The following is a 60,948-nucleotide window of genomic DNA, read 5'->3' as shown; positions in this document are numbered from 1 at the left end:
GCAGAAAGACAGATAAACGGGTCCCATGACAACAGGTATAATGGGGTTTGCATTAAAGGGTGGGGCATTCATTCCCTATTTACATTGTTCCTGAGTAGGCCCGTCCCCCCCGATGTTATTTTGTGTGTGTGTTAGGTTGGGGTTCAAATTTCAACACAAAGCCATAAAACATCCTATATTAGATCTCTAACCCATTATCTAAAATATGGTGAAATTTCATGGTCAAATGTCAAAAACGTCAAAAGCCAGGAAAGACACTGAGGTCATGCGGAAAAGTGTCTCAACTATGCACACCTCTAGTTTTGTTTGCTTAGACCTTCAGCTGGTTCTCCCAGCAAGACCTAAAGATCCTTCCATACGACTACGGCGGGTCCTAATCCTTGAAACCAGTCCCTTTGGAGAAGTAATTTACACTCCATGATGGTGTCACTTGTAAGCGTCACCATCTTACACCTAGTATAAATTAGGCTTCACATTGGGCTTTTGCTATAAAACCACACCGTTCATTCATACACACAATAATACAAGCTCTAAAGCTATCGGTGGAATAAGACATCTCTAAATATATAACTAAATATATAACTGATACCAGACTTATGGATGCTGAGGGTTTTGAGGAGCTCCTGCTGCAGGCAGAGCATCTGGCTGCAGAGACAGAAGCCGTGTCTCAGCTCCCGCATGTGGAACGGAACCTCCAGGGAATCCAGCAGGCCGGGGAGCGCCTTCGATCTCGCACAAAGACGTACGATGGCACCTCGCAGGACACAGCCGACGTTAAAGCGTCCATACTTCTTGGTTCCAGAGGACTTGACATCTCCCACTTCTCTCAGAGGTTGGAGAGTCTGAGTGCTGCCACCACATTTGACACGCTGGAGCCAGTCAAAGACATAGACATACAGGGCTTCTTGAAGAATGAGAGCGATAACGCCCTCCTGTCAACCATCGACAAGTCACGCCACAGGACATCCCTATTGACTGAACAGTACCAACGCGAATCAATGCTGGTCCAATGGGAACACGTGAAGCAGAGAGTGTTACACCAGCTGCTGGAAGCAGGAGAGGATGCACTGGACTTAAGTCAGGACGCCAAGCCCAGCTTTGTGAGCGAGGTGGCAGTTCCAGGAAGGAGCTCCTTGGACAATGTGGAGGCGGCTTACAGCCGACAGATCTACGTCTTCAATGAGAAGATTGTGAATGGCTATGTCCAGCCTAACTTAGGAGACCTGTGTAAATCTGTAGCTGAATGTCTGGATGACAGGGATGTATTAGAGACATGGTTGATGGTGAAACAGATGACAGACATGCTGGTCCCAGCACAAGACACCCTGAAAAGTCGCACGGCTGTTGATATGCAAATGAACTTCATACACCAGGCACTCCGCTTCCTAGAGAACCGCTATAAGAACTACATCTTGGTGACAGTGTATGGGAACCTCCACCAGGCCCAACTAGGAGGGGAGCTCGGAACTTACCAACTTGTCCGCAGCTTCCTCAATATTAAACTACCAGGATTCTACCCAGGCATTCAGGATGGCGAAGTAGAGGGTCATCCAGTGTGGGCTGTGATCTACTTCTGTATACGCTGTGGAGACCTGAATGCAGCCATGCTGGCGGTGGACAGAGCTCAACATCAGCTAGGAGACTTCAAGACCTGGTTCCAGGAGTACATGAACAGCCCTGACAGACGCCTCGCCCCAGGGGCAGAGAACAAGATTCGAATGCACTACCGCAGAGCTCTGAAGAACAGTGCTGACCCCTATAAGAGAGCCGTCTACTGTCTCATAGGGAAGTGTGACATCAGCGACAACCATTCAGTGGTGGCAGACAAGACTGAAGACTACCTATGGCTCAAGTTGAACCAGGTGTGTTTTGATGACGATCGCAGCAGTTCTCAGGATAGACTGACTCTGCCACAACTCCAGAAACAACTGTTGGAGGATTACGGGGAGTCTTATTTCTCCGCAGCCCAGAAGCCCTTCCTGTATTTCCAGGTGCTCTTCCTGACAGCTCAGTTCGAGGCGGCCATTGCCTTCCTGTTCTGGGCGGAGAGGCTGCGGAGTCACGCCGTGCACGTGGCCTTGGTCCTGTACGAGCTCCGCCTGCTGCTCAAATCATCCGGCCAGAGCACCCAGCTTCTGAGTAAGGAGGCTGGCGACCCGCCTATGTTCCGTCGCCTCAACTTCGTCCGCTTGCTGACACTCTACACCCGCAGGTTTGAGTCCACGGATCCACGCGAAGCCCTGCAGTACTTCTACTTCCTACGCAATGAGAAGGACAGTCAGGGAGAGAATATGTTCATGCGCTGTGTCAGTGAGCTTGTCATCGAGAGTCGAGAGTTTGACATGCTTCTGGGGAGGCTAGAGAAGGATGGCAGCAGAAAGCCTGGGGCGATAGACAAGTTCACCGGTGACACCAGTGGCATCGTCAATAAGGTGGCTCTGGAAGCAGAGAACAAAGGCTTGTTTGAGCAAGCAATTAAACTCTATGACCTGGCCAATAATCCAGACAAGGTTCTAGAGTTGATGAACAGGTTGTTAAGTCCGGTCATCCATGAAGACAGCGCTCCTCAGTCTAATAAGAAGAGGCTGAGAGACACAGCTGAGGAGATCGCAGATAGGTTTCGCTCTCAGGGCGTAACAGGAGAGAGGTCAGTGGACAGCACGTTCTATCTGCTGCTGGACCTGATGACGTTCTTTGATGAATACAATGCAGGACACTTCGACAGAGCCTATGACGTGATAGAATGTTTGAGGATTCTTCCGCTCAGTCAGGACAGTCTGGAGGAAAGAGTGGCCGCCTTCAGGGACTTCAGTGATGAGTTGCGTCACAACCTGTCCAAGGTGATGCTGGCCACCATGAACATCCTGTACACACAGTACAAGCGCCTGAAGGGGACGCCATTGGGCACACCAGGCAGAGCACAGACAGATGAGAGAGCCGTGCAACTACGTAGCCAAGCCAGAGCCCTGATCACATTCGCTGGGATGATCCCCTACAGAATGGCTGGAGACACCAACGCACGACTGGTGCAGATGGAAGTGCTGATGTACTGAGAGAACACACACATAGAATCTGCCAAGCTTCCATCGCTTTGGCTTCAAATCCAAACATCTGATGTAATCAAATCAACTGTAATAATATTCTCATCATCAGCTTTTACATTTCTAAAAAATATATACTTCTAAATAGGGCGGAGCAGTGATTCATTTTGTGTGGTATTCCTTGGATTCCATCTATTACATCATAAGGGGAAAAATATGATATTTAGTGACTATTGTGGACAATAATTCTTTGCCTTGTGATATAATGGTGTAATATGTGCATGGTAATAGCATAGTAAACTAGAAAGATGCAATTCTGGGAATTGCGAGTGTGTTTGCCTAGCACCACTCCCCCATTGATCTCAATGAACTTACTATTTATAGTCTTGATTGTTCATCTAGAATAAAAAATAAAGCTACTCTAGGCAGCCACACTAACTACAAAGATGCAATTCTGGGAAATTGCGAGTGCAGTTGATGTTTTTACATTTTCCCATTCAAGTCAAAGGGATTACTTTATAAAGTAACTTTTGGCCAATGAGGAAGCAGCATAAAGGTGATGTATAGAAGTTTATGGGGGAAGTTTTGCCAATGAGCAAGCAGCAAAAACTGCTTTTAGCCAATGAGCAAGCAGCATGAAGGTGACGTCAAAAGAATGCTGCTTCCTCATTCCTCTTTAGCTAAAGGTTCCTCACACACTGTATCTATCTAACTATAAATGAGGCAAATCTATGTCCGTCTGTCTGTGTGTCTGTCTGCGCTCCTTACGTTATCCAATGGGAAAGCCCTTGAAATAATAAAGTGATGTCATGAACTGGCTGATGATGTCACCATCATCACCATCAACAGCCAATGAGGGGCCAGCTTTCTTGGTTACATCACCATCAACAAGTGCGGCCTGATATAAATGACAAGGTGTGCTCTGCTGGCGCATAGCGGGCCATACAAATCTATGTCTGTGTGTGTGTCTGTGTTTATGCCCGTGACGGCAATCACAGGCTACGGGCTCATAGCCAATCAGAGAGGGGCATATAAGGGCCATGAGAGGTGCCGTCTATGCCCGTAGCCAATCAAATGGGCATAAACGGGCATATGTCTGAAGATCTTGAGGATTGGTGGGTTGGTGAGCTTCATGTGACATTTCAACCAACCAGACTGTAAATGGGCCAATCTCCATGATTGGTTAAGTTTCACTATACAGCAGGCAAATGTGGTTGCCGTGACACAAATTTTGCATATGAATTTTGTCTTACCACTTGAATTTTCCCCATTTAAGTCAATGGGGAAAATTAATTCACTAATAAATGAATGGCCATATATGGAGATCCCTGATGTCATCAATATTAAGCCCATATCTTGGACATACAGTGTCAGTCTCATGTGGTCATGTGTCAGACATCTCCATATTTGGGAAAAGTAAAAATTTTCAATGGAGAAAATGTATTCATGAATAAATGTATATAAATTAACCTATAATATAACATATCTCTTAGCAAGATGAAGTCGGTCGATTACATAATATGTCACAAGTGCATGCCACCAAAAATGTGGGAGGTGTAGACGCGAAAAAAAACTTTACTTTAGGAGACGATGGAAGATGGAATTAAGTTGCTAAAAATTATTTGAAACATTTCAGCAGTAAAATGAACACAGTGGTAGACACAGTAACAAAGTGTTCAAGCCTTATGTGTGACTGTCCTGAGACCTGCTGAGCAACGTGAAGTGCCACAGGTGGCCTGCAGGGGGCTGCATGCCAAGCTTGCAATGGGACACCTTGGTTTGCAAGTTAAACACTGATATTTACCTGACATGCGCAACTGATTGCAAATTAGTCACTAAAAGTGGTCATTGGGTGCTTTAATAAAGTAGCGTATGCAAAAGAACTAATGTAAAAACTACACCCATAAATCGCTTGCCTATACGTCCTGCCACTTTTCTTTTTGTGTGTATGCAGGGCTACACTCTCACTTCCTCCTTCCCCTGCCCCTTGAAAGATAGTTTCCATTTTTTAACTGAACTGTTTTAGCCTGGCTCCAGCCAATAGACCCGCCCACTCTCTGAGTGAACTGCATCTCTTGGTCTGGATGTGTCATATGACGTGTCTCTTGCTACCGAAAGCTTCTCAAACCGACCGAAACCGACCAATGAAATCAATGCAATGCGGAGGAGGGGCGCGTCTAACTTTTGAAAATCAACAGAAACAGTGGAGGGAGGGGTGGCTGCGTGGCTCACCAGAGTTCTTAATTGCTCCCTTTGAACTTCAAAAGGGCTCCGAACTGCAGTCATTGATTGAGCCATACAAGTGTCGAATAGCTCGTTAGTGATTTCTCTCTAATCAATGAAACATCAAAGACAATGACCTGTTTGGTGCATGTCATTGAGGGGAGGGGGAGGAGGGAATGTTTTGTGTGCAAAAGTCAAACACAACCCCTCCCACCAGATCTCTTGTGATTGGGAATTTCAAATTTTAAATCCCCTCCCCTTTTCAATCAAATAGAATGGCCACAAGTTCAGACTCAAGCCCCAGCGTAGAGTCTGAAATCAGGCTAGAACTGTTTAACTGAAATAAAGTAGCCCTAATGACATTAATTTTGTTCCACTTACACAGAATTAAGAACAGAATGACCATTTATAAAAGTGACTTCAAAATCACTATCATTTATTTCAACATTGATTATAATGCATTATAAAATTGTTATATTGTATAGTACTGTTTATTGTACTGTTTCATAGTTGTACTATGAAACTTAGGCCTACAATACATCATTGTGGCCAAAACAAAAGGTCCGAGTGACCAGCAGTTATGAAATATTATGATACTTGACCTTTAAGTCATTATAAATGCTTTATAATGTGTTGTGAGTATTGTTATAAAGCATTATCAAAATGAGTGCTTGTTATAATTTCAATTCTGTAGTGTTATAATTTATAAGCAGATTAGAATACAATATAAGTATGTTTATAGGTGTTTAAAGCTTTTTAGTGAACGTAATTTAAATCAGTTTAATCTGCCAGTGGACTGGTATGGTCAGAATGATGTTTTCCCCCCACACACTATAGTGAAACAAGTGTCTGTATTTATATTATTACAATGGTTATTATTCACATCACACCAATATTCAACTTTAAAGGGATATTCCACTTTAAAAAAAAACTTTGGTCATTTTATCGTCTACTCAGGCTTTCGTGAACACCCTGGACTGGATTTTAATTTGCTTGATTCAATATTCATTTTACCAGACACTCCCCCGCCCTGGACCCCTTCCTATACAAACCCATTGTAACTTCACACTACTCCATTTGAACCATGATAGTTTTCTGTTGACTCATACTACCCTCCTAATAGTTAGCTGGCCATGTTTTTTCGATAACATTTTTCATGTATTTCTAATTATTTTTTATTGTATTACATTTTTTCCATTTTCCCCAAAAAATATTAAAAATAAATGAAAGAAGTTATCTTAAAAACAGGGCCAGCACATATTAGAAGGGTAGTATGAGTCACCAGAAAAAAGAATGGGTGTTTTCAATGACTTTATCATGGTTAAAATGGAGTTAGAAGTTACATTGGGTTTGTATAGGAAGGGGCCCGGACAGGTAGTCTGATAAAATGTATATATCTAAATACTGAATGAAGCAAATGAAGGCCTTCAACTGTCAACTAAAATCCAAACAAAGACAGACTGAAACAGAGCCGATAGACATATTTGGAAATATTTTAAACCTCAAAGAGGAGGTCCATTTTGTTCATATACGCCCTCATTCCTTTGCTCATGTCCGCCTACCCAGTAAATTCCTCAGTGTGAATTTAACTCTGTACAGATAGAACCAACCTCACAGAGGATTTTAGTTTGTATAGAGGCTGTTGTGATGCACTGCTTACTCATCCAAATAAGGGGACAAATTACTTTAATTACAGAGTAATTGCAGAGTCGGGTGTTAATTAAATCTTTATCGGTTCAAGTAAGTGGATTGCTCCCATATGGAAACCATGCTGTGACGTGCTGTCTCGCTAGCCCCCCTCCTGTGCCATCTACATTTCTCTGAGCTGCAGTCTTTAAAATACAGTCTCCTCTTTTATTCAGTCTCAATCTACCACTGCCCCCTCTCCCTCTGTGTCACTGCAATGTTTTGGATTAGTGTCATCATGGAAAGGGGGTTGTTTAACCATCTCTGTCAGTAGCCAGCTGTTTCTCAAGAAGAAAAAATCCATAACAAAACCATAGGACACATTTTTATCGGAGTCCTCTCAATTTAATTGGTCTGAACTAGGTGCACTGCTTTGCAAAGTTTACCATGGTTCTTCTGCATTTTGTCTCTTGTTCTCTTAAGAACAAGAAACTAAACATTCTGTCTGTGTCCGAGGTTAATTCTTTACAGATATGTATATTTGTGTATAAATGTATTTATGATCAACAGAATCTACCAAATGGGTTTAATAGCTTCTTTTCATTTAATTCTGATATTCATTCATATGTCACACGACAATCAAAGGACCTTCATGTACCTTATTGTCGTACATCCCTCAGGCAGTTTGCAATAAGATATAGAGGTGCTAATTTATGGAATGCTGCCGATCCAAGGATAAAATAATCTTCATTACCAGTCTTTAAAGCCAATTACAAAAAAATGCTCATAGCTAAAAAGTAGTAGATATGTATTTGATTGTGTGTACTGTGCACAGGTCCGTAGGTAGAGTTTGTATGCATGTACTTTATTGTATGTAACTATACTTAAGCATGTTTATTGAACGTATTATTGTATAACGTTTTATTTGTATTTTTTATAATATGTATAGTATACTTATGTCTGATTTTATAAATTAGGGGAAGTTCTTCATAAGCCACCAGGCTTCTTAACTTCTCCTGCACAATATGTCACATAAATGTATTGTTACTTGTATTTCAACTATGTGCTAATAAATAAATACAAATACAAAAAATAAACAATTCAGACCATTATTTGTGTTCCATTGTGCAAACAGTTGATTGTGCTATAACTTCCTCACCTTTGTAACAAAGGGGAGACTCAATAGAAATTGTAACCAAAAGTGCAACAAGCATACATACATAAATGAATGTATCAGTGTGTGAGCAGTGTGTGAGTGGAAGTGTATTATATGCAACATGAATGTTTTTGAGGTGTAAACCAAAAAGATAAACATGTGAACTAAAGTATAACTTTGGAAATGGTAAAGGAGAGATCATTAATGAAGAGAGGCACATGTACTGGACACGATAACATTGTTGTAGGATGACACACCAAGCCCAGGAGTGCCCCAATTTACCAGACGGTCCCTTACGGCCAGTCCATACTCTCTCCGAAACCGTGTTTTTCGTCAAAGAGTTCCGACGTGCAGCTTTCCAAAATCTGATTCGGGGTAATGCTTTTCAGAAGTTCAGAGTGACGTCATTTTGTAGTTGAACCGGACCTTTCCAACGAAAAGTTTGGTTTGCGGAGAGAGTATGGACAGGCCTTCAGACTCCAGCCTGCCAATCAGACCCCAGCAGCAGCAACAACCATAGTCTTGGCAACACAACGCAGGGTGGATGAGGGTTGTCACAATTGTGATTCATTTGATCCATTCCATCAATCTAATTCAGAATCTGCATGTTAGCTGCATGATGCAAAGAAACAGCAATGAAATGTAATGTTAGCCCAGCAAGCACGGGACCTGGACCAATCAGTGACATCTCTATTGGGGCCAGATCACGGCCCATATGGGCATGATCTTGACGTCATTACCAGGACGTCATGTGGACTTTTTTGTTTGACAGGATTTATGTTGGTTGAAATCAGGTGATATTCTAGGCCAGATAAATATCATAACTAGTTAGCTATATCCCCGAATGTAACTTCATATGCTCATATTTCAACTAACATTACAAACAATAACAATAATCCTGTCAAACTAAAAAGTCCTAATGACGTCCTGGTAATGACGTCAAGATCATCCCCATATGGGCTGTGATCTGGCCCCAATCGAGACGTCACTGATTGGTCCAGGTCCTGGCGTGCTTGTTGGGAGCGAGTCTAATTCCCTCAGCCCTAACCCTAATGCCATCCCAGACTCTGAGGGAACATAGTGCTGAGGGAACCTAAAGCTGACCCCCCTGTTTTGAAAGGAATATCACTGCTTTCTACATAATTTACAGTTTCACCTATGACAAATGCTGTCCTTTCTACAGGCCATGTACATGGTCATAGCTTCAATGACCACCTTAGGGGTGGGAATTCCCACCCAGAGTATGAGGTAAGAGGATCACAAAGTAAACATGCCCTCAGGGCTTTTTTGTCTTATCCTTTTAGTATTATTGCGACCATAGGTCGCAGTTTACTATGAAACCCGGCAGATCCTGTCAGTCAGTGAGTCAGTGGGTCAGTGGACATCACATTGTTGACTCAATGACCAAGACAACCTGTTCTGGCAATCATATATGGAGATCCCTGATGTCATCAACATTAAGCCCATTTACATTAACATAGTGTGCAGTAGGTGCAACAAAGCAGTGCCAGGAATTGATGGTGCAGATATCTTAGGACAACCACTGGAACTGGTTTATCTTGATTGGTGTGTTTGTTTACCGCAGAGAATTATGGTGGTTCCATGATTTGTTCCCCCTCAGAGATGAATTAACACTCAGGATTTAACAATGTAATGTAGGTGGAACAAAGCAGTGTCATGAATTTACAGTGCAGATATCTTAGGACAACCAGCAAATGTAGGCAGATTGGCAATGCCCAAATATGGACGCTCATACAGACACTCCATATATGGCCATCCAAGACAGAATTAATTTGCAAATCAAGACTGCTGACTATCATCACCTGGATATCCATATATGAAGATCACAACACTTTGACCTCATCAAACCCTCGATATCCATACATGGAGACGACTGGGTCTCCATATATGGAGCTGGTCAATAGTCAATACCTCTACATCTGACCTCAGACTCCATATAGAACAGCTCAGCAGAAGGGTATACATGCCAAAGCAGCCATGTGCACGCGCCCGTGTGCGACCTCGCCCTAAATGGCAAGGTCGCTTCTCGACCTTAGGGTGTCTTGATGGCTGTATAACTGTGCCTCTGTACCTTTTACAAAATTATTCAACCAATCAATCAAAGGGCAAAATGGCCACTGTGTAAATATGGTCAATATCTACGAAGGAAAGTGATGTGTTCTGAACTTCTGATGGACTTGTAGTATTTTCCTGCTACTTTCCTGGGCAGGGCTGAACATTATGCTTTGTTTGCATTTGACTTCCATTCAAACTATGGAAATGTTGGTCCTGAGGCAACATTGACATGATAAACTGGGGCCACAAAAATGGGTTCTGAGATGATTCCTCAACAGTTTCTCTGTATAAGCTTATTGTAATTTTATTCAAAGAAACAGTCAATCACAACTGAACCTTTGTCAACATTCTTTATAGCATAAAATCTGAATTTTATAGGATCTGTGTCTTCCATTACTGAGTTGCTTACTGTCATTTTGTGCCCATAGTATCTTAAGCTGATCATGTTGTGGTTTATAATGAAAACACATTGAGCAGCATCCAGATGCAGCGTGCCCAAGACTTTAGTGTGTGATCTCAGAGGGTCTACACAATAAACGAATCCCTGCTTGTGGACAGTGTCACAGTCTGTGAGCAACTGTTTAGCAGCGAGGATATTTAGGCAGGATGAACGGTTGTAATATGGCTCGGAAGCAGATTCAAAGGGGCTTAACTGGATTACACCTCATTTCAAGGATGCTTAAGGTAAGATTAAAACAGATATGCGGTAAGTGAGGAAAATACATAATCAAATAGATCAAATTTCACAGAGTGGCCTCATAAGCCCCTTGCTCCTGCATGGCTGCACTGCATGCATCCTGTGAGCCACAACAAAAATTGCAAGGACCTCAAGACAAGCTACTTTTTAGGGCTGTAAAACATAATAAGAATCTTTGTTTTGATGCAGGCTGCAGGCAGCGAAAGAGGCATGCTGTATATACACATGTAGAGCTGTTCTCAGTTGGACTGTCCCAATTCAGTGTTAATGCCCTTTCTTATCACAAACTGTACTACAAATCCCCTGAACTGAAACATATGAACCCCCACACAGACATTGCTGTGTATGGACACGAGTGTCCACACACACAAGACCCATGGAGGCGTACAGTAGGCTACACACCATACACAATCGCACACCATGCTTACAATCTGCAAAGATAATGAATTTAATACCACTGCCATTACAGACCTCTAATGTTTGCTAATAGCTTGGTGCCATATGGAAGTGGGAACTCACCCATGCGGGTAATTCCTATCTATGCTTGGACAAGCTGTCAATAAAAAAAAGCCTTGCATTTTCTGCATGCATGCATGGGGTAGACAGGCATACTTGGAATGAGTTTAATCCACCAGGGTCTCTAATGATTTCCCTGTGCCTCTAATATGAGCTACACCATAGGCACGCTTCTATGAATACAGCATATTCTCACAGCTGCATGTTTTATTTCCCCTTTTGGGACTGAAATGTGAATGTACATTAGTGCTCCATTGAGCATCTGTGCATATACTGTACACTTTGGCCAAGCAGTTAAACGTCCCATTTTATGTATTTATTCCTGTGTGCAGGGTTTTTGATGGAGTAATGGATGGGTGGGTTGGGGGTTGAGGTGGGAAGATTTCCTGGTGTGACTGAATGTATAGCTCGCCCTGCCCACCCTTTAACTTCACCCCCCATATATTCCTCTGCCAGCGCTGCAGCCCGACGGATAACCATGAAGCATGGATTAACAGTGACATCACACCGAAGAGATGGCTGAGCCTGAGAGTGAGGAAGGGTGAGTACTTGTGCGTGCGTGCGTGTGTGTGAGTGTGTATGGGTGGCATGTATGGGTGTGTCTCTGTGTGTGTCAGATGGGTGTGAGTGTACATGTGTGTGTTTAAGACTGATTAGACAGTAAGGGTGGTAGAGAGAGGCGAGGGAGGATTAGAGAGCCATCTGAGAGTTGGCTAGGTGCTGACACCACTCCACCTCTCCAAGGGCTCAATTTACTGAGGGATCAGACTCATTTATGGTAGGCTGGGATTATTATCAGTTCAATAGGGCAATTTCTTTATTACGGTAACCCTGCAACCTGTGAATGTGGACACTTGTGAGACATTTTTAAGGGTGCATCCATCTTGTTTCGGGTATAACCAGTGTTCTCACTCAAGTTAATTCTACATTAGCAGCAGACAGTAGCAATTCTATTTTGATAACAATGACCAGTGTAGGAACAAAAGAAAAGAATGTAATTAGTGGATGTAATTAGACATCAGTAATGGGCCTGTTTGAGTGAATGATGCAGTTGATTATTAGACAGGTTATTCATCTTCCTACAAAATAAAATCAATACATCTAGCCTACAACAATGAGCTTTTTGAGGAGGGGTTTGACGTGCGAGGAAGTCATACAGCTTTAAAAAAAAAGAAAAGAAAAGAAAAAGTTCCTTGCCTTTTGAATGCACTGAACACATTAACGCTCCCATATAGGAATCACAGACAAATAAAGCCTCCATCAGTCATACTTTGACTCTGGAGTATAAAGAGAACCATGGTGACCGTGGAGCTTTTCCAAAAGGCGCTAAATCCGATAAGGCGGGCAGCTATGTTTGAGTTTGGGTTTACCTGGTTTGTCAACACTCTTAAGCTGGACCTCTATGTTGGCCTGTGTTGTAATGCATTGTGCATCCCTTGACTGGATCTTACAACACACATGCACGGCCCACTGAGAAAGCTGCTTTCTGCCGCCTCTACAACAATAGGCCATTTTCTATTTGGTTTTAAATGGAGTGAAGCGCGCATTAGGGCCGATCCTAAAACCAACATAAACTATAGGGATATGCTTGCCACAAGTTTTAGGCTAATATGGTCCTTCAAAACACTTTTCCTTACCAAACTGACTGGCAGAACACTTGATAAAGGACCAGTTTTAAGAGCTGGCTAAACTTTTTATTATTATCTAGGCCTATGTAAATTCATAAACTTCATATTTAAACCAATATTTTGAATCATGATGGTTGAAGAATTTGGAAAGAAAAAAAGGAAGGAAGAAAGATAAATAATGAAAATAAATATTCAATTGTTTTACTTAAGCAAAAGTATCAATACTGCAATGAATAGGCTACTCTGTTACAAGTAAAAGTCTGGAATTCAACATTTACTTGAGTAAAAAAAAGTACAAAAGTATTCAAAATCAAAATGTACTTAAAGTACCAAAAGTCAAAAGTAGGCCTACTCATTATGCAGAATTCCAATTAAAAATCTTTTTAAAATAGCAGATCTACAAGCTCACAATGCATCGCATAGTGTAAATGGAAGTATATGGAAGTTGGAAATAGCCTACTCAAGTAAAGCTACTTGAGTACAGAACTTAAGTAGGCTAAATGTCCTATTTACACCATTGCAAATGTTTCACAGAATGCAATGCAATAGCTAGAAACAAAGCAGAATTGTTTGACTGATTGAATTGATTGAAGAATGTATTAGAAGTTTGCAATGGGAAAGTCTACAATTGCATGACAGCACTGGTACAAGGTCAACTAAAAGGAGATCCTAGTAAGCTTTAAGGCTTATTTACACAGGAACCTCTTGACTTTATGTATCTCATATTGAATATCTTTATTATATCAAGAAATGAATAATAACAAAATAATAATCGAAAGACAAGGTTTCGTAAACTACTGGTACTAGGTAGTAACAACTGGGACTGATATGAACATGGCAGATGGGAGAGGGGCCAGAGAGGGCTTCCGAGAGTACACATGATTCTGAGAAAAATCGCAATGTAGAAAATAATCCTTTCCTCATAAATCCTCCTGGAATCCTTTCCTTTCCTTTGCGGATTGAAACTGAACCAGGAAGTGAAATCTCCAGCAGCTCTCTCTCTCTCTCTCTCTTTGTTTACAACCACTTATATCTATCAGTAAATTATGTGTTGGTAAATAACGTTATTTAAAACAAGAAAGGGTCTCTTAAAAGTTTCACGTGCGAACTTTTGAGCAAGGATAATAAGACTGCGCGGGCATTCATTCATTCCAGCATCGAGGAGGAAGCGCCGTTTACCCTGATGCTAACGTTAGCAAGCTAGCTAGCGCTAGCCGGGGTTTATGCGTTCTTATTAATTAATGATCGTTATATTTAAAAAGAAGAGGGGTGCTTTCCATGGAGCAGCGGAGCAGGGGAAGCTGGACTCTGACAGGCGCCACTGTCGCCTGTGTGGCGGCTCTGTATGTGCCATGTGTCCAGAAAACGGTTCCCGGAGGAGATTCAGGTCAGTCAGTGTTTCTCAAACTTTCAAATTTCAAGGTCTCCCGGCTCCCCTTAACTCTGACAGTGTACAAATGGAACGGGTCCATTTGGTATTTGGTTCCATTTGTACACTGTTGGACTTACAGACATGTATGGGTCAATTTATACCTCCCTAAAGGAACCCACACACAGTCTCTGGAATCCACTTTGAGAACCACTGCTATTTACTTTCACTACTTTGCAGCCATGTGGTTTCGTTGTTTATAGTGGTGTAAAGTAACTAAGTACATTTACTTATTACAACTTTGAGATATTTGTACCTTACTTGAGTGTATACAATTTCAATACTTTTACTTCTACTCCAACACCAACATCTCGGATCAGAATATTGTACTTTTACAGTTTACTCTTTACACTACATTCATTTTTGAAAACTTTAGTTACTAGTTACTTTGCAGATTTCAATTATAATATTATAAAACATTCATTTAAGCACTTTAGCCCTCTTTTGTACCTAGGCTATTTGAAAATAGCCGACCTGCTATTTTCAAACATTTTGTACTTTTACTTTTGGTACATGGAAGTAAATTTTTGATGGTAACACTTCCATACTTTTTAATACTCAAGTACATTTTGAATTCCGGACGGAGTATTTCTACATTGCAGTATTGATACTTTTACTTGGGTAAAAAAAAATAGTACTTTTTCTTCCACTTGTTGTTTAGCCAAGCAGCCAATCATGTAATCGAACGGAGGTGTGTAGCTTGTCAAAAGAAATGAGCTGATCTTCAAGCTACCAACGCTCCAGCATCGCGGACGCCTCGTTAGCTTGTAGATCAGCTCTTTTTGGCAAGAGACACAGGCTTCGGTCTATGGTAGTACACACGGCCACAGGTGCTGCTGTCCATGGTACTGAACCCAGTTATAGCAGCAGATATGATCACCAGGAATATGTTTCCATTTGAGTACAAACAAAAAACTGACAAGAAACAACTTGTTTACACATTGATTGTGATTGAGATTAATTATATTTTTCGTTTTCATACATGTAGGCGGTCTCAGGTCGCTGACCAGTGTGTAAGATGATCATGATGACGATGATGGCGATCATTCTTATTATCTCCAAAGTTTAGAATAGGGCATTTCCTATAGAGATTTACACAAATATTTTAAGGCTAGAATCACCCCTTGGATGGCAAATCAAAACCTCCAGCCCTGATTTCTCACATGGCCCTTTTCTAACGCCACCATCAGGCCTATTTTTGCAAAACACATTTTTGGACACTGCTCCTACAGATTTTGGCCTAAAATCACGCAAAGCGGTACATAGTATCTCCTAAGTCATGTCATCAACATGGATCTGTCCCATTTCCCATATTCCCTCCTGATTGGCTACAATTGCCTTCTAAGGTTTGTTTATGCGACGTGACGGTCGCTTATCTCCCGATTTAGGGAGTCTTACTGGTTGTAATATCGTTGTATGGCATAACTGTTGACTCTTCCTGGTTTTAAAGACTGCATTACAATAAAGTTAAGATGATTCTGAACTTACCTGACAATATTTGCCTGTACCCAGTTATTATAGACAGACAAAAAAACAACAACAACATCACAATATTACACAATTTAGGTATTTTGACAATACAATGTTGTGATATTAGATTTGGAGGACATCGCCCCGTCCCTGCTGTAGTAGTCTTTTCATTAAGTATGGCTGCCAGACTGGGAGCGATATCTGCATGCTTGTTTGGGTAGAACTCAGTATGGACTGTGATCAGGGTTTCGATATGAAAAGGATGGCTTTTGAAATGTAAAGTTTTAGTAAATGTATTCATCTGTCAGAAGTGTCTTTCTGCTTGTGTGCAGATAGGGAATTACACCAGTGTCAGGATTACTGACGCATACAGTAAGCGATCGTGGATGTGGAACCCCAACATTTATTATTCACATCTGCCATAATATTTATGTCTGATTTCAGTATCAAATTCTTCTCCTACATTTGCATGGCTATTGGTGCAGAGTTGTCGCTCCTGATTGAGGGACACTTATATTTTAACATGAATAATATCTAATGCAACAGCTTTCCTGTCTTGTGTAGGGAACACAATTTTATTATTTCTTGAACAGACATGGCACATCCATGTACGTCATTGCTGAAAAGTTGGTTTCGTTAGTAAATATTTTCTTTGCCCAATTTTCAGGTTTTAGAAAGTTTACCAGATCAAGTCAAATCAAAACATTTCATTGACCAAATTGAAGACTGGCTACAATATATAAACAAGATTTAATAATATAATACAACATACAAATATATATAATATACGCAAGTAAAAAAAACTTAGAAGTAATAAAGACATGTACAGAATTTGATGGACGAATAATTTAGCAACAGTGATACACAGAATATACGGGATACATAGTGCAAAGTACAAATACTGTTTGTACAAATTACTGAAACTACAGTACATAATATGGAGGGGAACTGACAAAAAAAAAAAAAAATCTACATTATGTACGTATACCCTTTCTAAAAGTTTATCAGGGTTGTTTGTCATTTGTTGACCCCAGAAAACAACCAATCCGGCAGACTGACTTACTTGCCTTGAACATGTTTGTTGTTTAACATGATCTCGTTTCGTATTTATTTTCGGACCAGGGTTGATTTTTCCCGATTTTCGGAACTGTCACCAGTCACCACTGGGTGCCTTGCCATCTCTCTGTCTCCTTGGTCTGAAAAAGGATTTCGGATTTCCAAACACAACGAAAAAACAGCAGCGTGCAACCAGCATAACTGTTCACAACACTCATTTATCCATCCATACTATGGGTTATTCCTTTGCAAAGGCAGATCTGCAGCTCACAACGTGTCATGCCATGTTGTGAGCTTGTAGATCTGTTATTCTTTAATAAGAAAAGGAAAGTTCCCATGTTGAAAACTTGTGTTCATTTTCACTCTACTGTTTTAAATGTTTCTTGGTGTGCTCAATAAATACATTATCTTGAACTTGTACTTACCGGTAACTTATTATTTTTTAAATGCATCAAGCTTTAAAATGTTCTGCATTGAGTTCACTGCAGCTAGAGTTTAATGTAAAAGACAGACACACACATGCACCAAAAAATGCAATTCTTATATTCTCAATGATGTTGATGTCAATAGACAACTAGGGTCAACTATACTCCTAAAGGCCTAGCCTTCCTATGTGGTAGGCTGTTGTGTATTGTAGATTCACAGCACTCATTTAATGCAGTTCATGAAACAATATTTAGAGCGATAGCTTGTAGGTTAGTTTGTAATTTTTGACGTTGGGGCATGGAAGTTCTGCAGTCAGTATAGGGTCTGCAGTGCCCATGCAAGGAAACGGCAAAAGAAATTAAGAAAAAAGAAGGAATGCACATTTAGCAGACTAAAAGCATGTCGAAAAAAGCTGGACCAGATAGGAGAGAGAGCGGAGTGAGCAGCAGAGAGATGAGGCGAAAGCAGCGCTGAGTAGCCCTGCTGGTTGTGCTGCTGTCTAGCGAGAGGAGCCTTTGAAAAAATGGCCAGCCCCTTCTCCACAGCATTTAGGGATGGTGCAGGATGCCCGCTCTGATAGTGCCAGTTGAACACCCTTCCGAATTCTCCAGGTCTCCGTCTCTGTGTCCTAATCTCTTTAGGTGTGATGTGCCCTGGGGAGGCTTGAGCGCAGCCCTGCGGGTACGCTGTTGTCTAGGAATGTGGAGTGTGGAAATGGTGGGGATTACGGGAAGACTGGTTTCGGTGCCCGCGCTCTGCTATCACAAAGACTCTTGGCGCTCGCGTCTGCTACCCCGTCGACTCAATATTTTCCCTGACAGAACTGCATCTCTGTGAGTCCGATGTTTTGGGCTGAGTATTAGTTTGAGTGTTTATGTTGAATCGAGGCAAAAATTTGCCACAAGGTTGGAAAAATGGAGGGACTGATGATGGATGAGAGAGCCTAGTGTTGTAAAGTATAGGGTTGTCCCTCATGGTTGATTTATCGATTAATTGGTCTGTTTGATCTTAGTTTATTTGCAGATTATTAATTATTTATGTCCCTCCTCTCCATAAAATCTAGAATTGCCAGTCTATAACTAAGTCTTTCAATAGCTAGGCCATAACCATCGTGAAATCAATATTAGAACGTTCAGTTCTCATTCTCAGCAATGTCTGCAGCTTTTTACGATTAGTTAATCGATTAGTCGATAAATTATTTGTGACTGTTATTCAACTAAGTAATATTTTTTTTACTAGTAAAGTGAAGAAAGGCACTGTAGTTGTCTGTGTACGCCAGGTGGAATGGAGCTGTGACAGTGTTTAAGCGGTGCAGGTGGAGGAGTTGTGTCTTCATGGTCCATTAGACTGATAAGAGTGAGGGCTCCTCATGTGGCAGGAATTCAGGCATAGTAATTCACAGTGACGACAAGGTTAAATGCAGAAAAATAAGCAGCCAACAACGTCAGAAATTCAACTGCAGTGTTATGAGATTTCTGTGATGTCCTCGCTATGGAAGTATTTTTGTTTTAATCTCTTCCTTTTTTTCTGTAGTGGTTACGATTTGATTTATCATGATGTAATGGAAGCAATATAAAACCCACTTCTTAATTCATATTTAATTTCATTTATGCTACTTCCAATTGACAGACACTTGACAGTCCTGATATATCAATCAGTAAGGCATCTCACATACTGTATTTGGGGGTATACAATATGTTGATTATCCAGGCAGTGAAGGAAAGAGACCACTATCTCAACGTCTGGACCCTACCAAGCTGCTGCCAATAGAGGGTGCTGTGTTTAATGCAGACATTTATCAGTGTAATTTAATCTGAACCAAATGTAAAATTTCACGAGTGGGAGATGCAAACATTGGGTGAGAAATCAGTACAATTTTAGACGCTCTGGGTGTAGTCTAGCACAAATGGTTTTGTGACCAAATGCATTCAGGCTGTCTTGGATAGCTTTTAGCGGGGTGCCTTTGTTTATTTCAGCCCCCCATAGTGCTTGTCAAAACATTGCTCAACCGGTTCCTATTTTTACACCTTACCTCACTGTGTGACTGTCACCGCTGTCACCTTTTATATGTAGTCCTAACCAGTGGACTAAATGAGACACTGGGAGTGTGGGATTGTGGGAGCAGGGGAGAAGCAGAGAGGGGAGAGGATGGGAGGGAAAGCGATGGGACCCTGGTGCATGGAGAGCCTGGGACTGGGAGTGATATTCTCACAACATAACAGTATGTGTGTGTGTGTGTGTTGTGTGACTGAATAAGAGTCTCGTGTGTGTGTGTGTGTGTGCGTGTGCGTGTGCGTGTGTGTGTGTGTGTGCGTGCGTGCATGTTTGCGGGGGGTTGGGCGAGGGGGGTGTCAGGGGAGAGGCAAGAGATGAAGAGAATGAGCGTGCCGCTTAGGAAATGTCACACTGGGAAGATTTGCAGGTTTTGATCCTGGCCAATTAATGCAAAACCCCAATGCAAGTATTTGATTTGGGAAAACTTTGGAGCAGACTTTGTCTCTTAATAATAATTATTGGGTTTACATTAATTTCATCCCCTATTCTCTTCCACAGGAGAGCTGATCACCGCTGCTTGTGAGCTGGGGGTGAGTATTAGCCGTATTGTTTAATCAATTCATTCATTAACTCTTATAAGCATTAAGGAAGTTTAATTAAGCATGGGCAGAAAGCAGATTAATTTACTTTCAGTCCACAGGTTTTTTTCCCTCCATCCTTTCTATACACTTATTTTACTAAGTTACAAGTAGAGAATGCTATAATTTGCAACCCGTTTTTCAAATCCAATTAAAGCCAATGGTAAGGCGATGGCTTTTGTAGGCTTTGCCTTATGTACGGTATAAGGCTTATTATACCCACCCTTCTTTTTTGTGTGTGTGTGTAAGCCGCGAAGAATGAACTAAATCGGGTTAACAGTTATAATAAGTTTTATTATTTAATAAAGTTTATTACGCCGCTGTGATCCTTTTAGGGAGGCTGTGTCGGTGTCACTATGCCAGTAATCCTGCCGTTAGTGCCGCAGTCCGTGTGGCCTGCCTGTCTGCCTGTCGTGGGGGCCTCCCCAGGGCCACCCTGGGCCCTGGGCTGCCGGCCCTCCCCTCTGATCCCTAGAGCGCCGGCGCTCTGGATCCCTGTGCCTTCTTGCAGCAGCCTTCGTCCCTCAGCCGTCCTTTAGGCTGGTGGCCTTTCCAACCCTTTTGGACATTTTCTTTGCGTGTCGCTTACCTCCTGTTTACCTTGGCGGTGCTACCTGCCTGTCAGACCTAGCCAGACGTTTACACAAGTGTCTGTTTGCTTTCTGTTCTTTCTCCTTTGCTCTTTCCATACCTCTTGACCCCTGTGTCCTGCCCATGAGCCAGGACTCTCCTCGCTCATATCTATGAGGAGCCAGGAACCCTCATCGTGTCCAAGACCAGTGGTGGGGTCATTATAATCATGTCGTCCCTCTCTCACAACACTCTCTATTTGTAAGAAGCAGTCACCCCATATATTCCTGACTGGCTCATGTTATCAGTGCCAGGGAATGAGCCTGTGTTTAATGACTGAGCCCTTATCAGGCTGGATGAGACTTAGTGGCTAATTGCTGTGATTGCCGGGATCCCCCCCGGGCGAGTGTGGCTGTGGCTCGGAGGTGGTTTGGGGGGGCTGGGGCTGGCTGGCAGGCACCACGTGCTGCGTCCCCGGCATCCCGAGGGAAGGGCACTGTCCTTGGGAAGTGGCTGCAGGAAAAGGGGACACGGGGAGTGAAAAGAGAGAGGGGCGAGGGTGTGTGTGTGTTAAGTTTTAGCACTTTAACCTATTCTGGGCATGATATTATAGGCCAAAATAACACATACAAATTTACTTCATTTTTTCAAAATGTCAGAAATAGCAGAAGCTATTCGCTATTTTTGCAATTCGTCATACAACTAAGTACAGTATATAGCCATATAGGGCTTATTGTTTATAGTAGATTCTCAAGACAGATCCTAAAGACATTCTGCACAGCACCACTGCCCTAAACATGTATTGTTGTTGTTATTTGTAGGAAAAAACATTTTCAGCCAAGAGATTTGGTGTAGAGGGAAAATGGAGGGGGCCTTATAGTATAAGTCAGTGGTTCTCAACCTTTTCAGGCCGCGACCCCCAAAATAATCACATTTGAACTGGGGACCCCCCCATCCTGATGAGCACTAAGAGTTGAGGCATTATATTTTAATTGTATAACACAGTTCTGTGATGTTCTTGTGATGCTCAGAACGCCTCGCTTTGCGAGGCGTTGCGAGCATGTAGACTGTCTATTTTCACAATTTCTGCCTCTAATATTTATAAGGGTATTAAAAGTCCTTAAATTGTCACTTTAGATTTGTGCAGATACCCTCTTTACACTTATACTATATGTTGGTTTGTTTACTGTTGAGTAAACAAACCAACCCCGAAAAATAATTTGGGGACCCACAGGTTGAGAACTACTGCTATACTTTAGGTGACTCCAGCCAACTAAGTACTGTATATTGGGTTCAAGTGGTTAATAATTCATGTTGTTTTGTACAGGTTGGTATTGTACTGTCTGTGTGAAGCACCGTCTAGTTCTACTGCCATTCAAACGTATGGTCTTTGTGTGTTCAGGTGGCCCATCCTCCAGGCTACCCTGTGTTCACCCTGCTAGCTCACCTGGCCATGTCTCTCCTGCCTTGGCTCTCTCCAGCCCACAGTGTGAACCTGATGAGCAGCCTCCTGGGGGCAGCAGCTGCTGGTGCTCTGTGCTTCACAGTCTGCAGGTATGACACGTCCTGGAGGGAACATTAATGTTGGTAACCACTTAACCACATGAACCCTGATTAGTGTGGTTGCTATTAAGCTGCGTCCAAACCGTGTCTCCGGACAACATCAATGCTGATTGGCTGTCAGCCTCAGGACGCGATCTGTGGATTGGGGGTGAAGCGGAGGTCGCTTCAGTTGGATTTTTCCAAGTGGGGCGAAGATACGAGGTGACCGTTCGTGCTGTTTGCTCCGCCACTTTCCGATCGTTCGTGCCGCGCTCGGTCGCGTGTCGTTTCGTCTTTGCATTCACTTTGTAATGTAATCGCGCCGCTCAAACCATCCAGGTTTGGCCGCAGATTTAGGCAACACTATTGTTCTAGGTACGAGAACTTTTATGCAAACCTGTTTTTGTTAACCTTTTTTGTTCATTGAGTTCAATGGACGTTTATTTGTAACCTTCACTGTAACCCCAAAAGTCAAAATGCTGTCCTATTTCTGATTGGACAATATAATGTCCAATCAGACAGGAGTGACATCACGATATGTAATATAAATGGAAAGACATCAAGAACAGAACTTTCTAGTATAAACTTAGTGGATTCCTCGTGGCTCGCATCAGTGCAACCACATTCAGTTTCCCAGAATTGCACTTTTATTGCACAGAATTGTGTTTATTCCTAGAAACAATAGCACTACAGTACATGTTTAGGGCAGTGGTGCTGTCTTAGCAGAATCTATCTTGAGAGATTAGTTATGGAATGAGTGCTAACGGAATCTACTAAAACCCTTAACCACTTAAAGCTCTACTGTGGAAGCTGCTCAACTAGTGGTCAGTAGCGGTATTGCTTTTTTCGGCCGGAGTCGCCGCCACGGACCACCGCGGCCGTCGCGAGCACCTCCGCCTCGCCGATACGCATCCGTAGAGCCGTCTCCCGTAATTTTTAGACCAGGATTGAGGGAGTAGCAGGAAAGATTCCTTCACCAATGTAAACACAGTTGCTGAGGGAAGCTACCTCCTTTAGAGACAGCAAGACTCGCTGTGATTGGCCGGTGGTGTATGATCTGCGCTGTGATTGGCCGGTAGTGTATCATGTGGGAGATGACATCATTTTGCCAGGAAATTCTACCCCCCTCACAACTCATGGAAAACATATAAAGAGAAGGCTTCAGAAGCTGAAAATAACAGAGTGGGTGTTCTAAAACTTTAGCGATTTAACAGTTAGGACAATTTTAAGATTTGTTTTATAAAAAAAGTTACATGGTATAACTTTAAGCCCTATATACTTTGCAAAAATAGCTAATAGCTTGAGCTTCTACTATTTTTGCCAGACCCATGAAATGGGTAGGCCTACATAAGCAAATGTCGGTCTGTCCCTTTTCTATATAAAGGGTATATATGATGATGACATGATGATAACATGCCTACAAAAGGCATGATGTCATAAATGATGATGACAGACAAAAGGTCTGGCACAACCAGGTTGACCTGGTCTAGTTGATATACAATATAATAATAATTGCCTATAATGTCATAACAGAAATGCTCTGTTAAGGTTAATTGAAACACTCTTTTAAGCCATTAAAACCGGGAAAGCATCTGTGTAATTTATTTTATTTTAGCGTTGGCTATTAAAAAAATTGCCGATATACAAGCTTGCAAAAGTCTTTTGACAGTGATCAAGAAAACACCATGTGATCTGCCCAAAGAGCAGGGCTTTATGGTCCAGTTCTCCAAGCTTCTGTTTCTCTTCTGATGTTCTGTGCCGTGACGCTTGTCTGTAATGGGGAGTGACGTTTTTTCTGGTTCCTGACTGACTGATTGCCAATGGTGTCCCTGATCCTCTGTTCAGTATTCAGGAGCAGGGTCCAGCCACAACTTCTCCACCCCACCCACACGCCCGACCTGTTTACCCATCGCCCACCCGTTGCGAGTGTGCGAGCATGCGTGCGTATGTGTGTTGTCTCATAGTCCCATAGACCCCCACCCCCCACTGCCAAGCATGCTCCCAATCCTGATATGGCACGATTTCTAATCCCCCCCACCCTTTTCCTTTGGTCCCGGATCTGAGAGGAACAGGAGAGCTCCCCTCCCGTCCTCCCTTTACCCTCCATTTTCAACCACCTCTCTGCTCACTCTTTCTGAAGCCAAGAGTGTTTTAAGCCTTATTTATACTTAGTTGCGCGCCAGTGTTGCACACCGAAAATAGCCGATCTAAGAGCTTCTAGTTTGGCTATTTATGGTGCGCGACACGTGGTGCTCAGGTTGCCCACTGTGGCGTTTTTGAACGCATATCATCATTATGTTATAGTTTACACCTCCGGCCCAGGAAATTTGAAACATGATGTCATTTCTTCCTGGTGCATGACATTAAAATTCTCAGCAGGCTGTTTTGGCCCCGTTAAAGCAGGTAAATACAGGGTTGCTGGGCCAGTGTGCATGCCCAGGTGGGCCGCAGTGCAGCCGGGTCCATTTCCTGTGAGCTCGGCCAGGCAGTGCTGGGTGGCAGGTGTGCTGAAGACGGTCAGTATGCTGGGTCAGCCCTGCTAGAGCAGGACAGGGGCCGGAGGAGAGGAAACGCTCCCCAGGGGACTGGCCCTCAGCCCATGCTGCAGCAGCCTCGGCCCCTGCCATGCATGGAAAGTGACGTGCATTCGTGCAAGTAAAGAAGATTCTGCCTCTGTATGATAATTGGTCTGCATTAATACTTCGGCGTCCAACGATTTGTGAAAATAACAGAGCCTCAAGCTTTGTAATTTTGTAGAGCTGTTATTTTTCTATTTTTGTCATTCTGTGAGAATGTTTGAATATTTGGGGCCTTTGTTGAGCGGCGCTCCTACATCTGGCTTTGTCTGTATGTAGGCAGTATGTCTGTCCCGTAAAGCTGGGCATTGGCCAAGCGCTGCGGGACGTTTAATGAAAGTAACTCATAAAAGGCGCTGCTCACTTTACACTGGGTGTGAGTTTATTGTATTCTATTTGTTATTTTAATAACAGAGATTCGGGACGCTACACATCCCTCACATCTAGTGTCCCTTTTATGCCCATATATGGAGATCCCTGAATTCCCATGAATTCGAATGTCCATATATGGGAAAGGCATGTAAGGCACCAACCTACTCGTCTGGGACAACTTGGTGTTCAGGGGTTTACTACAGAACACGGCATCGTGATGCCAGGAGGTCAAACTGAAAGCCATCCTACTATACCTCCTGAGCCATTGCAGCCATTGTATGACTGTTTAGGCTTCATCCTCCATAATAAACCCCTGTCTTAGGCTGAATCCAAATGTCAACACTCAAGACTGGCTTTCTCTGTATTACAGTACATACTGTGATGTTGACTGGAGTGTTTTGCTCATTATGTCAACTTTACAAAATGGCAATTCATTAACTCATTGCCATGGATTCGATAAAAGCCAAGATCTGCCACCGGAACATGCAGCACTGACTTATATTATTGTGACTTTTAATAATAAGACCATGCATATCACCTGACCCTAACTGCAGGTGCTTGCTTTGTTATCAGGAACAATGAGAGGTTTAACATTTCACTGATGTTGCTAGTGTGTTTTAGTGTTGGCCTAAAATGTTTAATTTACGTATTAATTACATAAAACAATACAAAAAAAAAAAGAAAGAAACTATATCACATCCTAGTTGCGATGGGTTCTGGGTAGTATACCACTAGTCTGAAGTCTGTGCCCAAGCGGACTCTCTAGAAGTCAGCATGAAAGTCTGCTTGAGCCCCCATGCAGACTTGATGACTTGTGGTACCCATTCCAGACTTCATGGGATCTTGCCTGTTAAGTCAACCAGTATGCAACTGCGGGAAAGTCTGGGGATTTTGATTCAGCCTTGATGTATTTGATGAATTACCAGTCAGACAGGAGCACTAGCCTTTGCTCTCGGCCAGACATTTCCGTATGGTTATTTTGAGGCCAGATAATATCCATGCGGTCTGGAGATATTTGGATCACAGCGCATGTTAACTGCAGCCCTGTTTGTAATCTCTGGGGATTTAGATCCAATTTTGGATTATGGTTAAGTGAAAAGTCATTATGAGGACTCCCACCACCCCTCACAGGGTTGATGATGACCGCTGAGGACTTCAGCCAGAGCGCACAGTCACACCCTGTAAGCCCTTAAGTATGAATGTATAATCTAGGGTTTTCAATTTGAAAAATAAGCATAAAAGGTTTTAGTCATTATCTGTCTGGGGCCCAGTTTGGGTTGAGCTCATGGCTGTGGATCAGCTGGCAGACTTGGCCTGGTAAGGCCTGACTGGGGGAGGGTACTGGAGAGGGCAGCGGAGGGGAGGGGAGTGGTGAGGGTTTCCGGACTGGTCAAGACCTCCTTCTTACTCCTGGCATGAAGGGCATCAGGTGCCTCGCCGATTGCCATCAGGATGGCGTAGAGGGCTTGCCATGGCTCTGTGGGCGGTCCTACGGCCAGGTCTGTCCCTCAGACAGAATGCCAAGTGTGACCAGTTGACACCCTGCCTTACCTGACATGTCCTCAGAATGACACTGATGTCCGGCGTTTTGTTTTGAACAGCTTCTCTAATGACTTCTTTGATCATATGTCCATTTTGAGGCCTCATCATAAACGTATCCACCCCCAGTTAATTTGAAAGACGTCTCGGCTGAGGAATAGACTATATATTTATTTATTTTCCAAATGAATTGTTGCTTTGTATAATAATTTGGATGATGAATTACATTGAAGTTATTACTGGGTACTTGAAGGCAGTTCCGTCAGACCTTAAAATTCATCTGGAATATTCCCAACATGGCAAGCCTTTGATGTATCAAATTAAATTAGTCGGCCCGATTGTCGTGTTTAATGTGGGGGAATGTAAGTTGAAAGGCTTGGAAGCCACTTCACTCGTGCAGAAGTTTAAATGTAGCACTTAGCCTGCCTTTGATTTGTCATCCTACCCTCCTCCTCTTGGCTTGATCACATGGTTTGATGGCCAAATTGCATGTCTTGTTATGTTTTCCACATCGGGGCCTGACAAGCCTTTGAGGATGGTCCCCGTAATAATGATAATAATTGCTATCGATTCCACTACCAAAGCGCCATAGAAATGGCACTTGGCCTAGGAATCCTCAAGTCCCCGATCCACGGGTCTTTATCTCGAGGGATGAAAACGTGTGTACTCTTCATAGAGGGATAATCCAGACAGCTCGGTATTCTGTGCTCTCTCATTTCACAGTTTATCTGCTAAAGCTGTTCCAAATCAGCGCTACCTGAGAGGAATCTCTCCCCCGTTCTCCCTGAAGCTTATCCTGACGCACACTGACGGCCGCCATCAGAGCGGGGAAAGAAATAACGACGACGACACGAGCAAGGCTCAATGCAACCGTCAGCACTTTTCACACTTTGGGTCTGATCTCAACGATGACATAACAGTACTGCTGATGGGCACCGAATGTGTCGTTCCCACTCGCCCTCCCCACTAGGGATGGGACGATACGCGATATCGTTTATCGTGATTAAAAACACTCACGATAATCGTATCGTAGAGATTTAATTTATCGTGATATCGTCCTCCACATACACTGGGATCAATTCACCCTTTATTTTCCGAGCTGCATATCCGGTACCACTTAAACCCTCTATAATTGGTAAAATGTACTTGTAATATATGTACTTGATTCAAATGTTACTTGGTCTAAAGCAGTGGTTCTCAAACTCTTTTGTGTCAAGAACCCCAAATTTACACTTTACTAGCCCGCGGACCGCCATTTGAAAAGATACACCAGCAGCGACCCCCATAAGAGAAGATGTTTAAGGCTCTATAGCAGTGATTCCCAACCATTTTGATTTCAAGGACCCCCAGTTTGACATCCATATTAGGCTACGGACCCCCATTTAATGGATTATATCTGGGACCCCAATTTATATTCTAAAATCAGTGTCAATTTAACTCTTAAAAACTATCAAAAAATAGCCGATCTACAAGCTCACAACGTGACACGTTTGAGCTTGTAGATCTGCTATTTTTTGGCAAATGTTCCGCCCCAAGATAAAGTTTTTTGATTATCGCGATAATATCGTAAACCGCGATTTCATTTGTCACAATAATCGTGATATGACATTTTCATATCGTCCCATCCCTACTACCCACTACCTTCCCACTACACAAACTCCCTGACCGCACACCTGCGAGAGGCTCACCTGCCAAGAGCTGGCCCATGTGGCACAGATGATACCTCAGTGGACTGGAGGGTGGGCGCGGCGCCATCCCCTGCGCCGTGGTGCCGTGTCCCTAGCTCCTTATAAGGGCCTCCACCATATGGTCCTGATGGTGCTCCCCGCTTTTCCCCTCCCCGCCACCAACCTCACGTGTGCTATTTTTCCACCGGGTGGGGCGGGGTTGCTTTAAGGTTACACATACATGTCGCTTTATGCATGTGTGTGGGATTGTGTTGTACACTTTTAGGCGTGAAATCATCTTGGAAACAACCAAATGTAGTTGCCCTCTTGGATGTAATACTACCCCTACAGGTGGTGAGGCTGCCCATCTTGTGTGGGTGCTGTAGTCAGGTAAAATCTCTATCCTGAGTGGCAACAGATTCTATAGCCATTGTGTTTCCATCTGAATCTACTGGGGTCAATCTTACACTGTACTGGCAGTCTTGTCTACTTGAAAACCCCTCATCTGGGAAGCCACGTTCCATTTGTTCAGTGCATCCCCTGTCACATTGTGGGCCAGCGGGACTCCCAACCCCCTCCCTGCATCCCCAGCATGACCAATGATTCCCCCAGGACCCATTCTGTAATACATTTAAACAGATGTCTAATGAAGATGTTATTTCCTCATTACCGGCTATATGGAATGGGGCATAGAGGGGGGCTAGATAGACAGCATAGCAGAATACAGTACCAGTTTAATATTCCTTTCGCCCGTGGGCCTGAGATTGTGTCTGCCTCGGACGTCAATATTACATTCTTCACCCACCACAGGCAGTCTTAATAAGGCACCAGGCACAGAGACGGATCAGACTCTGCAATTACAATTCACCCAGAATTAGTTAATGGAATCTGTACAGCGACATTCATATATCACTTGTGTGTGCCTAATGACTTAGTTGGGGAAAAAGCAGCAATAAAATGGCATTCTGTGAATTGCATAAACACAGGATTTTTGTAAATTGTTTTCTTTTTTTGTGTCCCCCCCTCCCCGTCTGTACTATTTGTGTGTTGGGTGGAGATTAAGATGGCATTCTGGGGGAAATTGTCATGTCAGTGCCTGCATTGTTTGAGTAGGATTGTGGTGATTAATTTTGCACGCACTCGGAGCACTGGAGCGCTCTCCTGGAGGAGGGGTGTCTCAGCCGACGAGCCTATAGGTCCTCATTTACCCTTCTCTCTGTCAGAGCAGGAAGGAAGCCTCCTCTCTTTCTGGACAGGCAGAGAAATGCCTGTTTGGGTGAAACGCACATGCCACCCATTGGCCGTGTGGCATACCAGATCAACAAAACAAATGGACTCTGGGTGTTCATTTGAAAGCTTATACATAGATTATCGCCCGAGCAATTGCGTTACCCGTGGTTATCCAACGACTTGGTCTGATATTCTGCCCTGAGGGTGGTTACCGAGGGCAACCACGAATGCCCAGGTGATTTTTTTTATCACATAACCCATAGCCTTATTTAGTCACAAAGGAGAAAATAGAATTTGATAGCGTAGCCTGATTAACATACTGAGTTCCTTCTGCAATGATGTTGCTCATCGTGACAGTTCAGCACGCTAACACCTCATCTGCACTGCCCAAGAAGTGAGCGATGCGACGCGATGTCCTGCTAAATACTGTCCGCATATGGAGTGTCGGCCATTGCATTGCGACGTAGCTTGGACCAATCAAAGAAATAAATAATATAAACTGTTTGGGGGCGGGACATGGCTGTTTACCTCTATGGACGTCGCCGCGAAACCTCGCTCAAATAGAGGCTCCGCGAGCGAAAGCCGGAGGGGTGGACGACGTCGCGGCACGACGCGTTGGCGCTTGCGGTAGGTCAGGACATCCTCATTGAAACAAATCTATTTTAATGAGATTTCATCGCTCGTGTCGCATCGCGGGCAGTGCGGATGAGCTATAAGGTATTTTTGCTTGCACTGATTGGTTAGTTACCTGTCAAATCAGCCCCTGGGGACGCCACCCCCCAAGGGGTTATCAGATATCACCGTCTCTGTCCTTTTATCAGTCCCCTCACGCAGGGAAAACAAAGGCTGGGTATGTGATGAAATTGTGTATCAATGTCGATGCTGCCTTTTTTCCTCCTGCCTGGCTGAGAAATGTCAGTGTAATGCCACAGTACAGAGCATTTACCAGTGTCATATAATGAAAGCATGCTAAGTAGCTACCCCAGTGTCGTGGCCAGAAGAAAGCCCTGGGGTTGTTGTCAACGTTGGCCAGCTGGAACCCTCAGCCAGCCCTGGCCCCACCAGGGTACCTCCGCCATGGGTTCCGCAACCTCTTCAGGAATGTGTGATTCTTTTCCAGAACCACCGCTGCATTGAGAGAACAGTGGAGAGCTGATCTGTGATGGCACAGCTGTGGCTTTGTCTGGTCCCCTGGGGTGGTTGTGTGACAGCGAGTCCCCTGGCCAGCTCCATTGTGATGCTCCATTCACCACAGAGTGCTGGTGTTGGCTTTTTGTGTGTGTGTGTGTGCACTGTTGTCTAGTTCTGGCCGCATGTTGTAGAACTGAGGGGGGTAGACGAGGCAGGTTCGGCTTTGACACATCAAAGTGATCAAGCCGTTCCTGTGTCCTTGCGGAGGACATGGCTGTATCTGGGCTCATTTTATTATTTCACCTCCCTGGAGGTTGGTTGGTTTCCTCTGCTTTGAACTCATCCTTACCATTTATTTAGAAATTACATTTATTTCTATTTTATTTATTTATTTTGCATTATTTTCTGGTAAATTCTCAGTGAATTTTTAATTAACAAATCTAGGAATTATTCTTCCGCAACTATTTGGATTGTTGATTTCCCTGTATGAAATGAATCACACTTTACTTACTGTAAAGTGTGATTCATGTGCATATTATTCGCTGCATGCATTCCTTTGTCATGCAGTTAATTACCCAAGTGATGGCATGGACACATTTTGGCAGTGGGGTGGGCTTGGGGGGGGGGGGGGGGGGATCAGTTCAGGATGGAATAGTTTAGTTGTCAGCCATGTTCCTCTCCTGCCACGTCTCAGCCACGCGGCCATTGTCACAGAGCCACAACATTACAGCACACACCAGCATCCTGCACCGCGTCAAGTTGAGATAACGGGGAACATGGCCACAAACGGTGTCAGAGTCTTTTCCTGCTTTTATCTGCCTGCCATGGGAGCAGCGAGACGGGGAGGAATGAGCGATGGGAGAGGCTCAGTGGCTGACTGCGGACCCAGGTGGTCTTTTGCAGACATACAGGTCATTTGCACAGCATACAGTGTACACACATCACTGGCTGACAGGCTCTAATAGAGAGATGTGGCAGCCACTAAGGAGGAATAGACAAGTTGGAGAAGAGGGGTTTGTGTGTGCGGCTGTGTGTGCGCACGTTTGTGTGTGTGTGTGACAAGTCTTGGCTGTCAGACGGGGCTTCAGAAGCCACAGCAGAATTGGTTAAATATCCTCGTCGTCCGTGGACCCCCAGTGGTGCTCGGCACCCTGCGCTAGCCTGAAACCAGCCCCCCTGCTAAGCGTATGAGCTGGGGGTTAATTGTCATGCAAGGGGGGTAGATTTGAGGGTATGGGGGGTCTCTGCACCTCTACAAAAGTCCCCATTTCACCCCCTGCACCCCCCTCCACACACACACACACACACACACACACACACACACACACACACACAGACACACACACACACACACACACACACACACACACACACACACATACATATTCCACCCTTCGTGCAAGTTACTACTAATTCCTGAAGCGGCACGGGGGAGAAAGACGCTGCTATCTCTTATTAAGACCCACTGCTAGACACCCCATCAGCACCCCAACACACACACACACACACACACACACACACACACACACACACACACACACACACACACACACACACACACGCATGCACACATACACCACGCTTGAAGCTCACAGAGAACACAGAGGAAATAAAGGGTAGGAAAGAGAAAACCCACTAAAAATGGGGAAGTAGTCAGCATGCAAGTTTTTTTCCTTCTCTCTCTCTCCTCTCTCGCCGTTTTTTTCCTGATTTACTGCGGTTTCCTCAGAAAGCTCCATTGTTCCCCCTCGCCTAAGTCTCATCAGGCCTTTTGTGGCCGACTATCACAGCAGCAGGCAGAGAGCTGGAAATGTATAAATGGTATCATGCCTCGTGATTAATGGCGGTGCTTATGAGTCAGGTCTGATAACGGGCCTGCTCTCTACTCAATTTCAGATACCGTTAATGGAATCTGTCTTCCGCGATTGTAATGTGAGAGCGCCTAATTTGCTATGGAGCTTGAAGCTGTCACCGGCGAGGGATTGTGGGGTCATGAGGGAGCTGGCAGTCGTTTGGCCTGCAGCTTGTATCTGCGCCGCTGAATAGAGCAGCTCTCTGCCTGTCAGTTAGCTGATAGGCTGATGAGGACTCTAAGCCACTCCACACAATGGTGGAGAGGGCCATACCGCCTGACTTCCCCTAATTGTCGAGCCCAGCTCATATATTTCAGAGCCAGCATGCCGGGGACCGGGCTGCCCCCCCCCCCCCCCCCCCACCCCTCAACACCCGCTGAACCCCCCCCCCCCCCCCCTTCTTCAACTTCCCTTCTTCCTTTTCTCTTCGTTTCATCCTCCATCCTTACTATCCCCCTCTCAACCCCCTCACTACGCACACTCCTCTCCTCTGTGCCGTTCTCCTCCTTTTCTTACCCTTCCACTCTTCGTAGTTTGTCCCCACCCTCTCTCTCGCTCTCTCCATCTCTCTCTCTCTCTCTCTCTCTCCCCTCCCCCTTCTGTCTCTCGTTTTAGTAAGTGGTGGGTCTTAGCATATGACAGATTATCCCAAGTTTGCTTCAATTACTACTAAAGAGATGGAGACAGTACAGGAGAGAGAGGGGGGGGGGTGCTTTTGTGCACACATATTTTAAGAAGCCAAGGATAAAGTGCTATCTCCACTACGGTGGTTTTCTGTGCCAGTCTGCTAGAGATCAAGCGGGTGCTATACAGAGTTCTCATCATACGCCAGCACCAGTGCGACCCATGAGAGTGGGACAGTGAGTTTCAGGGATGGCAAATGCGGGTCACATTTTAAAAGATTGTGCTCAGATAGTGTCCCTACAATGTTAAGTTGCACTGATTGTGAATAAAAGATAACAAGGGTTGTTAATGTCATCTTTGGTTTCAAATATGCATCAAATAATGTTGGAAATATGGGTTGCAATTGCAAAGTGGTATAAAAGTCATGTCAAGGTTAAGTATTTACTTTTTATTCATAAGCAAAGTTTTAGTGATTAATGGTACAAGAAAACAGATTATTGTGGAGATCACCCATTATGAACATGCAACTGTCTATTAACTATTAATAATTATTAATTTAGTGAATATCTGTCTGTTGTCCGTCTGACCGTCTGCATGCTGACATCACTGTTACTACACAGTTTCGCCGCCATGTTAACCGTCTGTGCATGATGAGGTCACTGGTAGGTGGGTTTCTGAACTGAGAGAGACAGACTAGAAAAATGTTTTCTATTTTATTGTGAACATTAGTGACGACCACTTATATGAAGATAGGTTGAAAAGTGGTGAAGTCGTACTTTAACATACTTTACTTGGCCGATAAAATGATTTCTGAAGGAATCTGTCCATCCACACATACAATCTCATCTTTCTACATCTCTCCGTTCCTGAGATATGATCAGTTATGTAAGTTTCACTCCAAACATAATCATCCCTTCGAGGCATTCTTCTGATCATTACCAGGTTTTTAGTTATTCTCCAAATTATTTTGTTTACAGACACACAGGAGCGATTGCAATACCCTAACATGCCTTGCTGCAGGCAGGGCAAATATTATGGAGGGGACTTGAGTTTGAAAGTATTTCTCAAGTTGGGTATAGGGATGGGACGCTAAGCGATATTATCGTTTATCGTGATAAACACTTGCACTAATCGTATCGTGGAGATTTAATTTATCGTGATATTGTCCTCCATCATGCACTGGGATCAATTCACCTTTTATTTGCCAAGCTGCATATCCCGTACCACTTAAACCCTCTATAATTGGTAAAAGGTACTCATAATATACGTACTTGATACAGTCTTTTTTTCTCTCTATCAAATGTCCTTGGCAAAAAATAGCCAATCTCCTTGCTCACAACGTGTCGCAGCTTGTAGATCTGCAATGTTTTGGCCCCACAATAATGGATTTTGATTATCACGATAATATCGTAAAACGCGATTTATTTTGTCACAATAATCGCTACATGAAATGTTCATATCCCATCCCTAGTTGGGTGTGACTTTTCTAGGCTTTACTTCAGCTCACTGCTCCCTCTACCTAACCTCAGGTTGTCTGGCCCAGGCCCAGGAGCAGTGCTGGCTGGAGGGGTGTTTGCGGTGTCCAGACTCAGCTGGCAGTGGTCCATGGTGGCGGAGGTCTTCACCCTCAACAACGTCTTAGTTGGTCTGCTCTTCTCTTTGACTGCCACTTTCCATTCTTCTGAAAGCACCTCACAGAGGAACAAGGTAACCAGCACCTCATACTGTACCTCTCTAGCCACTTTTAAAGGACCATAGCAGTGTTAGTAGATGTCATTGTCAGTATCTGGCATAAAGGTTACACAAATCATTTCGCCCCCAAAATTGCTTAACTCAACCTCTGCCAAAAAAATACCCCTTTGTACCCCTTCCCTGCCATGCCCGAGGAACCCGAAGATTTAATAAGCTTTAATTAAAAATAAATAATTTATCGAAGCGGAACTAAAATAGGCCGGAACGAATGCTCCGGGATCGGTTTCTACACATTATTGAGCGGACCGATTAACATTGAGGCCGTAAACCGGAAGCGGATGGTCCGTCCTCTATTTTGGCCCGTTAGCTTTCTGTGTAAACACCGCGGCTTACAGACGGAGAACTTATTGATCAATTGAAAAAATTTAAAAGGATTTGAGAAGCTGAATACGCGAACACACGATGCATAGAGGTGTCCGATCACGCACGATGGGAACTGGATGAGCGCCCGCGTTAACAGGTAGGAGAAGCCAGCAGTGAAACACATAGAAAAATCTTCGGGCTCCTCGGCAGTAAACTACGAATGAGTTAATTGTTTTACATAATTCGTCCATTTTCATTGAATGCACCTGATTTTTCAAAATAACTGTATAATTAAAATTACTCTTTAAGCAAAAAATTGTGTTTGAAACACAACACCTATTTCCAGGTGTATTGATATCAATGATAATGATATCAATCAATGTGTGATAAAGATTTGGAGCAGATCAGGTGATCCGATCGGGTGCTCTGTAAAATCTGCTCAGTAAAACCATTTCAAAACGGCCCCTACCCTAAACGTTGAATGTCATAGCCAATCCGAATGGAATATAAAAATGTGACTGACACATGATGTTTCAAAATGTAGGCAAAAATTCTGTAAAAAATGAATTATTGAAGACTGGGGCAATCTTTGCTAATGGTTAGAAGAAAATTACAATGGTATGGTCTTTTTTTAAATGAACAATTTTCTGTAATCATGACTCAGTGATCAGTTTGGCTAATATTTTATTTTAGTGTGTATTTACCCCTGATTAACAATTATTCTGTGTCCTATTCCAGGTGGCTCACTGGGGGGCGCTGTGTTGTGGATTGGGGCTATGTAACCAGCACACTCTAGTACTGTATGTACTGGTCGTTGTTCCATGGGTGCTCTACCGACTTTACTCTCACAGGGTAAGGGCCCACGCAGACGAAATGCGATATTGCATCAGATCAGATCTCGTGCCCGGGGGTTTATCGGTGTTCATTTCAAACGACAGCGATCCTCTGCCTTGAATTCGGGCCCGGTATATCCCGCTGTGCCAGTGAAATATCTGATACCTTTTCAATTGAGCCAGATATCCTGGATGACCACCCCTAGCGATCTCGGGCCAGAGTTGAGTGGGGAAAAAGTTTAATTTTATTTTTTCTGGCAGTTGATTGAATAAAGAAACAAGGCTCCAGCCTCCACGGAAAGACAAAGTGGCAGCGGTTCTCAAACTATGTGTCCCGACCCAACTTGGGGTCGCAGAAGGTGCCATGGGCTCGCACATTGCCGACCATACTACTGTGTATAACGTGTATTTGCCCTTCAACTATAACATATATATTGTTTTTTATGAGACAAGCATTGTAATTAGGCTATGCTCCCAAATCCATTTTATTACCTTCTGTTCGCATATTCAATGAGTCCCGCAGTGCAACACCAAACAAAACAAGAAAAAAGAAACTGCGTTTGAAATTGCCTACTTTCCAGTATGATTTCAGTTAGGCTACTTTACATTCCGTCCGTCTTTCAGGAGATTCTCTAGTCTCTCCATCCCCGCACTCTTCTGGAATGGTGCAGATTGTGGGCAACTCCAATATTTGTATTTACATTATAATAAATATTGGCGTTGTGGATTCTGTGTTTCTCGAACATTTCAAGGTCTCCCCCTTCAACTCTTTACAGTGTAGGCCTACAAAATACTATTGCAATATGCATCAAATGACAGCTCCGTCGCGCGCTGGTCATCAACTGCTTTTTTTTTCCTTTTCTTTTTTTGCGCAGCCTCTCTACAAGGCACGCATGGTGCTTTCATCAGTGCTGCCAATTAAATATTATAAAACGGCGAAATTAAACAAATATATTCGCTATAAGAGTCTCTCTCTCTCTCTCTCTCTCTCTCTCTCTCTCTCTCTCTCTCTCCCTCTCTCTCTGTCTGTGACATATTTGTAGCTATAATGCAGTATTGATACTTTTACTTAAGTAAAGAATGGGAGTACTTTTTCCATCACTGCTCAAATTAACTGTTCATCAGCGTGAATGCTTTCAGGTGTGTATCTGATCAATAGGAAATTGCCCATTACATTCTGAATGACATCAAAGCGACATGTTGTGATGTGAGCGTCTTGTGAGCATGCGAGAGAGTTTGAACTTGAACGATGTAGTGCGCTACAAACTAGGTCAGATCAATAATTAGCGCATCAGTTCCAGCTGGTGGTCGCTGCAACAGCTGACTGGAGTAAAACAAATTTTCAAAAAGTTTGTCTGCATGACTAGGTAGCCTATTAAGTCAGATATTGCATCTGAAAGGGGCAGTGGTTCTCAAACTATATGGTTCCCGAGCCAACGTGGGATCGCGGAAGGTCCCATGGGCTTTGCCGTCCGACCAATATAAATAAATAATGAATATATTGTTGTAACCAAAATGGGTCATTCCAGAATTGGAGGACATTTTACCTCTCCATTAAAAATGTGAACTACCTCTCCATAATAGTGTATAAAGAAGGTAGCTAGTAGGCCTACAGGTAGTGACAACATACTGTACTGTAGACAAGTGCAGTGGTTCTCAACCTGTGGATCGGGAGCTTAATGATGGAGATGGTAACCAAATGGACCCTATATTAATCTTCTTGAGGGCAGGAAATGGGTTGTGATTTTATAATATTAAAATGACGAAATTAAACAAATATATTCGCTATCTAACGTCAGTTTAATTGCCATTTGTTTAATGTTTTGACAATGAGGGTGTCCCAGGTGATTCCCAGCTTTAATGATGGAGATGGTAACCAAATGGACCCTATTAATCTTCTTGAGGGCGTAAAATGAAACCGCCGTATGGCTACATTTGGTTTCATAATTCATAATCATGCGTGTTGAAATATTAGCGCTCACGACATTTTGATCTTGTGTTGTACTTGTAGCCTATGTCTTCCATTTCCGACAAGCAAGCAAGCGAGACATCTGGCTCTGCATGACTCCTAGATATTAAGTTAACTATAAAAATAAGAACAGATATTGCATCTGTGATAAAAGTTTAAAGTGGAAAGGATCCCAGCGCGCGTCTCGCTCCTCTGGTAGCCGGTGTAAATTGTATAGCCTACCTTTTACGCATAGTTAAGAAGGGCATAATAATGCAGTCGTCCAGTATGATTTCATTCACTATACATATTTTAAAAGATTACAGTCTCCATCACTGCCACTCTTCTGGAATGTTGCGGTTTGTACGCAAACTTTAGCAGTGTGCAATGAGAGTGTCGCATCTCCAATCCATTGCCTCATCCAAGCCTTCAATCAACTGTCCAAAAAGGAACATTTACCTGTAGGGTTCACTTGGTTCCATACACTGTCAAGTTGCAGAGAACAGATCTGTTATTTTGGGAACATTAACCATGCTGCGCATTTTGATGACCAAATAATCCTGTGTGCACTGTAATATTACGTGGGAATGATATTTGAACAATAGCCTAAATTGCGTGGTGTTAATGAGTTGTACAACACCAAACAGAACAAGAAAAAAGACCACACGTAGTAAAAAAGAAGAAAAAAAATCCCAAGGAATGTATGTCTCTCTGACTTTGAGTATGATGACATTATATGAATAATAATGTGGCATATAGCATCAACCAGCATTTTAACGGCAACCAGCCAGACATTAAACAGACATGAGCTTAATCAGCTAATAGCAATTATGAATGTCCAAACCTCGCCGTTGTGTGCGTGCAGTCGCAGAAAAAAAAAAGTTTAACCCTCTCGCTTTTTTTTTACTGTCCCACCACCTCATCCATGCATATAGAATAGGGACAGGCCTAGGTTCCTCAATATCATTTAGCTGGGGACCCCCTGGAACTCCCCAAGGACTGGCGGTCCTCTTTGAGGACCAATGAACAAACTGACAGCACGAGAGACGCAATGACGTGCCCGCAGCCCGCGCGTAAAAGTAAAAAAAAAATAAAGGAATGCAATGGAATGTCTCTTGAGTATTACATTATATGAATAATGTGGCATAGTAGCATCAACCACCATTTTAACCAGCAACCAGCCAGACATTACACAGACATGAGCATAGGCTATGTCTATATAGCAAGATAGAGCAGAAGAGAACTTCAACTCCGCCAAATGACTGCGCAGAAGAAAAAAAAAAGGAAAAAAAAGAACGCTATAGGCTTTTTGAACAAGTGATTACAACATTTTAGGGAGAAAGTAGGCTAAAGTAAAAAGTAAGTAGGCCTAGGTAATAATAATAATAAAAGTGAAGCTATTCTATTGTGAGGTGTACACTCTGCGCAGCCTAAAAAAAAGGGAAGAGCTGGCTTCATATAATCTGAAGCAATCCCGTGGGCTCATTCAGACGACATTAATTGTAAAGGATTCCTACCCGATGACCCGACAATATCAAGCTTTTTTGATATTATCGTGAGCGCTCCCGACGAGTCCCGATGTCATAAAAAACTAATTAACATAATCCGTTCGTGTCGGGGTACCGTTCAGAGTGAAGACCGATTCCGGGGCCGACCGAACGATTTTCCCGGGGATCATCCCGACAATCGGCCCCGGGGGAATCGGCCCCGGGATCGGCCCAGTGTGCACGGGGCTTAAGAGTAAAGTCTTATGTCCCCTACTGTACTCCATTCTAGTATGACTGCTGCCACTGTTAATATGTTGGCATGCTAATTAATAGAAAAAGCTCTCACAGTGTAGGTTCTGACCCCCCCTTAATGTATTCCATTCCGCTGCTGCTGCCACCATCACCGTTAGCATGTTACTGTAGCATGCTAATCCCTTTCTGTGTGACTTTGACAGGAGCTGTCTGTGTGTGGGCTGGTGTCATTGGGTGCATGCTTCCTGGGGGGGTTCCTGCCCTACGTCTACCTTCCCATCTCCTCGTACCTCAACACGGCCCGTTGGAGCTGGGGGGACCAGACCACCCTGTCTGGCCTACTGACCCACCTTCTGAGGGCTGAATATGGCACCTTCAGCCTGGTACTGACGCACACACGAGCACACACGAGCACACACGCGCACATGCGCACATGCGCATATGCACCTGCGATGACAATGAAGGGAATTTCATTGTATTTAGTCATATATATTCGGTTTGCCTAATAATCGTTATTTGTCCTCTCCCTTTTTGACACAGGCAAAGACGGAGACCTCAGTGAACCTGACCATGATGCTGCAGTGAGTATACCAGTTGACAGCTACGGGGGTCCATTTGGGTTAACGCTGAGTATTTTTACTGTGTTACTTGGACTTTTCTACCCTTTTGTCATTGACTCTTACATAAACTTGAGCCCTTTACACAGTTATGCCAATGTAATCAAGGCCCAGATTGACCTTATTCTTGATTTGTACTCTGTTGAACTTGAAGATTGGCTATTTTTGGTGCACAACACAGACGTGCAACAAAGTCTTGTTCCGGCTCCTACTGTACAGGGTTTGCCCATCATGTCACAGATGTCGACGTTAGAATATACTCAACAGTGCAGTGTTTTCCCCTTTCTGGTGTTCTACACAGAGAGGTTTTAACCATATGCAAACTGATCCACTAGTTTGCACAGTCAGTCAGTTCCAGAGCCTGCCTCCTCTTCCTCCTCTACCTGGCAGCTTTTGTTCTTCCATCCCATTCTGCTCTCTCTCTCTCTCTCTCTCTCTCTCTCTCTCTCTCTCTCTCTCTCTCTCTCTCTCTCTCTCTCTCTCTCTCTGTCTCTGTCTCTGTCTCTCTCTTTCCATCAAAGCAGAACGGAACCTGCTTAGATGGCCAAATCTGTGTTCTGTTTCTCCAGCAGTTTGAAATGATCACTCAGCTCTGCTATTTAAGCGTGACAAGCTGTGATGACAGACACTGCAATATAGCTAGAAAAGATGTATTTCTCTTCTCCAACAAACCACCACCTCACCCCACCCCTACCCTTCTTCCACCTCCACCCCATTCCCCCCACCGCCCACCCACCCGCCTCTGCTACAGTCATCCCACTCTCTGTATCTCTCTCCAGCTGACGGGATGGAGAGTGGGGGCGTTCATCTTAAGACCCCCCACTACTAGCTCCAGCCCCTCCCCGCCCCCTTTCCCATAGCCCCCGCTGGTTGACGGACAAGCACACCTTCATGACGGGCACGAGAGACGAACATGACAGGCGTGTCACACTGGATACGTAAACCCGCTCGTGAAGCTGACATAGTCATACGCGCACACGCTCTCTCTCTCTCAATCACACACACACACACACACACACACACACACACACACACACACACACACACACACACACACACACACACACACACACACACACACACACACTGACGCAGGCAACGGTTCAGCACATCCACACATTTAGTGTACATTGAGAGAGAGATAGAGACTCAATAAGCTGTCAAATAGAGATGGGTATTAAGGAAGAGGCAGGGAACTATCTCTCTCTCTCTCTGCTCTGCAAAAGTGCTCTGTGACTGACAGGCAATGCGGGGGGGAGGGAGTTGCAGTGTGTGTGTGTGTGTGTGTGTGTGTGTGTGTGTGGTGTCGCTGGCACCCGTCAGCCTGATTGAAAGGGGGTAGCCCGCAGTTCTAGGAGTTTGTGGGATGGATGGGCGTTTTAGAAGGGCATTTACTAATTGGTGTCCTTGAGTCTGGCAGCTGCGGAAAAGTGGGGTTGTACAGAGCTTGGTCCTCGATGTCCATCATAGGAGTGTGTGTGTGTGTGTGTGTGTGTGTGTGTGTGGGTGCGTGCGTGCATGAATGAATCAGGGCTCAACTGGACCACTGCCTCACAGATCTTTCCATCCCTGTTCTGGTGCTGGCTGGGACCGGCATACTCCTCTCCTCCTTAGACAGGTAAGACAAGCTTGGCAGTATGCGAAAGACATCGAACCCTGTCTGTCTGTCTCTCTCACACACACACACACACACACACACACACACACACACACACACACACACACTCTGTCACTCACACGCTTTGCACCAGCCACTTGAACCCAAAATTCTAATCCCTCTGAGTGAGAGACTTTGAAGGAAACCCACCGTCACATGCTGATCTTAGAAAACGGAATACAAAGACGACCACGGCTCCCAGCTGTCACACTGCCCACTACAATGCTTATGTGATCCACTCATTCGTTCTAGTAGTGTCTTTGCTGGGGTCTGTAGGGGGGGGGGCACTGATAAGGACTTGCAGAAAACCTAGGAACAAGGCCCGCCCCCTGGGGTGCACTTAAATAAACCTGACTGCACGCACGCGCACACACACAGGTGCTTGCGGACACACATGCGTGCGCTGTCTGGTTAGTGTGGACATTAATTTTAAAAGCTACGCTATAATGTGTTTGTGATGATGCAGTGGTTGGCACCAAATACATTATGACTCACTCAGCGTTAGATAATCAGTCATGCACTTCTAAGCAGACTGGGGTATATACACACCTGCTGTTGGCTTGTGCATGCCATATCCCTTAATTTTTTCATAGATTAAATTCAAAACAAAGATGGCTTTATTACTACTGAATTAATTACTGAATTAACATACAGTTACCGTATATAGACATACGTCAAAAATGTAATTTGATCTCATGGTGAATGTTGTCCTAGGCGGTGTTGTGCTGTGTCCTGGCTGTTGACCATCATGCTGTTTGTCTACTCGCTGTTCTTCGCATGGAGAGCCAACCTGGACATCAGCAGACCCCTACTGCTGGGAGTGGTGAGCTATGAGGGTTTAACCACGTCAACTCCAGCATCCACCTTATGGTGGAAACTAAAATATAGGATCTCCAAGCTAGGGATGGGACGATACGCGATATTATCATTTATCGTGGTAAAAAACCCTCACGATAATCGCATCGTGGAGATTTAATTTATTGTGATATCGTCATGCACTGGGATCAACTCACCTTTTATTTGCCGAGCTGCATATCCGGTACCACTTACGTAAACCCTCTATGATTGGTAAATTGGTAATTGGCAAATGTTCCGCCCCAGGATAATGTACAGTATTTTGATTATCGCGATAATATCGTAAATCACGATTTCTTTTGTCACAATAATCGTGATATGAAATGTTCATATCGTCCCATCCCTACTCCAAGCTTGTGAGCTTGGTCCAGATTACTATAGTCTAGAACAGTGGTTCCCAAACTTTTTAGCTCAAGACCCAAAAGAGAAATTAGACATGCCCAGGACCCAAACTATTGAAAACAGCAGATCTACAAGCTCACAGTTTGTACATCAGCTATTTTCACTACTTCTTAAGAGATTTCTGTTCTAATTTATGGAATTTATTTGATTTCTTCATGAAATTACTGAAAGAAATCATTGCATTTTGTTTTTAATTCATGAAAATAAATCTCTTTTTAGGGAATGTTTATTGAAAATGAATTGAAATAATAATAATTAAGAACAAATTGTAGGAAACCAAAAATAAAGGGACCCATAAAAGTCTGCGACCCACAATTGGGTGTTTGGGAAACAGTGGTCTAGAGAGTTTTAAGTTGTCAAAGGGAACCACATGCTCCAAGGGGCCCTTGGGTTTACACATCACATCCGCTTGCTGAGTTAAAGTGTTTGTCTGTGTGTGTGGCGTGCGTGCATGCGTGTGTTCGTTTGTTGCCGGCTCCTTGCAGGTTGAGCGTTTCTGGATACAGAGTGATGCTGTGGTGTGTGTGCTTGCTGGCCTTGGGCTGAGTTTAACACAAACTGGGCTGGAGAAGCGGCTGGGTTGTGGCCGGCTGTGGAAGACCAGTGCCTGGTTTCTCACGTTGGCTCTGTTGGCACACATGATACACTCCAACCATAGGTGAGCACTGTGGGAACAGAGTAGGACACTGCTTTTGGAGGGATGTAAATGTCCCAAAGGACATTTATTGCAGCTGGGTTCTTTCGAGCATAAAGCTCTTCCTCAGACTTTGATGTGCGTGTGATATTTGTTACTTTTTTGTTGCTCCGTGTGATCATTGAGGTTAGGAAGGTTTTGCGCTCATTGCCGCTCAAACAACCAAAGTCGCTGCTTTCAAAATATACAGTATATATCGTCACTGTCGGGCAGCAACCTCGTATCTCCAAGTTTCAAATGTGTAAATCTTTTCGCAAAGCAAAGCCCTGCTTCATCACACAAGGCCGTCGCACAAAAGTAGTGAAAACAGCAGATCTACAAGCACACAACGCCTGGCACCGCAAGGCGTGGTGTGCTTGTAGATCGTCTGTTTTCACTAGTTTAAATCATTTTAAAAATGATAAATTAATAAATAAATAAACAAACGGTTTTGGACATACAAGGTTTCCACCCGACCATGACGATATGTACTGTATATATCTCACAGAAAAAAGCAAAGGAGGCATTTATTCAGTTTAACCTGTGATGTTTTGGGGCGCACCGGTAGCTGAAGGGTTTGCACAGCAACCATATACTGTTGTTGCAACGTCTCTGGTTTGATTCCACGTCTTCCCCCCTCTCTAGCCTCATCTTCCTGTTTCTATACAAGCTCCTATCTCCAAGAAAAGAAAGCAGAAACTGACTACCACAACATTTAACTGATTAGAGGTAATGCTTTCCAATGGAGCAAGTGTCACACATTGCTTTTTCCATGTGATTCTTGTAAATAGTAAATACATACATACATAAATACAGAAAAACTACCTCTTGCGGTTTATTTGCTGCACACCCAACCCTCTCTATGGCTGACTTAAAGGAAATAAATATATGAGACTCTCTTTCTCTGTAGAGTAGACCTTGATTTCTAGCCTCCTTCTAAAATCCCTGTGCATAACTTTTCCCTGAGTCAACGCGATTTGTTTCTCCTCTGCACTTCAAACTCGAGGCCTGAACTCCACGTGTCAGGTTTCTCTGTGCTCGCCCCATGGTAGAGGCTAAAGAGAGCCACGGTTAGCACATAGATTCCCTTTGCGGTGCTCAGCTGAGATGTTAGCCGTCCGAGGAGGCAGATTACACTAGTGCAGAGCCGGGGAGCGCCAGACAGCCATCACTGAGCGGCTTTGATCAAGAGGAGAGCATGGCCTGTGTTGTCAGACACATCACACAGACCCATCACACATGTCTCACCCATGATTAGATAGGCATGATGCTGAGGGGCTGACAACTTACCCTCAGAGAACCTTGAAAGCTATACACAAACACACACACGCACATGCAGTTACGTGGGGAGTGAGGAAGCATTCAGCCATACTGTAAGTCAGCAGTGTTCAAACCGTGGGTTTGAGACAGTTTTTTGATTATATCTTCTGCATAGTACTGTGTTCTGTCTTTCATTCAATGTTATGAGTTCCTCAATTGAAACAAGCCATAGGCTTTTTTGGGTGTATCCTTTTAGTTGACAGTGTACCAGGGAACTGTACTGTCAATGAAACCGTACATTTTCTTATGCAAACTTGGGTCACTGGTGATATCTGTTTGTGTCATATTTGTGTGTAGACATTGGACTCTTCCAGTTATAAATAATTTTACATTATAATGGTATGTGTTATTGTACATAAATGTGTTCATCTACTTTTAAGAGCATATTTACAAAGATATTATTTTGGCTGAAGAAAACTTGTTATTTATTCAAACATGTTGCTAGTTTCTCTATGAGTGAACTGAACCAGATACTTTAAAATATTTTAGAGCACAAATGCTTTATCCCTTCCTTTTAAAAACGGCTGTCTACATTCGAATAATAAATTGTCAATTTATTATCGCGACAAGCACGGTAAAATGTTTGTGTGTGTGTCGTGTGTGGTCATCTAGGGACTGTGATCAGAGCAGTAACAGTGTGGTGGAGCGGTTCGGCAGAGAGGTTTTGGCCTCCGTCCCGGCTGATTCCATCATTCTCACCAGAGGAGACCTGCCAGGAAACTCCTTGCGCTATCTGCACTACTGCCAGGCAGTGCGGCCTGATGTACGACTGGTCGACCAGGAGGTCAGCAGCACTTTGCATTCATACCATGTCTTTGAATACACTGATTTGTATATAAACAATATCATTGGCACATTATAGGGCCCTGTCTTCTGCCCGGCACAAAGTGGCACTGGGTAACTGTCATTACTATTTCCCAAACAGTACAGTTGCCATTTATAAGTTATAGCCCAGCACCCACATTATCTTGCTCCTACTTAGCACCCATGGTTAGTCTTAAAATGAGGTGTGGTCTGGAGAAAACAGTGCACACTGCTAGCTGATGCACAGACCAGCTTTTAGTTAATATTAACTACAGTTCAGTGACGGCGTAGATATTTCTGTTAATATAACTAATTACCGGTATTGGGATTATAATGCACTCAGGTGGGTTCACAATGCGTGCACACTGATCGCAAAATCAAAATCCACCCAATTTAACTCATATCACAATGTTAGATGATAGGACTCCTTTTAGAGATTCAAAAAAGTATTATTGAACATACAGTATATGAATATCTAATATATGATATTGGGTAAATGCTAATTTTCCTTCACAGAGACGAGTGATAAGGAGAGAGTGGGGGAGAGAAGGAGATAAAAAAATAGATGCATTTATTTCAATTAATATCAGCCTACACTGTATTATTTAATATCTTCAAATACCTCTCATCCTGTAAGAATGTCATGTAAACATAGCCTCCTGGCTTTCTTTATCCGCGTCCTCAATATCCATAGAGCTTCTTCGACACAAGGACATATGGGACTCACATGGGTCTGTCATGCTTTAATTGGTGGTTAAAATGAAGAAGAACATAATTGAGAATTAGTGTCTTTATTGTCTTTTAAGCAATATCTGTAATGTTGTTTTGTCAAAATTGGAAATGAAAATATTACGGATGTGTCTCTCTTAATACTACTAGATGGTCCCACAATTACACTTTTCCACAGCAGAAAATGGTTTGTGTCTCTAAATAGAAATGTGCCTATAGCTTTCTCTATAGGCACATAGGAATGGGAGAAGCCTATAGGAATGGGAGAAGACATTAATGTAGCGCCCTAGAACACACATACAGTATGACTAATTTAGAGGCTTAATAATGCAACCTCTTAGTGCCGTGCACCAGGCTTTGTGACCAGTTAATGTGCTGTCTAACTAGCAAAATTGGTGTTGACAAACCCCCTGACACAATATGCACCGTGTGCCTCTATATAATGTAGGGCTAAATAAGGCCGGGGGCCATGATAGTCTCACTGTGAGAGGAAAAATTAGTGCTGGCAGACATCTGGGGAAAAAGCATTTCCATGAAGGTTGAATACCACACCATTTTACCTGAAGCTTCCTCATCTTTGCTCTTTTGCCTTTTGCACTCTCTTTCCTACGTCATTATGACTTATTATTACTTATTATTTTATCTTTAGATGTGCTGTTTTTGTTGTTTTGCTGTTTTTTATGTTTATATATACCACTGCAGTGTCTGAAGACATAACAATAAAGTACAACCTTGGAACTTTTAAACACATGACCCCTAGCATCATTACTCTGGGATGAGTATTAAGCAAAGAGATTTGGGAAAGTAGGAGGGGGCCTAGTATAAACCCCTGCCGGACTCCGATCAAGGACATATATAGGTTTTAAATGCAGGCCAGGGGAGATATTGCGCTTATGCGCTTCAGGCAGTGCCACCTGTCAACCAGTATGTGTCCTATCTGACACAGGGTTTACTTTTCTCAGTGGAAGAGTAGAGAGACCTCCTACAACCACTGCAGATACACATTGGTTAAATCATGTTTTATTCATTAAAATAAGTTATGGGTTGCAGCTTTACAATGCATTAAATGCAATGCAAGTACAATTTGGACAACAACAGTCATAGCATTAATATTTAGTGTTCCCTTCAAGGAAATTTGCACAGCATGTTGAAATGAGTGGATTCCAAAGATTCGAATCTAGCAACCCACAGTCTGCTTTGGAAAATGGTTGTCAGTAGTGTTAAGTGAAACTGAGTTAAGTCTCTCTACCCTCTGATCTATCCAGATGATGACCTACAGCTGGTACGTGGCCAAACTGGGGCGGCATCACCTGGGGGTCCACTACCCGGGTCGCTGGTGGGACCCGGTCAACCCCGAGAAGAAGGACACCTTCAGTCTGGAGCGGTTCCTCTCCCACAACTTACAGTAAGATACAGTGACACAGAGAGAGAGAGAGATGGTTAGAGAGAGAGAGAGGGAGTGGAGAGAACAAAGAGATGGCCTGGGTGGATGAATAGAAAGCTGTGAGACGAAGAGAAGAGTGAATGAGGAGGGCTACAATGGAGTGACTGAAAGAGTGCGTGTGATATAATGAGGTGGAGAACAGTGGAACGGCCCGATACAGCAGTGAGTGCAGGGCAGAGATAAGCCCATAGAACTGTTGCTGCCGTGAGAGGAGTCTGATGAACTGTACAAGTGCGGACTAATCTACTCGATTTGCTTAAACGCTTTCCAGGCAGATAGGACTGCTCTCGCCACTCACTGCAGGGAGGAACAGAGGCCCCGCATTAAAACAGGAGACCTGTTAATACCAAGCCCACCAGGGGGCAGTATTTGCCAGGCCAATGCTGTCTGTCTCCCAGAGGGGCAACACTGACCTGTGGGATTAACCCCGAGGGCCCACAGCAGTGGAGAGGAGCAGGGAGGCTAGTGGGCAAGTGGCAAGTGTTGGGATGTGAGATGAATACCTGGTCGGTTATCAGCTGTCACCTGGGCTGAGAGAGGGAAGTGTTTTAAGGGAGATAGATGTGGGTGTTTTACCTCCTGTGGTCCTGGCCTCTTTGAGCGCTGTGAGAACCTGGCCTGTGTGTGTGTGTGCGCGTGTGTGTGTGTGTGCAGGAGGGCCGTGTTTGCCTGCATTGGGCTACCAGGCGGGGACTCCAGCTGGGCACAAAGCTACACTCGCTGGCCCCTGGGCGTGTGTGACCACCTAGTGCCCGCCCAGAGGCAGTTCAATCCTGAAGAGTGGGCCCAGCACACGCGTGGCATCTACAACTGGAGCGAACCACACAACAGGTACACACACGCACACACACACACACACACACACACACATATATCACCAGCTCAGTGGCCTTGTGGTTAGAGTGTCCGCCCTGAGACTGGGAGGTCGGGGGTTCAATTCCCCGGCCGGGTCATACCAAAGACTATAAAAATGGGACCCAATGCCTCCCTGCTTGGCACTCAGCATCAAGGGTTGGATTGGGGGGGTTGATCACCACCACCAATGGGGATCCTGTCTGTCTGTCTGTCTGTCTGTCTGTCTGTCTGTCTGTCTGTCTGTCTGTCTGTCTGACCAGCTCAGTGGCCTTGTGGTTAGAGTGTCCGCCCTGAGACTGGGAGGTCGGGGGTTCAATTCCCCGGCCGGGTCATACCAAAGACTATAAAAATGGGACCCAATGCCTCCCTGCTTGGCACTCAGCATCAAGGGTTGGATTGGGGGGGTTGATCACCACCAATGGGGGTCCAGGGACTACAGATGAAAATTAGCCCACGGCGGGCTAACTCTGGCTCATTTACATTGAAGTGAAAACTGACATGTCCATTAATGAGCACGGTCCCTGTCAAATAAACAGATCTTAACTCTTAACACACACACACACACACACACACACACACACACACACATACACACACAAACACTTTTACCATCTTAGCTTTCTTTGTTTGAAAAACTCTTTTTTTTTTTTTTTAGAGAGACAGGAATTATTGAGTTATAGACAGGACATGGACATTGTATATATGTTGTCACACTATTCATATTCAGTGTCATCATCATCATCAACAAAAAAGCATAAATATCATAAATAGTAACAAAGAAATACATAATAAATACCATGAATAAACATCTCTATGTGGTCTCTGGTCATTTCTCCAGTGACGTTTTCCCTCTGTTCACCATGATTTTGATTCTTTGTGAATTAAACCAGAGCAAAGACATTATGCTCTCGGGCCATTCGGAATGAGACTCAAGATGAAGCATAATGAGTTTCTTATTGCTTTTTGTCAATAACTGTGTCAAAAGTGGAATTAGTCAAAGCTCCCATATTATGTCTGCTGTGCGCGCCGGCAGCAGCCCCTCCTTCACTTCAGATACCCACGACTGAATACTGTGACATTATTCCCCTCGCCCTCACTACAAGCGTGTCCGCCGATGCCCACAAGCAAAATATTAGCTCAGCAACCCTGTTAAAATATTCTTTTGAAGAAGAGGTCAAGTGTTTATGGGCAACAAAAATGGGGTTGGGGGTGGGGGGGGTGGCTGCTGTGCTGTGGTTTAGTCCATGTCTAATATATGCTGGCTGGTATTGTTGAATACTGTAATCATTTGGTTGCTCATGAAGCGAATACAGAGTTGATCTATATACATTACATATACTGTATATAAAAGGTCTGAGAACGTGATAAGGCAGTGGCTGGCAGCTGACCAGTCGGCGCAAGCTTAAAGTGCTGCTGTATGCTGAACAGGACATTGTGAAGGAATTCACAATGTCAAACTCTGCTGCCAAACATGGTTCCTTTGAAAGTTGTGGTAGAATTCTCGAGTAACTGGGTTTTAACCGGGTGCAAACGAACCAAAACGGAGCGGGAAAAACAATCTGCTACCTGCCAGCAACACCTGCCCGGTTCTCAGCTAACTCCCTAATTTTCTGGGACATTTCCTAGTTAATATTAATGTTAATCTAATTATTAATGTAAAGAAAAGACAGTGCACTCGTACCCACGATGCAGCATTTATTTAAATGAAAACCAACTTTTCGGACATGGAAATGTCTTCTTTAGGGAATAACACTGCAGAAAATAATCAAATTATTAAACACATGATCCCCAGTGTCCCTTTCCTGGGCAATGATGGGCTGGCATTTGGCAAAGATAGTCAAATATTCGGTGGAAAGCAGATCTACAAGCTCGTTGCTATTTTCACAATTTAACTTACAACAAGGTATATTATAGGGTTTACGTGGTAACCTTAAATTGTGGAATGCTATAATGCTCATAGCCCTTGTTATCTATGGGATATGGTTGCCTAGTTAATCTCATCTGTATATATACAGTGTTTACAGTATAGTGTGTACTCTATATACTGTTTACTACATGCACCTACGTGAATAATCATTTATAATCAGTGGAACTCTGCACAAGGCAAAGCCTGTAGCTGTTTAGATAACAATATCTTTTCATTTCCCTCTGTGTGTGTCTGCACAGTTTCCATCCTGCGTCCTGGGAGCACGTTGCTAACGAGGAGATGTGGCAAGCCAGGTACGTTGGTATTTTTATTTCTCTCTGATACTGCTAGCAGCCTCTCTGCTCTCTTTAGAGCAGGGGGGTCGTATACCATAGCAGGCAGATAGAAGCTGTGTCACGACGCACACTAACCACCGGCCCGCTACACAACATCTCCATAAACCAGTCTTGTGCGGTAGAGCATCTGCATGTGCTTTCTGCTTGCTGCCAGAATCTACATAAACCACTCTATTGGACTGGTGCGTCAGAGAGCGTGAATCTGCATGGCTCATCCATCCAGCACTTAGCCCTGAGTGCTGCGTGCTTTGTTTCAGGATGAAGACGCCTTTCTTTCTGTTTGACCTGGCAGAGAGGATGCAGGGAGATGTGAAGGCTCGCCTCTTTGAGCTCTCTTACACCGTGAGTCTGCCCTTAACACACAAACGCAAACATAATTCACCAGGATCAACCTGCTCACTTTTAGATCTCGCTTCTAGCTGTCAGGCGTTGGGGAGTATTGGATAACATCTGCCTCTGTGTGTTCGTGTCTGCATGTGTGTCCGTGCGATGTGCATGTTTCTGCCATGCAGCTGTACAAGGAGATCGTGGAGGCCCAGCCCGACTACCCTCCCAATTGGGATAAGAACCTGGCACTGGCCTGTGAGAGGCTCCTCCGCTCAGGTCACAGCGGCCACGACCCAGACACCCTGCTGACTTGCAGCGTACGCCACTTCAGTCTCTACTTGGAGAAAGAGCCTGACGATCCACAGGCCGACGCCATCCGTTCGGCGGTTTCGGACCTGCTTCAAGAGAGAAACCAACTCCGCCAGATGAAAAACCAATGATCCAATCCAAGTCCAGAGGGATCTATACATGGAACTGGAGACCGTGCCAACAGTCCTCAATCCAAAACGCCACCAGCCAGGGACAGAGACTGAACCAGCCTGTTGACAGGTGGCGTTCAAGATGTGCAATATAGGGTGGCAAACTTTGGTTCTATTTGGAACTGTAGCACTTCTGTAGGATGCAGATATCTACAAATGTAGGTGAGGGGAAAGTTAAAAAATATTTAAAAAAGAATAATATGGAACCCATGTGAGGAATTTGGGTGGGTTAAATGGGATGCTGTCGTGGGTTGGGCACCGGGTTCAACGTTCAAGATTTTAATTGTTACATCCCACGAGAGAGGGCAAACAGTGCTCAGCACATAGATCTGAGTTCTGTGTCATTGGATAGATGTTTACTGTAAACCCAGGGCAGGGGTCTCCTGGGGACAGGCCCTTGTCTGGCCCTTGCTTGTGTTTCCCTTACAACTCAACTTGTTAACTTGCTCTAGCGCTGAATCTAAATTTTTTGGTATTTTTTATATCTCACAGCATTTTAACATGATGATTATTTTGCCTCGGACTCCTGCTGTTCCAGTTCTATATTTTTATTTTTTAGGACAGCACAGAACCGAGATTGAGGGAAACCCACTATGGGGGGGCGAAAATGGGAGATTAATTTAATCTACAGCTTGTGTTGTGATGTCTCTTTATATGCCCCTAGTTCACTATGACCGTCACTGACCACACTCCCCTCAATCCATCCCTCCTTTTCTCCATCCATCCCTCCATCCATCCATCAGTTCATCTTAGATGGTCCTTTCCACATTAAAAACGAATGGATTCCATGAGCGTTTTACTCTCTTCCTTCCTGACGACAGCGTTATAATCCCTCATGGATTTAAATGAAATTCGAAATGTCACAATGTAAGGGACCCTTTTAGAGGTGTTTGTATGCCTGAATACTTGCAGGCATACATGTGTGTGTGCATGCCTGCATACAGTACGTTGCTGTGTGGAGGTGTGCATGAGCATGCATTTTTACACTCGCTTGTATGAATGTGTATGCAGTATGCAACGTGTCTACAGGCAGCTAGCAACCACATGCAGCGTGAAGTGCTTTCGTCTTTAGAGAAGCACAAAAGTCACACTAACCCCCGAGAAACATAGGGAGACCCTCAAGCACTCTGTTCCCTGACAGATGGACTCTCAGCTTCATGAAGGTTGCTTGGAGAAACACTATGGCACGCAAATGCCAGCAAATGGACATGGAGAGGCACTTAAGATAAGATGAGAAAAGATAAAGCTTTATTGATCCCTGGAGGGAAATCCAGGTGTCAAAGCAGCAAGAGCATAAGGGGAGAGGCACAGGTAAGAGTAAGAAACAAACAAAGATAGATAAGAATAAAGATATAAACAAAACACTGAGATAACGGCCCTAGATATCTGCACTGCGCCTCTGAATGAGTGAACACCATAAATGTACAGTTAATAATAGAAATGAATATACATCTACATCCGTCATCTGTGAATTTATGAAAGAATATACTGTATATCTGTATATATGTGTTTCCTTGGGAGCTTACTGAGGAAAAGGTTGTGTGTGAATTATAGGCATTACTTCCTTCATTAAATTAATTTGAGTGTATGGAAGTCTTGTAGGGAAGTAGGTAGACTAATGTGACCCTTTTTGTTTCCCCACGTTATTACTTGCGCCTGCAGAGCGCACAAGTACTGCGTTCGGTGGCGTCCCTGTCGGGTGTCTGTGTTTTGTTTACGCCCATAGCCAACCACGGACCAGCATTCCAGGTGACGTCGCATCAACAGCAAATGAGGGACCATAATTCTAGGTTCACTTGGCAATACCTTAACTGTAACCAATCAGAAATGCAGACACTTCTTAGCGCGCTCCTGCTGGTGCACAAGTAGGCCATACGAGTGCACAGGAAACAAGTTTGGCACCTCAACAGAGTGCAGTGTAGTTATTGACTGACATGGATCTTTCAAATGAACTGAATGACTGTCAACAGGAAGTGATGCCCATAATTCACGCAATAGCCTTCTGATACGATCTGTAAAATCCCTCAAAGATGAGTATACGGGTGGATATACAGTATGAGCACTGAGTACAGTCTATTAACAGGCTATGAGCACTGAGTCCAGCACTGTATATGAATGAATATACAATATACAGTGAATAATGAACACAATATACTGTAGTGTCTACAATAAATTAATGAATATACAGTATGTCCTGTCTATCAAGTGATGAGAATATATTTATATGGTGTTGAGCATTATGTTCTGTCCGTCAGTCTGTGGACAGCTTATCTCAGGCACCGCTGGATCAATCGGTGTGAAACTTTGCACGCACACACATTCCCAGTAGCCAAGGAAACCCCAAATGTTTCAAATCAGCCTCATTTTGGTGTTGCTATAACAGGTCCCACTCCCAACACAGCCCTGGGTAGGCAATTAACAGCCAATCAGGGACCAGCATTCCTGGTGATGTCACTGGCATCGCCAGTGGTGAGCGCACCTCATGGCGCGCTCTGCTGACACACAAGTAGGCCATACATGGCCAACTACTTGTGCGCCAGGCGCAAGTTGGCACCTCGACAGAGTTTAGTTCTCAGGTGGAGACATTAATTTTATGTTGGATAGTTTCTGTAGTTTAAAACTAAAAGAGTCTGTCAGACGTGTATTTTATTGACTGCTGCCTAAGCACTCATAAAAGCATGTCTGCCGGCTGTCAGAGATGTAGGACTAGAAAGCTGTTGACAGTAAGGGCACGGTGGCGCAGTCGGTAGCGCTGTGACTGCTGTCGCCTCCCCCTGGTCAGCCGGGGCACCTGATGAAGGGGAAAGGAACTGGTTGGCATAACATGTTCCTACCACACGCTACGTCCAATCAAGGGAATCTCCCCCTTGTCAGGTGATAAGAAGTGGCGTGATCACTCCTCGTGCACTGAAGGAAGTATGAGGTCAGTTCGGGCCCTCCCATGGTTGGCTGAGGGAGGGTAGTGCCCGGGATTACAGCTTGGGCATCGGCACCGGGTGAAAAATGGGTTACAAAAATCGTGGGTTAAAAGTTTTGAGTTGTAAAAAAAGAGAACTGACGACAGTAAGCAGGTTTTCTGTTCACAGGCTGTGGCTGTCAGCGCTGGGATATGAGATGGGACCGAGCGCAGATGGGGTTTTTTCTCATAAACAATTGTCGACCTGCCCTGCAGATTAAAATACTAAAATATGTTTTCCTTCAATATTCTTTGAGAAATACATTTTCCAATGTCATTGCTCATATTGTTTAATTACTTTTTTATGTTCAATTGTACCCAGGCCAGAATAATGAAAGAATATTACTTGAACTGTGTTTTGCTATTAAATTGTTATTTAATTTCACTTGACCTTTTGTATCAGTCTGTATTGCTGGTCACAACATTCACTGTTCTCTCATGCGTTGTCCCTTGCCTGTTTTACTTTACTTTCTCTCTGTTCTCCCCCCTTGTTACTCTCCCGCTCTCTCATCCTTCTCTCACCCCCCCAACCCCTCCCTTCCTCTCCTCTCCCCTCCCCTGTCTCTGAGAGTCAGTTGCCCACCCTAAATCAGCAAGCTGCCGAGGATTGTGGGAACCCGTGGAATCGCCGTGACCAGGGATGCAGGCAGGGAGCCACGGCAACGCTGGAATGTGGGGCGTCTGAGGAGATAAGAGCTGTGAGCCCAGCCAGGGAGAGGGGAGCGATGGATGGAGGGAGGGAGAGGGTGGGGGGGGCTGAGAGAGGGTGAAACGGAGACGGGGAAAGTGGCAAGTCTGTGAATGGGAGACAGAAACACAACACTATAAACAGGCAGAGAGAGAGAGACAGGACGAGAGAGAAAGAGGGGAGGGGGACTTAGGGGGGCACACACTGGAGATGGGAAGCCAGCCTTATTCCTCTTTGCATTTCATTTACATCCCTGGCCGTATCGACCAATCGGATTGGGAGCAAAGCCCAGGGCTTAGGAGGGGAATAAAAAGACAAAATGCCTTTGCTGCTCTCATCCCTCCCTGATAATACCCCTTCTGTTTTTCTTTTCTCTTTTCCTCCCGTCTATAAGTAGATACTGTCCGAAATGCCAGCAGAAAAGCGACACCTCCGCGTACTGTGTATCTCAGATAGACCGAGCGGGAGCAGGGGCTGAAAAGGCAGCTTTAGCAGCTGGGCCTATCTCCTCTCTCCTCTCCCTGGCTGGATGGAGGCTTGGAGTGGAGTGGAGTCAGGGACGGGGATGGGGCGGGGGGTATGGGGTGTTGGTTAGTGTTTTGGGTAGAGAATGGAGGGTGTGAGAGGCATGATATACTGAGCTGGCCACAGATTTCGCAGAATCTTATACTCTGGAAAAACTTTTCGCCTGCAGATCCCTTTCCTAAGCAGGAGAAACCTGTTTCAAGGATGTTTACTAGGTGCCACCCATCTTTGTGGATGCTGCCAATTCCAGCCACCAAACTCCACACTCCTATTTTTAGCCTGGGATTGTTGGATGATTGTTATTGTTAAAGTTGTGAAGTTGGCAGCTTTATGTAACACAGTCACCAACTGTCTGTATGTTGGTGGTGTTTGGTTCCTCTCTCTGTAGTTAACAGTGGAGCCTCTCGATGCACCGGTGCCTAAACTTGTATATGTATTTGAATGCCCTAAACTAATATTTTCCACTTTTTCAAATCAAATAGCTGTTGTCATGAGCACAGCATGCGCATGGGGCTTAAAACAAATATTGGTTCTTCAGCGGTTCTTTGCGATAATTGACGTGCTATATCTGCTACCATATAAAAAAGCTGTTAACTTTATGGTTCTTTAGTGGTTCTCTACCGGTTCTTCATCTACTTTAGGCACCTCTGAAGGTTGCATATGCACGATTTGACAAAGGTGCTACATTTAACCTTGATGGGTGCTATATAGCACCAATAGTCATTCCCCTATGATTAAGAGTCGAAAAACATGAGCCCAAACAACAGCGTGGATGTTTTCCGAAGAATGCGTATATTGGGTGCCGGTGGAATTAGGCTTTTAATGGCTGTCTGTGTGGTTGACACAACTTCATGTGTAACTTGGTTTCTTAAGTTTGCCATCACCTTTGTGTGTGTGTGTGTGTGTGTGTGTGTCACAGTCATTGTTGTATGCCTGCAATGCAGGTACAGTGCTGTATGTTTGCAGATTTGCTGAGTTTATTTGTTCAGGTGTTTGTTGTGCTCTCCTTTTGTGCGTCTCCCCACCATGTTTGCAGTGGTTTGTTTTGCTTCCATTGTGTCAAAATGCACAGTGCATCTCCTCTTGCAACTGTCTTGCCTGTATTTAATGGAGCGCGGCATTGTCTGGTGTCTCTGCGTAGGCGTCCCCGGCCCCTATTGTACCGCCGCCACTGGACCTGATGTTGGCATCACTGCCGACGCAAGGCTTATTGAAAGGATTGTGGTGGTTTCACAAACAGATGAGAGTCCTTCGCTACGGGGGACTCTGCTGCAAAGCATTCAGACGTACAGCACATAGTGCTTTACCTGCTGCCACATGGCATCTGGCAGATGTGTAGTCACCCCCAGCTCCTGGCATAGACCCCCCCCCCTATACCTGCACACTACATCATCATCCTCCTCATCTTCACCGGACAGATATGGTGAGGATTAGGGTTCGGGGATGGCTGGGGAACTCGCCCATCTACATTTCCAGGATCAATCGACAACCACCGGGGCCTTGCATACCTTCAGTGTGGTCTGCCAGGCTGAGAGCTTGCCCTGCGAGGAGGTGAGCGCTGGTTCCTCCAGCTGGGTGTGAGGATAGGCAGATAGGACAAGAGCTGTAGCTGCACAGGGAGCAGAGATTTGCCCTGATGGTATATGTAATGTATGTATGAATGGGTGGATGGATAGAAGACCTCAGGGGATGAGTGGACAAACAGTCCTTACAATCATCAAACCAAACAATCATCCCTCCTCCCTCCACCTCAATGAGAGGTGTGCATACAGTGTATATTATGTATGTGTGTGTGTGTGTGCAGATGGACATTAAATGAAGTATGATATGTAAACATGAGGGCTTGTGTCTGTGTGCTTGCATATGCAAGCGTGTTTGTAAAGTTAATTTTAATCTAAGTTAATTCTAATCTAAATTTGTGAGTACAAAATAACTTTAATTTTTTTTTGTTCTTCTGGAACACACTGAATTGTATCCCCAAGTCCCTGTCGTTATCTTGTGTACACACATTTGTTTATTTGATACAGCCCCTCTCTCTACTACAGCGCGTCTGTATATCAAAGACAGCAGCGCAGAGCATAATTGAAAATGGCTACCGTGGAGAAAGGTCTCCCTGTGCTTTGAGTACGACGAGGCAGAAAAAAGCCCCATTCTCCGCTCTCTTCTTAGATCTATTTAAATAATTGAGGGGTAAACTGACAAATTAGGCACCTTTATGGACGCCTCTGGGCTCTCTCTGGGGTCCCTCCGTTTCCCCCATACAAGAGAGCGCCACTGGGCAAAGGATAATATCTCTCTGTGCTTTGAGATGGGGGTGAGAGGGAGGGGGTGATGGAGGCTAGTGGGCTAGGAGGGGTTTCGCCAATCAAGCGGGCCACACTTTCTCCCTCAGGTTCTAATTTTGTGCCACATTAAAGAGCTCGGCCTCCATTTAGGACACAGAGAGGCATTTTCATAATTTGCCACATCTCTCCACTTGCTCGGGGTGCCTCTCTTCCTCTCTCTCTCTCTCTTTCTCTCTCTCTCTCTCTGTCTTTCCACACTCTCTCTCCCTCTCTTCTCTTCTCTCTCTCTCTCTCTCTCTCTCTCTCTTTCCCTCTCTCTCTCTCTCTCAGTATCTGTTTCTCTCTATCTGTCTCTCTCTCGCTCTCTCTTTCTTACTCCGTGTCTGAACGGAGGGCCCGGGGAAGAAGAGGGGTAATTCATTCGCCTGCTCTCAGTCGACTCGCTTGAATTCTGCATAATAATGTTGCTGCTAGGTGTGTATAGCAGCAGCTAATATTTATCTCTGTGATACTTTGCTATTAGACCTGAATATCATTAGCTTCACACAAGCTAATGCTGCTTATTGTCAAGTGTACGAAAATGGTGTCAAGTCTCATTATTACTGTGTCACTACATGGCAAGATTTAGCTCTAAATTAAAGCCGCCGCAGTTAAACCAAGTCAGGAACCTTGTTTACTTTATATCCCCCAGACCCTGAAACAATGACTTGCTGGATTGATAGTGCATGTGACCCATAAAGACGTGGTTCAACTTCAAGTTGCCTGATTTCCTTTCTGCACGCCCAACGTCATCCATTCATACGTGACTTCAGCATGCGTAAGCATTGATTCATACGTGATTGGTCACATAATTCACAGTCTCAGGGGGCATTTCATCGCTGACAGACGAGCTAATCTAAAATCCCCCAATTTACAAATGAAAATCCCACCATCCAATTGAGCTAATAGAGGGACTTGAATGGGATAATAAGATGTGGTGTAATACTGTGTAAAAAGCCTGTAATGTTGTGTTGGTGTATGAGCCTGTGTGACTGGGTGTTTGACTGTTTGCAGTGATTACCGGGGGCCTGCGGGCCTGGTGGCTGCTCCAAGGTCTGGGACAGGAAGCTTCCCTCGGCTAGTAGATATGCCTGTGTGCACTGAAGCTCTTGGTACCAGAACCACAAACTCAGGGGGGAGAGTGCAACATACTGTGTGAGCTCTCTGTCTCTCTCTCTCTCTGTCTCCCTCCGTTTCTCTCTCTCCCGCTCGCTCGTCTCGTTCTCTCCCTCTGTCTCGCTCTCTGTCTCTACTACTGCAGTGCTTGCAGATGTGCACAAACAAGGGAGGATTAAAGCAAAACGAATCTAAACAGACAAACGGAATTAGAGTGATGGGTGTCGGTGGGCTGGTTCGCGGTGATAAACATAATGATGCTCTCTGTGTGTGTGTGTGTGTGTGTGTGTGTGTGTGTGTGTGTGTGTGTGTGTGTGTGTGTGTGTGTGTGTGTGTGTGTGTGTGTGTGTGTGTGTGTGTGTGTGTGTGTGTGTGTGTGTGTGTGTGTGTGTGTGTGTGTGTGTGTGTGTGTGTGTGTGTGTGTGTGTGTGTGTTCCTCTGTCTAGGGGATTATCAGTGGTTAGGTGTGGTGTGTATGGCTGGGGGACTGCTTCTGGGTGTCTTTGTATGTTTGCCTGTCCCCTATTCGTCTGTGTTTTTGTAATTATGTGAGTGTGTGTGCGCGCGCGTATATTTACCGTTGTGTGAGATAAATGTGTTACTGCATATTGCCTCACGACAACAAGTCTTCTCTGCACCCTCCGTATGGATGTGTTTTCCCCCCTCGGTGTGTCATTATTTGTTTGGGTCATATTTCCACCTTTTTTATCATAGTGCGTGTTTGTGTTTGTGCACTGCTGTCCATCCACTAAGCCTGTGTGTCCCAGCTGAACATATCAAAACCATTCACTCAATATTGACATATACTGTATGTGCTGTATATTTCTAGTATAAGATGATAAAACACAGTTTGTGGATGTTTTTGCGGAAATATCAAGGTCGTGTGTGTGTGTGTGTGTGTGTGTGTGTGTGTGTGTGTGTGTGTGTGTGTGTGTGTGTGTGTGTGTGTGTGTGTGTGTGTGTGTGTGTGTGTGTGTGTGTGTGTGTGTGTGTGTGTGTGTGTGTGTGTGTGTGTGTGTGTGTGTGTGTGTGTGTGTGTGTGTGTGTGTTCTTGGTCCCGGGTCACTGTGTGTCTACCGTATGTTCAGGAGGAGGTCTGCAGTGTTGGGGTTGTCAGCAGGGGGGGCCATGATCAGCAGTTTGGGGGTTCCCTGCCGAGGGACTCTGGGTCTAGAGCTAAATCCTGCCCACTGCCAGATGGGCATCACACATCATCATCATCTCCACCACCAACCTCCAGAGACAGTGACTGGTATAGT

At 44.2% G+C, this 60,948-nt stretch overlaps 2 protein-coding genes across 2 annotated transcripts; both read left to right on the top strand.

Annotated features, from left to right (window-relative positions):
- Nucleotides 1-596: 596 nt before the first annotated feature.
- On the top strand, nt 597-3,053 carry LOC308306007 (nuclear pore complex protein Nup93-like; the record flags this gene model as incomplete). Its single annotated transcript, XM_080750906.1, has 1 exon — nt 597-3,053. The coding sequence occupies one exon, from the start codon at nt 597-599 to the stop codon at nt 3,051-3,053; it is 2,457 nt and encodes an 818-aa protein (XP_080607032.1).
- An 8,797-nt stretch (nt 3,054-11,850) lies between these two features.
- tmem260 (transmembrane protein 260) lies at nt 11,851-52,278 on the top strand (the record flags this gene model as incomplete). Its single annotated transcript, XM_080750905.1, has 17 exons — nt 11,851-11,876; nt 14,226-14,350; nt 19,898-19,929; nt 21,950-22,101; nt 34,611-34,788; nt 35,875-35,988; nt 39,860-40,039; nt 40,197-40,237; nt 41,805-41,891; nt 42,645-42,753; nt 43,673-43,845; nt 45,793-45,964; nt 47,979-48,118; nt 48,812-48,988; nt 51,179-51,232; nt 51,532-51,616; nt 51,787-52,278. 17 exons carry the CDS (start codon nt 11,851-11,853, stop codon nt 52,039-52,041), a joined length of 2,100 nt encoding a protein of 699 aa, XP_080607031.1. The 3' UTR covers nt 52,042-52,278.
- Between the last annotated feature and the right edge of the window lie 8,670 nt (nt 52,279-60,948).

This window comes from Nannobrachium achirus, assembly GCF_963921795.1.
Source record: "Nannobrachium achirus genome assembly, chromosome: 20".
NCBI classification, from domain to species: domain Eukaryota; kingdom Metazoa; phylum Chordata; class Actinopteri; order Myctophiformes; family Myctophidae; genus Nannobrachium; species Nannobrachium achirus.
Note: the sequence above shows the minus strand (reverse complement) of the source record. Positions and strands in the feature narration are given on the sequence as shown.